Source organism: Lissotriton helveticus, chromosome 4_1 (genome assembly GCF_964261635.1).
Source record: "Lissotriton helveticus chromosome 4_1, aLisHel1.1, whole genome shotgun sequence".
NCBI lineage: Eukaryota > Metazoa > Chordata > Amphibia > Caudata > Salamandridae > Lissotriton > Lissotriton helveticus.
In genome coordinates, this window is record NC_136063.1 from 1,128,957,046 (window position 1) to 1,129,029,134 (window position 72,089).

The window sequence follows — 72,089 nt, forward strand, 5'->3', positions numbered from 1 at the left end:
AGGAGACTGGTGTGACGACCGCCACATTTTTTGGGATAAAAAAAGTACGCCTGCAGCAGCAGCGGGGTCTGCTGGGGACCAAGCTGGTAGCAGCACCTCCCCTCCATTGGGCTCAGTGCCACCACCACCACGCCAACTTAGGTCCAAGCCCTTGAGTGCTGCAGAGGTAGCCAGTATAGTTGTTCAATCACCATCGACCAGTGATGTTGGCTCATCGCAAGAAAGTAGCAGCATCCTGTAAATCAACACAGGTTGTTGTAACTCATCTGACGAGTGTTGAACAACCACAGCCGCAACAACAACCACATGTGCAAGTACAAGCCCAAGTACTTGTGGAAGGAGAGGCGGTGCAAGGAGAGGAGCAAGCAGAGATGCATGGAGCGGCACAAGTTCCCACAATAGTTGTTCCTCCCGAAGTAGGGGCACATCAGGAAATCGACATTCAAGCCGAGGTATCACATGAGGAAGCCACTCCTCCTGACGATTCATTGTCTTCCAGATCCCCAGCAAGGAAAAGATCAAGGATGGTGTCTACTTCTTCTTCAAGCCCCCTTCCTTCTGATGATATGGATCAAACTTGGGAACCACCACGGCCGTCTGAGAGTGAGGCACACCATGATCTGACAAAGGTAGCTAAGCGTAAAAGGAAGGTACCCGAAAGTCTCAGAGTCATGGAGTGTGATGATGACGCTGAACAAGAAGGGGCGTATACTGCTCCTGCTGATGAAGACTCTCACGACGACGACGCAGTCATCATAGGCGTCACTACAGCCTCACCGGACATGCAGCACACAGACATTTTCACCCTAGTCCGAAATGCTGCTGAGCGTGATGATGATAATGGCGACGTGGGAATCGGACCACCAGGAATGCAGTTAACTAGTACACCAACACCACCACCTACAGCTTCCATATTTTCTCGCCGGAAGGGACCTCCATCCACCTCGACCTCCATGTCCTCAATTAGTGGTGCTGTAAGTGCATAACGTACTAAATTTCGGCAACACACATCCTCCAGTTCATCTGGCATTAGCAGCATTCCCAGTATCGCCTCCTCCGCTCCCCACAGACATTTGAAGTCCGCAGTTTGGGACTTCTTTAGTGTTAGCCCAACAAGGGAAAACATAGCCATTTGTACCATTTGTAAGGTTCGAGTTAGTCGTGGTAAGCTTGGTACCAACTATGGTACCGGAGGCCAGAGAGGTCATCTTGAGAGACATCACACTGGCAAATGGCTGGCGCACCTAAGGGAGATCAAGGATGCCCGAATTGCAAGTCAACAAATAGTATCCGTTGATGTTTCATCTGCTGATGACGAGGAGGAAGAAGAAGCGTCAGACATTTCTTCACTTACACCTAGTACCCCTGTCAGCAGCAGATCTATGAGCCACACTAAGAGTGTGGGAGAGAGTGAGACACCAACGCGAAAAAGTTCATCACGGAGCGTAACTGGGTCGCAGAAGTCATCATCATCCCGTAAATTGGTCCAGCCCACCATTAGAAGCATGTTGGTTTCAGAAGCGCCATATGAACGCAACCACCCAATGGCGCGTATGTATAACAGTAAGCTGGCTAAAATGCTAGCGCTGGACCTTCTCCCTTTTTCTTTTGTGGAAGGGGTGGGTTTTCTTGAAATGGTGGCAATGCTCTGCCCTAAATGGAAGGTTCCTAGCCGGTTCTATTTTGCCAGAGTTGCGATTCCAGCACTACATGAAGATGTGCTTGAGGTGATTGGGGCAGCTTTGCAGAAGAGTGCTGTTCACACTATACATCTGACAACAGACATGTGGAGCAGTTGTGCAGCCACTGATTACATGTGCATCACTGCACACTGGGTCTCTTTTTCAGGGGTTAAAGGCAAGATAAACGCAGGTGTTGATGAGGACAAAGTTTATAAAGCTGCTCGGATACATGGAACAATAGCCATGTTTGCCATGGAGAAAAGTCATACAGCAGAAAACATTTTGCATGAGTTTAACACAAATGTCTTTCAATGGCTGTCCCCAAGAAAACTCATGATTGGTTATGTTTCCACGGATAATGGCGCCAATGTAGTTAAGGCCATGGATATGGGTAACTATTTCAGAGTGCCGTGTCTGGCGCACTGTATAAACCTGGTTGTTAAAAAATTCTTGAGTGAAGAAAGTCCAGTCTCCGAGTTACTGACCACCTGCCGAAGAATGTGCACACATTTCAACCATTCTTTTAAGGCACGGACGCAGCTGAGGTGCCTGCAATATGAACGTAAATTGCCAGTGAAAGCACTCATCCAGGAGGTGGCAACACGTTGGAACTCAACCTTCTACATGCTTGAGCGTCTGTATGAGCAGTATGCGGTAGTCGATCAGTATTTCTTTAAACTGGGTACACCTATGAAGGACATGAGGATACAGGTGGAGCAATGGCACCTAGTTAAAAGCCTGACAGACATGCTTCGTCCTTTTGAGGTCTTCACGCGTGCAGTCAGCAGGGAGGACTGTAATTTGGGAAAATCTATCCCATTGTTGAGCATGCTAGAGCACCGACTGAAGGTGGTGTGTTCTAAGTTTGAAAAAGATGGAAAGGAAGAAGCATTAGAGTTGTCGGAGAAGTTATTACACCGCCTACTTGGCGATGATCGTCTTGAAATGATCAAGACAGAACAGCATTACATTTGTGCTACTATTCTGGATCCACGGTACAAAAAGGCAGTGGCAGGCAGAGTATTCTTTCCTTTTGATGACGCAGATGTTACAAAGTACAAACATTGGCTAGCTGTGTCAGTCACTCGGTTTGAAAGAGAACGGCAGGAAATTGAAGGAAAAGGCAGTACATCAGCATCAGCAGGCCGTCCGCAACCAAAAAAATCCCCTTCTGCATTTGTGGCTGTGGCAGAAGTGAGTGATTTGCCCTCTCAGCCGCTAACGACACCAGCAACCGTATCATCTGCACCAGACACAACAGTAATATCGGGTGATGAAGAGGATTGGCTAACTGAGCTTGGGTATGCTTCTGAAATGGTCCCAGAAAAAAGTAAGCAAAGTGGAGGAACCCGGGAGAACCTTGAGTTGATGGTGCAGGCCTATCTGAATGACTCAACAAAGGTCCATCTTTCTCATGACCCATTGGCGTATTGGCATGGGAAAACAGTTGCTTGACCAGAGATCACCAACCTGGCTATAAATTACTTGTCTTGCCCACTTGCAATTTTTCTTCTGAACGTGTTTTCAGTGCTGCTGGTGGCATTGTAACTTCCAAAAGGACCCGCCTCTCGCCCAAAAATGTGGAGAGGTTAACAATGATCAAGATGAATCAGCACCTCATACCACCAGATTACAAATACGAGAATGCACGCCGGAAGAAGACGAGGAGGACACCAACTTAGATGAGGGAAGTTCTTCTCTGTTAAGTCACCTACTCCCGTCTGAATTCGCAGAGTTTGAGGACGAACTCTGCTTCCCTGACACCGAGCCCTGAAAATGAGCCAATGAATCAATAACTTTCTTTTTCCTCCTTATTCACTTTTATTCCTGTGTGTATGTCTTTCTTTGTTTTGCAAAGTCAATATAAATAAAACATTTAATCACCTAATCAATCACAAAAAGAAGCCCATCAGCAGAACTGTCTTCACTTATTTGCTTATTGATTTGAAGGTGCCGCTGTCTGCATTCCTCAGGTTCACAAGTTCACAAGAACATGCTCCTCTATCCTCCTCCTCCAGACTCCTATTTCCCTCAAAGCAGATGGCTGGATTACGCCCAATGAAGAAAGACTCTGCACTTGTGGGGGTGTTCTACTTCTTTGCGGGTGAGTGGACGGCTCTGGGGCCATTGCTGGGAAGGTCTAGTACCGGATAAAAGTGTTTTGGAGAAAATCGGAGCAAAAAAAGTTTTTGCCTTTTTGCTCACTATCATGTTTTCGGTGGCCTGTTTGGGGGGGTTCATGGTGTTTGTTGGTGGGTTTTGGGGTCTGGGAGCAACGCTGGCACAGTCTAATTTTGATTGCATTTGTTTTCCAGGACATCCATGGTGGAAAAGTAGAGTTATGACCTGGCTGCACAGCACGTTTGGACAGAACTGAAAGAAGGCCGAAAAATATTTTAAGTATGAGATTTTCCATTTTTGCTTTTTGCCTGTTTGGGGGTGTTGTGCTTTTTTGCGGGTGGGTTGGCGGGTCTTGGGGCATTGCTGGGAAGGTGTAATACCGGATAAAAGTGTTTTGTAGAAAATCCATGAGAAAAAGCGTTTTTGCATTTTCTGACATTTCGCTCACTACAGCGTTTTTGGGGGCCTGTTTGGGGGGCTTCCTGGTGTTTGTGGGTGGGTTTCGGGGTCTGGGAGCACTGCTGGGTATGGATAGTTTTGATATCAAGAGGTTTGAAGAAAATCCATGGAGGCAGAGGGGAGTTAGGGCCTAGCTGCAGAGCGCGCGTGGAGTGATTTTGGAAATGTTCCCAAAAGTGACTGTCCCCATTTTTGTAGTTTTGCTTTTTGGCTGTTTGGGGGTCTACTACTTGTTTTCGCCTGGGTTGACGGCTCTGGGGCCATTGCTGGGAAGGTCTAGTACCGGATAAAAGTGTTTTGGAGAAAATCGGAGCAAAAAAAGTTTTTGCCTTTTTGCTCACTATCATGTTTTCGGTGGCCTGTTTGGGGGGGTTCATGGTGTTTGTGGATGGGTTTTGGGGTCTGGGAGCAACGCTGGCACAGTCTAATTTTGATTGCATTTGTTTTCCAGGACATCCATGGTGGAAAAGTAGAGTTATGACCTGGCTGCTCAGCGCGTTTGGACAGAATTGAAAGAAGGCTGAAAAATATTCTAAGTATGAGATTTTCCATTTTTGCTTTTTGCCTGTTTGGGGGTGTTGTGCTTTTTTGCGGGTGGGTTGGCGGGTCTTGGGGCATTGCTGGGAAGGTGTAATACCGGATAAAAGTGTTTTGTAGAAAATCCATGAGAAAAAGCGTTTTTGCATTTTCTGACATTTCGCTCACTACAGCGTTTTTGGGGGCCTGTTTGGGGGGGCTTCCTGGTGTTTGTGGGTGGGTTTCGGGGTCTGGGAGCACTGCTGGGTATGGATAGTTTTGATATCAAGAGGTTTGAAGAAAATCCATGGAGGCAGAGGGGAGTTAGGGCCTAGCTGCAGAGCGCGCGTGGAGTGATTTTGGAAATGTTCCCAAAAGTGACTAAGTCCCCATTTTTGTAGTTTTGCTTTTTGGCTGTTTGGGGGTCTACTACTTGTTTTCGCCTGGGTTGACGGCTCTGGGGCCATTGCTGGGAAGGTCTAGTACCGGACAAAAGTGTTTTGGAGAAAATCGGAGCAAAAAAAGTTTTTGCCTTTTTGCTCACTATCATGTTTTCGGTGGCCTGTTTGGGGGGGTTCATGGTGTTTGTGGGTGGGTTTTGGGGTCTGGGAGCAACGCTGGCACAGTTTAATTTTGATTGCATTTGTTTTCCAGGACATCCATGGTGGAAAAGTAGAGTTATGACCTGGCTGCACAGCGCGTTTGAACAGAACTGAAAGAAGGCCGAAAAATATTCTAAGTATGAGATTTTCCATTTTTGCGTTTTGCCTGTTTGTGTAGGAGAGTAGGGTCTGCTATCCTATGGTCACCCCAAATTTTTGCTTTTTGCTTCACTGGTTTATGACTTAATGTGGCTGTGGGCCTGCTAATCAGACCCACAACCTGCTGTTCTCTCTCTAAATTGTTACCCATGTACTTTAGGTGCATAACGAAATTGGAACTGGTTCACCTTATTGGCCCCTGTAACAGTGTACCCAGGTACCCAGGGCATAGGTGCTTCCAAGGCCTACCAGGGGCTGCAGCATGTATTGTGCCACCCCTGGCCTGGCCTCCATATTTGACACAACTGGCTGATCACTCAGCTGGGGTAAGTCGGTGTAACCACCCCTTACTTAGGTGTAGTATGCCTATACCTAACCTAAAATGGACACATATGTTCCTATCAGCCACTCCTATGGAAGGCCTCATCAATCCTGGAGGCAGAGTGCTTGGAAATATGTGAGATGGTGCTCTGGCATGAGCTGAGCCTGTCTGCAGCTTTCGGAACCATGTCCTTTAGCTGTTTCATGATATTGCCATACCATATACTCTTAAGTGCATTATGAACCTCGCGGTTAAATTCTATCTTAGGTTTGGCTTTATCAAAACATGTCGAGTAAGGTGTCATACGAATTGGAATACTACCCCCTCGCCAGTTCTGGCGACGGGGGTAGCATTCCACCCTTCTAGAGGGATACGACATGTACCTAGCCTGAACCCCGGTTAAAGTTAAACAGAGCCTTAGCATCACAAAATAGATGCTGCCACCACAGACACAAGTCTGACCTCCTGCTTCTGGGAGTCCTTCCAGCGAGGGCAGCTTGGACAAAGGGTTTCCTGCCTGGGGAGGTGCTAGCACCACCCCAGACAGGATTTTGTGTATTGGGTAGGACAGGGCTGAATAGAATCAGACATGCCTGGGGCACACAAGGTGTCCCTGTGCATAGGCCAGTTCAAACCGGTGCTGGGGCTTTCCAGCCCCAGTCCTGGCACGAAACTGGACAAAGGAAAGGGGGTGTAACCACCCCCCTTCCTGGTTCCACCCAGAGGAGGGACCTAGTAGGTGATCCGGCCCCCCAGATTCGAATAAGAGTGGGAGCTGTGTCCTGAGACTTCAGATCATCCTGAATCAACTTGAAATACAGAAGAAGACTGGACTTCGACATTCTGCTGCACAGAAGACGGAAGAGAATCTCCCTTGTGGCCAAGGAGTGACCACCCTGTGAACACAGGCACCAACCAGCAACTCGACGTCTGCTTTGCTGCCGCCTCCTGCCGGAGCCCGAGCCCAGATCCTGACAAGACCCAGACTCCCAGACTTCTCACAGCCCGATCCACAGTCCCTGCAAAGAAGGGACCCGTGGAGGCACCGAGAGACGTGGGACCAGACCTCTTGGAAGACCCCCGAAACGCTGACTGCGCAGCATCAAAGGCACCCTGGACGCTGTGCTTTGGGGTTTGAGAAGCCCCAACCTAGAGCAGCCCTTGCACCGAAGATCAACCCCCCAGCATATCCACGATCTGCTTGGGGCCCTTTTGCACTGTGCCACTTGACGCGCCATCCCGTCCACTTGCCACGTGGCTAGTGGCCATCTTGGCAACGAAACCTTCAACTGTTACTGCAGGTCTGGTTGCTCCAGACTTGCCCTCGCTCATGTAAAAAGGAGCCCCTGCTCTGACCTTGCTGGTCCGAGTAACATGCCTTTTTCGATTCCTGCGTGGCTTGCATTAGCCAAGGCCTGTTTGCTTCAATCAAGTTGCCAACACCGCCAACAGCGAGAACCCTGCGTGGGACAGCTCGTGACCGACTCCTGGACGTCTTCAACCCCTCGTGTCCACGTGGCTGCAGAGAGAAGCTATACCTCGACGCCTGTTTGCACCCGACATCGCCTGGTTCCACTCTGGTTCCACGGTAGTCACTGGCTAGTGACTTTGAACATTGTCCCCTCTGCTTTCAGGTCTTCACCTCTTCAGATCCACCCTTGGATCCACCGGAACTCTTCACATCGAGCCGCCTGCAGCATCTTCAGCTCCAAGCACCATCGACCTGCGTGACGAAACCCGACACTACTTCGACTCTGTGCACCCGCTTCCTGTGGGTGAGGTAACTCAGCTCCGCCGGTGTTCCCACACTGGTACACACCTCTAGTGTCTGTGTCTAAAGTTTCATCCATCTAGGTCACTCGGAAGGTTCCTTTTTAACTAACTTTGTAACTTTTACGCACCATTGACATTGCATTGGTAAAGCGTACACTTTCCGCACTGCACCCGAGTCCTGCGGGCCTTTCCCGACTTCTTCACTGCTAGTCCCGAACAGCTCCAGCGATTCCCCAGGCCCTAGGCCTCTTCACTTTCCCCATAGTGGTTCTTATACCACTATTTTAGTATATGGTTTAGGTGGCCCCTAGGGCTCATCCATAATTGTGCAACTTTTGTGTATTTAAACTGTGTTTTGTTTTACCGCATTTGCTTCTGTGCTCATAAAGAGTATCAGGGTTATTTGTAGAAATAAATCTGTATATATTTTCAATATATATCTGTGTGGTGTCCTTTCATTTGGTATTCAAGGGATTGTATATGGTAAAACAGCTTGCTTCACATGCCTTTACAGAGTTTAGCCTAAGACTGCTGAGTCCATGCTACCCCTAGGATAGCTTGTCTATAGGGTTGACTTTACAACCTGCACCATAAGGGTTGCTTGGCATGGTACAAGGTGATCACTAGAACTAGTGAGCATCATATACCAGGCCAACTTCTCACATTGGTGAGCAGCGGATTGGGATTTGAGCTTGCTGTTGTTTTACCACTACAATCTTTGAAAATATAATTTGAAAGATCATACAGGTACCTGATAGGTACACTAAAACAAGACTAGATATACTTAAGTTCTACTGAACTTAGTTGTTGTAGAAGACCAGACCCCTGGGAATTCTCAGCCTGAGGAAGAAGAAGAGGGGGAGGAGGTAGAAGAAAGTGATTCTGATGATGATAGAGATAGCCAGGTGTTAGTCAGCAGGCTTAACCAGGCTAACCTAAGCTTATTTGGGACTGAAGGTGGGTCCAACCCATTCAGACCCCCAAATGGACTTAACCAGGAGCATAGGAGGAGGAGGAATCACTCAGGTGAGTCCAATACTTCCCATGTTTCTAAAGGTACTCATGGCAACTCCAGAAGGGAGTTGACTAGCCCTCAGAGAAGGGAGCATGAGGCCAAAATGAGAGAGGCTGAACTTAGGATCCAGAGACAAGAATTAGAAGTTGCCCTGGCCAAAGAGAAACTTGCTAGAGCAAGGCAGCCTAGAGAGAGTGGATTAGAATCCACTGGTGGCAGCACTATCCCTAAGGATAAAGACAGGTCCTATGACAATAGAAACCTGAGTAAGATTGTGCCCCCCTACAAAGTTGGGGATGATATCCACAAGTGGATGACTGCACTTAAGAGAGCTTGCAAAGTACAGCAGATCCCTCAGGAGCAGTGGGCAGCAATCTTGTGGCTCTCCTTTGAAGGTAGAGGCCGAGACAGACTCCTCACAGTTAGTGATGGGGATTCTAGAAACTACCTGGTCCTGAAGAGTGCTCTGATTGATGGGTTAGGCTTAACCACTGAACAGTACAGGTTAATGTTCAGAGACACCCAGAAGACACAGACTCAGGACTGGTCTGAATTTGTTGAATGTGCCACTAAGGCTCTGGAGGGCTGGTTGCTGGGAAGTAAGGTTACAGACTATGAAGGATTGTACAATTTGCTTATGAGAGAACAGATTTTAAATAACTGTCAGAACCAGCAGTTGCATCAACATTTGGTTGACTCAGATCTAACCTCTCCCCAAGAATTGGGAAAGAGGGCAGACAAATGGGTTAGAGCCAGAGTTAAGCAAAAGAACCAGAACCAGGGTGGTGACCAAAAGAAAACAGACCAGGAGGGTGGGGAGCAGAAAGCTAAAGACCAGAAGTCTTCAACAGGGCCCCAAACTAATACTGAGGGTGGGCCCCAAACTTCCAAGAAGAAGAAGAAAGAAGGTCAAAGAAAACCCTGGTGTAGCTTTTGCAAAAACACCACTCACTGGACAAGTGATTGTAAAAAGGGTGGAGCCCCCAACACTGCAGCCCCTAAGGCCCCTGCACCCACTAGTACAGTTGGCAGTGTTGGTCCACAGACTAAGGGGGTAGTGGGTATCACCTTGGGAACTGATGGAGATTCTGACCTAGTCAGAGTCCCCACACAGGCTGTTCTGATTTGTGATGGGGAGATTGATTTTTCCCCTACTGTCAGTCCCAATAATTTGGGCAAGTACAGACAGACACCTTTAATTAATGAAAAAGTGGCTCAAGCATACAGGGACACATGTGCCAGTGTCACTATGGTGACGCCTAGCTTTGTGGACCCTGGAGAATACCTACTAGGTGATAATTACCTGGTGACCAATGCCAGCAATGTCACTACTACACATAGTGTGGCAATTGTTAACTTTTCCTGGGGAGGGGTAACTGGCCTAAAAAGAGTTGTGGTTAGTGCTGATCTCCCAGTAGAATGTTTGTTGGGCAATGACCTGGAGAGCTCTCTATGGTCAGAAGTTGAGTACAGGACTCATGCAGAGATGTTAGGGATATCATCACATGTCCTTGCTGTGACCAGGTCACAGGCCAAAAAGTGCCTCTCTGAACCTCAGGTCTTGGATCCTGGAACAATGGACCAAGTACCTCCCAAGACAAGGAACAGGAGGGCAAAGGCTGTGCCTTCCCAAATGCCTACAAGTGAGGATCAGCCTTCACAGGAAGATGATTCTGAGACCCCTGAAGGAACTGTCCCTATAGAGCTTGAACCTGATCAGGTTGAGTTTCTGGGGACAGGGGGACCTTCTAGGGCAGACTTGGGGCAGGCTCAGTTATCCTGTCCTTCTCTTGAACCCCTCAGACAGCAGGCTGCTGCTGAGGCTGCTGGGAATGCTCAAGGTACCCATAAGGTTTATAGGGATGATGGGCTCCTTTATTCAGAGGGTAGAGACCCCAAGCCTGGTGCAACCAGGAGGTTGGTCATACCTCTGCAATTTAGGGGCTTCCTTCTTACCTTGGCATACGATATTCCCTTAGCAGGACACCTAGGCCAGAACAAAACATGGGACAGACTTGTCTGTCACTTTCACTGGCCTCACATGTCAGAAGATACAAAGGAGTTTTGTCGCTCCTGTGTAACCTGCCAAGCAAGTGGCAAAGCAGGTGGTACCACAAAGGCCCCCCTAATACCATTACCTGTGGTGGGGGTGCCCTTTGAAAGGGTGGGGATTGACATTGTTGGACCAATGGATCCCCCTACAGCATCTGGGCACAGATTCATACTGGTGGTGGTGGACCATGCCACCAGGTACCCAGAGGCAATTCCACTTAGGACCACAACAGCTCCTGTTGTGGCCAGGGCCTTACTTGGAGTTTTCTCCAGAGTGGGGTTTCCTAAGGAGGTAGTATCTGATAGAGGTGCAAACTTCATGTCAGGATACTTGACAGCTATGTGGAAGGAATGTGGTGTTAACTAGAAGTTCACCACTCCCTATCATCCACAATGCAATGGGCTTGTTGAGAGATTCAACAAGACCCTAAAGGGCATGATCAAAGGATTACCTGAGAAGCTCAGGCGAAGATGGGATATCCTTCTGCCCTGCCTTCTGTTTGCTTACAGAGAGGTCCCACAAAAAGGTGTTGGCTTCAGCCCCTTTGAATTGTTGTTTGGACATCCTGTAAGAGGACCCCTATGTCTGGTGAGGGAAGGATGGGAGTTACCTCTCAAAAAGCCCAAACAAGACATAGTGGACTATGTACTTGGTCTCCGCTACAGGATGGCTGAGTATATGGAGAAGGCATCCAAAAACCTTGAGGCTAGCCAGGAATTACAGAAAGTTTGGCATGACCAAAAGGCTGTCCTGACTGAGTACCAGCCTGGACAGAAGGTATGGGTGTTGGAGCCAGTGGCCCCAGCAGCACTCCAAGACAAATGGTCTGGACCCCATACAATCCTGGAAAAGAAGGGAGAGGTTACCTACTTGGTGGACCTAGGAACTCCCAGGAGCCCCCACAGGGTGCTCCATGTTAACAGGCTGAAAGCATATGTTGACAGGGCAGACATGGGCTTGCTCATGGCTACAGATGAGGGGCAGGAGGAAGAGAGTGACCCTCTCCCAGACCTGCTGACTCAGAACCCTGAGGATGGCTCAGTTGATGGTGTGGCCTTAGATGGCAGCCTCACTGAACATCAGCAACATGACTGTAGACAGGTTTTGCAGTCATATCGACATATGTTCTCCCTGACACCCAGTCAGACTAACTGGTGTACCCATGTGGTGGACACTGGTGATAGTCTTCCTGTAAAGAACAAAATTTACAGGCAGCCTGACCATGTCAGAGACTGTATCAAGGCTGAGGTGCAAAAGATGCTGGAGTTAGGTGTCATTGAGCCTTCAGAGAGCCCCTGGGCTAGCCCAGTGGTTCTGGTCCCCAAACCTCACACCAAAGATGGAAAGAGAGAGATGAGGTTCTGTGTGGATTACAGAGGACTCAATGCTGTCACCAGGACAGATGCACACCCAATTCCAAGGGCAGATGAGCTCATAGACAAATTGGCTTCTGCCAAGTATTTGAGCACATTTGACTTGACAGCTGGCTACTCGCAAATCAGGTTAGCTGAGGAGTCTAAGGCCAAGACAGCATTTTCTACCCCCAGTGGGCATTACCAGTTTGTGGTGATGCCCTTTGGTTTGAAAAATGCACCTGCCACCTTCCAAAGGTTGGTGAATCAAGTCCTTACTGGGTTGGATGACTTTTGTGCAGCATATCTGGACGATATTGCTGTCTTTAGTTCCACCTGGGAGGATCACCTGGTCCACCTGAAGGAAGTGCTAGAGGCTCTGCAAAAGGCAGGCCTCACTATCAAGGCAACCAAGTGCCAGATAGGGCAGAGTAAGGTTGTGTACTTGGGCCACCTTGTGGGTGGAGGCCAAGTTCAACCACTGGAGAGTAAGATTCAGACCATAAAGGACTGGACTCCTCCAACTACCCAGACTCAGGTCAGAGCTTTCTTGGGCCTGACTGGGTACTACAGGAAGTTTGTTAAAAACTATGGGTCCATTGTGACTCCTCTTAATGATCTGACATCCAAGAAGATGCCCAAAAAGGTTCAGTGGACAGAATACTGTCAAAAGGCATTTGATGACCTGAAGAAGGCCATGTGCTAGTCTGCACCTATCCTGAAGAGTCCTGACTACTCAAGAGAGTTTATTGTCCAAACAGATGCTTCTGAGTTGGGAGTGGGAGCTGTGCTTTCACAACTTAATGTAGATGGTCAAGACCAGCCCATTGCTTTCATTAGCAGAAGGCTGACCCCCAGAGAGAAACATTGGTCAGCCATTGAGAGGGAGGCCTTTGCTGTGGTGTGGGTCCTGAAGAAGTTGAGACCATACTTGTTTGGCACTCACTTCAAGATTCAGACCGACCATAAGCCCCTCTTATGGCTTAATCAGATGAAGGGTGAAAACCCCAAACTGCTCAGGTGGTCCATTTCCCTACAGGGGATGGACTTTACAGTGGAGCACCACCCAGGGACTGACCATGGTAATGCAGATGGTCTCTCCAGGTACTTCCACTTAGAACATGAAGACACAACTGGTCAAGGTTAGTCTAATGTCCCTGCGTTTGGGGGGGGGTTGTGTAGGAGAGTAGGGTCTGCTATCCTATGGTCACCCCAAATTTTTGCTTTTTGCTTCACTGGTTTATGACTTAATGTGGCTGTGGGCCTGCTAATCAGACCCACAGCCTGCTGTTCTCTCTCTAAATTGTTACCCATGTACTTTAGGTGCATAACGAAATTGGAACTGGTTCACCTTATTGGCCCCTGTAACAGTGTACCCAGGTACCCAGGGCATAGGTGCTTCCAAGGCCTACCAGGGGCTGCAGCATGTATTGGCCCACCCCTGGCCTGGCCTCCATATTTGACACAACTGGCTGATCACTCAGCTGGGGTAAGTCGGTGTAACCACCCCTTACTTAGGTGTAGTATGCCTATACCTAACCTAAAATGGACACATATGTTCCTATCAGCCACTCCTATGGAAGGCCTCATCAATCCTGGAGGCAGAGTGCTTGGAAATATGTGAGATGGTACTCTGGCATGAGCTGAGCCTGTCTGCAGCTTTCGGAACCATGTCCTTTAGCTGTTTCATGATATTGCCATACCATATACTCTTAAGTGCATTATGAACCTCGCGGTCAAATGCTATCTTAGGTTTGGCTTTATCAAAACATGTCGAGTAAGGTGTCATACGAATTGGAATACTACCCCCTCGCCAGTTCTGGCGACGGGGGTAGCATTCCACCCTTCTAGAGGGATACGACATGTACCTAGCCTGAACCCCGGTTAAAGTTAAACAGAGCCTTAGCATCACAAAATGGATGCTGCCACCACAGACACAAGTCTGACCTCCTGCTGCTGGGAGTCCTTCCAGCGAGGGCAGCTTGGACAAAGGGTTTCCTGCCTGGGGAGGTGCTAGCACCACCCCAGACAGGATTTTGTGTATTGGGTAGGACAGGGCTGAATAGAATCAGACATGCCTGGGGCACACAAGGTGTCCCTGTGCATAGGCCAGTTCAAACCGGTGCTGGGGCTTTCCAGCCCCAGTCCTGGCGCGAAACTGGACAAAGGAAAGGGGGTGTAACCACCCCCCTTCCTGGTTCCACCCAGAGGAGGGACCTAGTAGGTGATCCGGCCCCCCAGATTCGAATAAGAGTGGGAGCTGTGTCCTGAGACTTCAGATCATCCTGAATCAACTTGAAATACAGAAGAAGACTGGACTTCGACATTCGGCTGCACAGAAGACGGAAGAGAATCTCCCTTGTGGCCAAGGAGTGACCACCCTGTGAACACAGGCACCAACCAGCAACTCGACATCTGCTTTGCCGCCGCCTCCTGCCGGAGCCCGAGCCCAGAGCCTGACAAGACCCAGACTCCCAGACTTCTCACAGCCCGATCCACAGTCCCTGCAAAGAAGGGACCCGTGGAGGCACCGAGAGACGTGGGACCGGACCTCTTGGAAGACCCCCGAAACGCTGACTGCGCAGCATCAGAGGCACCCTTGATGCTGTGCTTTGGGGTTTGAGAAGCCCCAACCTCGAGCAGCCCTTGCACCGAAGATCAGCCCCCCAGCATCTCCACGATCTGCGTGGGGCCCTTTTGCACTGTGCCACTCGACGCGCCATCCAGTCCACTGGCCACGTGGCTAGTGGCCATCTTGGCGACGAAACCTTCAACTTTCACTGCAGGTCTGGTTGCTCCAGACTTGCCCTCGCTCCTGTAAAAAGGAGCCCCTGCTCTGACCTTGCTGGTCCGAGTAACAAGCCTTTTTTGATTCCTGCGTGGCTTGCATTAGCCAAGGCCTGTTTGCTTCAATCAAGTTGCCGACACCGCCAACAGCGAGAAGCCTGCGTGGGACAGCTCGTGACCGACTCCTGAACGTCTTCGACCCCTCGTGTCCACGTGGCTGCAGAGAGAAGCTACACCTCGACGCCTGTTTGCACCCGACATCCCCTGGTTCCACTCTGGTTCCACGGTAGTCACTGGCTAGTGACTTTGAACATTGTCCCCTCTGCTTTCAGGTCTTCACCTCTTCAGATCCACCCTTGGATCCACCGGAACTCTTCACATCGAGCCGCCTGCAGCATCTTCAGCTCCAAGCACCATCGACCTGCGTGACGAAACCCGACACTACTTCGACCCTGTGCACCCGCTTTCTGTGGGTGAGGTAACTCAGCTCCGCTGGTGTTCCCACACTGGTACACACCTCTAGTGTCTGTGTCTAAAGTTTCATCCATCTAGGTCACTCGGAAGGTTCCTTTTTAACTAACTTTGTAACTTTTACGCACCATTGACATTGCATTGGTAAAGCGTGCACTTTCCGCACTGCACCCGAGTCCTGCGGGCCTTTCCCGACTTCTTCACTGCTAGTCCCGAACAGCTCCAGCGATTCCCCAGGCCCTAGGCCTCTTCACTTTCCCCATAGTGGTTCTTATACCACTATTTTAGTATATGGTTTAGGTGGCCCCTAGGGCTCATCCATAATTGTGCAACTTTTGTGTATTTAAACTGTGTTTTGATTTAACGCATTTGCTTCTGTGCTCATAAAGAGTATCAGGGTTATTTGTAGAAATACATCTATATATATTTTCAATATATATCTGTGTGGTGTCCTTTCATTTGGTATTCAAGGGATTGTATATGGTAAAACTGCTTGCTTCCTGTAAATGGGACATGTTTATGCCCCAACCAAACGCACTGCTTTGTGCCGCATTTGCGACAGCAAGTATGTATAAGTTTTGTCCATATCTTCGTTTTTAGACCATCCATTTAATTCAACTTTAAACCTTTTTTTTCTTTTAAATTTTAAAATAATGATAAAACATTTGCCAATTACTAGTCAAATCTACACTTACACATTTTCGAAAAAACAGAAGCAAACACAGCCTGAATTACTGTTGACATTATTACAGGATTCCGTTTATGCAATGTGAAATATGTTCGTGAAAAAACATTCCCATTTGACTTTATAAGCCTAATCCATCCTTCGTTTCACCTGGTTGTAATCTAGCTTTAACACTCAACCTCATTGATACATTTCCCTCCCTTCCCATTTACCATCCTCTATCCCATGATACTCAACCAGCTTGTTACTGACCTTTAAATTGCCAACATTGTGCACTGTTAAAACCCCTCAGGCTGTTATAATAATACCCACACATTATTTTTAGCGACCCCCGAAGAAGGGCTCTAAACAGCCCGAAATGCATTGGGTTTTCATTGAATAAACGCTGCCTGTGATGAGCTTTGCATCAATCGTATTTATTCACGAGGTCCGGATGGGCACAGTTTAAATACAAGAAACTAGAAAATAAGCAACATATTCCGCATGTGGACTCGGATAAATGTAAAAGAAAAAAAAGGTTTAAAGTTGAACTAAATGGATGGTCTAAAAACGAAGATATGGACAAAACTTATACATACTTGCTGTCGCAAATGCGGCACAAAGCAGTGCGTTTGGTTGGGGCATAAACATGTCCCATTTACAGGAATCATTGTTGAATCAGGTGGCATTTGGGCAGGCCGCCACACCTTGCTGCACGCAATCATCGATGAAAAGAATAAAATGGGAATAATTCTGAAAATTAGGTGTGCATCCCATCTCTTTGAAAACTGCTTGCTTCACATGCCTTTACAGAGTTTAGCCTAAGACTGCTTAGTCCATGCTACCCCTAGGATAGCTTGTCTATAGGGTTGACTTTACAACCTGCACCATAAGGGTTGCTTGGCATGGTACAAGGTGATCACTAGAACTAGTGAGCATCATATACCAGGCCAACTTCTCACATGGGGGTGTTGTGCTTTTTTGCGGGTGGGTTGGCGGGTCTTGGGGCATTGCTGGGAAGGTGTAATACCGGATAAAAGGGTTTTGTAGGAAATCCATGAGGAAAAGCGTTTTTGCATTTTCTGACATTTCGCTCACTACAGCGTTTTTGGGGGCCTGTTTGGGGGGCTTCCTGGTGTTTGTGGGTGGGTTTCGTGTTCTGGGAGCACTGCTGGATATGGATAGTTTTGATAGCAAGAGGTTTGAAGAAAATCCATGGAGGCAGAGGGGAGTTAGGGCCTAGCTGCAGAGCGCGCGCGGAGTGATTTTGGAAAGTTTCCCAAAAGTGACTAAGTCCCCATTTTTGTAGTTTTGCTTTTTGACTGTTTGGGGGTCTTCTACTTGTTTTCGCCTGGGTTGACGGCTCTGGGGCCATTGCTGGGAAGCTCTAATACCGGATAAAAGTGGTTTGGACCAAATCGGAGACTAAATATTTTTTTGTGTTTTTGCTGACTTGCTTGTCTTTGAGGTGCTCTTTGAGGGGGGTTCCGGGTGTTTGTGTGTGGGTTTTGGGGTCTGGGAGCACTGCTGACACAGTCTAGTTTTGATTGCATTTGCTTTTCAGGAAATCTATGGTGGAAAACGGGAGTTATGACCTAGCTGCACAGCGCGTTTGGACAGAAGGCAGAAAAATATTGTAAGTGATATGAGATTTTCCATTTTGGCTTTTTGGCTGTTTGGGGGTATTGTGCTTTTTTGCGGGTGGGTTGGCGGGTCTTGGGGCATTGCTGGGAAGGTCTAATACCGGATAAAACTGATTTGGAGAAAATCCATGCGGAAAAGCCTTTTGGCACTTTTTGTAACTTAGGGTTCGTTAGGGTTAGCCCTAGCAGCAGGATTGCATGTGTTTCAGGGTGTTCTAGATTTTTGCAACTGAGTTCTGGGGTCTTGGAGCACTCGTGGGAATGTGTAATTTTGGTTGCAAGTGATTTGAAGAAAATCCATGGTGGGAAAGGGGGGATTTGGCATAGTTAAAGAAAGCGTTTGCCACTATTTTTAACTTAGGGCTCGTTAGGGTTAGCAGTTTTTGTATTGCATGTGTTTGGGTGGGGGGCTGTTTGTGGGGGGTTTTGCCAGTCTTGGAGCGATGCTGGGTATGGATACTTTTGCTTGCTTGCAAGTGCTTTGAATACAATCCACGGTGGGTAAGGGGGGATTTGGGCCTACTTTTACTTTCAAAGTACGTTTTGTCACCAGTTTTCTACTAGGCCTCGTTTTTTGAGATCTGATTGGGGGTCTTCAACATTTTTGCGACTGGCTTTAGTAAGGGTCTGGGTGGGAGCACTGCTGGGAAGGTCTACTTTTGTTCTAAAACACAGTTTACAGTACACCTAGCTTGAGGGGAAAGATCCGCTAAATTAATTTGCCCATACTTATTTATCCTTCAAAAGGAGACTCAGACAGAGTACGCACTTTCAAAAATATTCTACTGTCTATTAGGAAACTAAAAGTGTGACTTTTTGCACTACACAGCTTACATACCTTATATTTATTTGTCAGTGGTGTTCTAATATCACTTCCTGTTTTTCCATCAATAATTACAGGCCGGGTTTCAGTCTGTGCAATGGGAAAAAAAGGATGAAGTCAGGCTTCACATTAGCGAGCCGCAATTCAGCATCCGCCAGGCAGGCAGTGGACAGGGTGTCTTCTGGTCACCAACATTGATGGACGGAGCGTCAGCTGGAATGGAGGAGTCCCGCTAATAAGAGGAATGGTTTGATGCATGCAACTTACCAAATTCAACAGGACAACTACAACAACATACAGATACAGTATCCGCTCTTTTCTAATTATCTTTAAAGTAATGTTATTGCTGTGAACTTCTATGAGTGTGACTCTGCATTTCTTGGATCTCCATTCTCTGCTTCTAAATTCATCCCTACAGCCATTCTATAGGTTTTACTTCTGCTATTTTTTAAACCTAATTTAATGTAAGAAGTGTCTCTCTGAGTGCAGAGATGGGCAAGTGAAAACGCTGCAGCCCTGTACTGTCGCATTCTGTCATTCACGGTTGTCGAAAATAGTTCAGTAACCATGCATGCAGTCGTGCATGCACTTCCTTTATGTCACTTAAAATATTTATGGTTAGCTTTGTACCCAAAGATTTCTTTATCACCAATTATTGTTTGTCCATGCTGTGCTTTTTTTTCTTCTCTCAACAAAACTTACCCAAAAAAAAAAAAACATTCCCATCCATTTTCCAAACCCTAACCCTCTTCCCCGGGCTGTGTGGTTTTGATTGATGTGTGACTAAATGACAGAAATAATTCCACACACTTGCTGGGGAGGATAAGGTCATAGCAACAGGCTGGTGAAGGAATCCGAGGATATATATTCTATTCTTACTCAGCTTGACACTCAGTCACTATTGGCAAATGAAAGCAGATTTTCATGTGCACCATCAACTTGATAGGTCATCAAGATTAGAACATCCTCCTCCTAGACTTGGCAAATTATTACGCTGCTATGTCCTTCACCTTTGGTACTATTTCTTGTAGTAGTAGCCAATGTCAAATAAATTCAACGCAAGTACTAGTTATACTTTCAATACTTTACCATTTGTTAGGCTACATTGTGGCACTGTTCTAGTGTACTGTCACCTGCTATATTCTCTATCGTACCGTTCTAATGCTACGGTAAGGACAAACAAGGTTTCATTTTCTTTTTTTTTCAGATACTGCAACTGCCACTGTGTAACATCACTAGTACCAACGCAATGATGACATTTCATCCGCCCAGGATTGCCAACCTTAATCACCATTTGCCGTGCAGCCAGCCCTGTGCCTAGCCCTATTTCAAAAACACAAATTACAGGTAAGATAAGCGTTTGAAGGGAGGAAGTATAATGGAGTATTAGGAGAGACGAGAGACTGACGCTAGTACTAATAAAGTCCTAGGACTATTGAATTCACTTACTCTGTGAGAGGCACTTAGTTTTGAAAACATTTGGGCAATTAATTACACAACTTGAATCAAGATGCCACTTCAGTTTCACGAAAACAAAGTTACTGTTAAACCCCCACCCACCAGCCTCAAAAGCAGTAAAAAAAAACACGTATGCTAAGATAAAGTTTAAAGTATATTTATATCCCTGACAAAAATAATCTCCCACAAGACCCAACCCACCCCCACTCCCTAACCCCAACGAATGTCCTTGAAAAGTCCAAAAAAGTGAAAAAACCCAACTCCCAATTCCCACACCCCAGAAGTCTTTAAAAAAGGGGCAAGGGGCAGTCTCTCCTCCTACTGTTGGCTACTGCTGTTGACTTTCCGGGCCAGGTCGGAATGCTCCTTGCGGAGGGTCTCAAGCAGGGTTTTCGTGTTGAGCAGCTTCTGCTCGAGGTAGGAAACCCTCAGGGAAAGGCGGTGCATACGTTTTTTGCAACTGCTGTGGGGGGCAGCTGATTTCTTTGCTGCTCGGCGGTGGCGGGTGGCTGCGGCAGCGGTACCCCGGCTCCCTACCGCTGGAGACCTTCTGCGCTGACTGGGTGACCCAGGGAGCGCGGAGGAGGATGCAGCTGTGCCAGTAGATGTTGTTGTAGACTGCGTGTCCCCCTCCTCCTGGGCCACCAGCCGCCGATATTCAGCGACAGTGGCCTCCAGCCTCCGTTGCCGGGCCCGTGAAGCCAGCTCCTTCCGGGTTGGTTTGGAAGGAGCATCTATATGAAGAAAGAAAGACATAGTCTGTAACCAATGCTCTTTAAGATTAACACAAAATGATTCAGCAGAAAGTTGTGTCACAGTAGAAGTAGCAACTTGCAAGCGCAGTACATAACTATTGTGTCCAGTATCTATCTAACCTCCCACTTCTTCATCCGTACTCTAACATTAGTGGGAGTTTAAGGAATCAATTCTACGAGCACTATGGACTCACTCCATTAGAGTCGACTATGACAGTACACCAGTCTTATTCTTCTTCTTCTCTATTGCTTAGCAAAATTGGTACGTTAACTTCTGCAAGCCGGCATAATGCCAGCGCAGTCAACTTGCACCCAAGAAAAACAGACGCCCGCCATGATGAGTGAGACAGACTTGCGTTACTGTACCAGTCCACTACATGCAGGTGGTGATGCTCTTACTTTTCTATTACGGGTGGCACTGAGAATACTCTGTTACAAGGGCTACTGCTTAATTAATTTAACTTTCACCTTACAGTGCCAATGAATTAAGCATGGGCGGAAAATCCGTTACGCTCGCGGATTTTGCGAATTTTCGGTAAATTCGCGATCCGCGAACTCCCGCGAATTTACCGCGAATTCCCAAATCTGCGAGCGGCGGATTCTGGGGGCAAAAGTTCAAGCCTTGCAGGCCTGTTGTAACTATTTTACGATGGCGCCGGCAAGCTGCCAGCGCCATCCTAAAATAGTTACTAAATTAGCTTCAACAGGAAGCTCTAATAGATAAAATAAAGCAGGTGCTCCTGCGCCTGCTTTATTTTATCTATTAGAGCTTCCTGTTGAAGCTAATTTAGTAACTATTTTAGGATGGCGCTGGCAGCTTGCCGGCGCCATCGTAAAATAGTTACAACAGGCACAAAACAGTGGCGTCTTCTTGAATAAATATGAAGGGCAGGGTTCATTCTGGCACGACGGTCCTGGCACAAAAATTAAACCTCAACCGGCAGCACTTGCAGATATCAAGCAAGCATGTGCCCTAGTTGTAGCTTAAATTCAGTGACTCATTCATCGGCCCAAAAAACAATCATGAGCGTTGTCAAGGCTGGGCAGATGTGCCTTCTTCCCAAATATACCATTGAAAATCAGCTGTGATGCTGGACAGAGGCCTTTGCATCCTTGACTTTCACGAGCGCAATCCTCGTGCTGTTCCTGTGGCCAGGAGCTTCTGTATCTTCATCTGCTGCTTTGATCGGTCTCTGACCTTTTATACACACAAGAGGCATGTGCACTCGCATGGAAGCCCCGTCCGTTTGGCCCCGCCCACACACTCGTGGTGTGCACCGTCTTCCCGCCATTTACCCACTATGATATAGCTCACTCACGGGACCCCGGCGCCCTTCGGCGCGATTGCATAGTAACACACACCTGGTCGCTGTAGACAACTCTCTGGCACTTTAGGTAGCTGTAGTGTATTAAAAGCACTATACATTTACCCAACGAGGTAGCAGCACTGACTGATTATCCAGTAGAAAGTACTCCAGTTGAGTAGAGGTATGGCACAAAACGGTGGTGTCTTCTTGAATAAATATGAAGGGCAGGGTGCATTCTGGCACGATGGTCCTGGCATGGAAACCCCGCCCCAAATCCGCCGATCCGCGGATTTTGCGGATCCACGATCCGTGAATACGCAAATCCGCGAATCGTGGATCCGCAAAATCCGCCCATGCTTACAATGAATAGATACTTGAAAAGGAAAATGAAGAAGATAAATAATCTGATTATCTATCACTGCACATGGTATGTATTTCCTTACATATGGGATGACTTTAGGTGCTTTGCTTTTTATTGAGTGAACAGTGATACATCCACACAAGAATGACCAAGTTCTACTAAACTTATTAACAGAGGTAGTGAGTGGCCATCGTAATAGCCGGATATATGCTGTGCTTGCAATACAAACTACTGCTGCTATTCATGGTAGTATTCGGACAAAATTACAACTTCTTTTCCTTACCTTTCCTACACTGGGACGGACATGTGGGTGCGGTGTTACATGCTCTTCAAAGTAACACTTAGTTCATCCAGTGACCGTGTACTCTCTCGAGATACACATATGCTATCTAAGAGTCAGATAGTACCATGTTTCAGGCATCCATCCATTCAAACTATATGTCAATCATTCTTCTTCATGTCTCTCATCTGGACAAACCTTACGTTTTCTCACGGGGAGCACACTATGCAGTCTGAAATCTCAATAAGTAAGGAATATAAGAGCTTACCACTGCCCGCCACTACCGTGGCAACCCGCACAGCAGTTAGGTCCGGCACTTGCACCGCCTCCTCCCCAGAACTTTCCTCCTCCACCTCCGCGCTGGGCCCAGCACCAGATGTTCCACCTACAAAGTACATTTAAGAATGTTAGATGTCATAGACATACACCAATCACTAGTATTTTGTCTAGGAATGAAGAAATGTGAATACAGAAAACAATCTAATAATTTGTGACTGTCTACTCTAAAGTAAAAATGTCCCTTTTTCCAGGGAAGGGTGTTGTCTTGCTGCACTTTTTGGCGCAACTGATGAATGCTTGCTTTTTAACACGCACCATTTGTCTCATAACAGACAGAAGCTTCACTTCTAAGAACAAATCATCATCACTAGGACGGAGGGACCAACGATTCAGCACCAAAAAGAAAATTAAAGTTCAAACCAGGTGAGGGCTCGGCTCGCCCACAATAAATGTATGAAACAAATCACTATAAGCACTTTTCCATTTTTAATCAACCGTTTATGTTTTATGACAAGCTTGATTTTAATAAATATTTTTACTTTTAATAAAGCTTTAAAACTTAAATAGACTCTGTGGTCTTTGGTCATGAGTGAATGAGCAAAAGGTTTTGCAATTTGCAATGCATGAGCCCGTGCCTCTGACACTTCTGGACTCTGACTCCGTACTCTTGTCCTGCGTTGGATAATCATCATTGGGGATCAATCATCGATGAATTCGGGAGCTAAATGACTCTGCCACACCATCTAGTCAGTAAGGAGATTGGGGGTTCTTCAAAGTCTGATATCACTGAGGTATGTGGAAAGTCTACCTGCACCTATTATAATTGATAAACAATGCACTATTTAGTGTCCATAGTTCTGTTTGTACAGATTTGTCCCTGCAACAGTAGTAGTATGGATTGTCCTCCTAACCAAACCAAAAGTAAAGTAGTATCTTATTCTTTCTTGGTGGTCATTCACCTTTTTATTGTTGGTAAATGTCAAAGCATAAACATTTAGAAGACTTGAAAAGACATTATGGACAATCCCAGAGGACTGCACTCAGTGCATAGAGCTATTGCTGACTAGAATGGGAGTTTCGTTTTACACCTTTTGCCAAATGTTCAATCTTAGTTAGCTACACAGACAGACTAATAGGAATAATCTAGTAATACCACAGGGAGTCATAGTCGAGGCAGGATAAGAATTTAGATACAGTCTACAAGAAGATCAAAGACGATTTAGAAAAAATTGAATGAGGAACGCTAGGAAAAAATAGGTACTCTATATTAAAATTAAAACTTACCGGGGCCAGCAAAGGAGCCCTCGCCTGACCGATCCTGGCCTTGTTCAGCAGCAGCAGCAGCCTCCTCCAATGCCCTCTTGCCCCTGGGGGGAGCTGATGTACAACATGAAAGAAAGAAAGACCAGAAAACATGGATGATATTTGTCAACCAAATCAAACATTTGAAAAGAACAATAACAAAATATTTTGGCAAAATAGCAAATGGACAAGTATTCCACGGGAAATATTGACCTATCTCATGTGGTCTACTACGATAATAGTATTGCTTGATTTGCGGACCGTCGACTTGGAAAGTTATGTAACTCACTAAACAAACTACTAAAAAGGTTCGCCTAGGACTGGCAGGCAGCAGTCCGCAGCACGCGAAGTGACAGACAAAGTCCATTGTGATTGCAGATCAGCGACAACACTAAAAAGTTTCCTACTACATTAACCAGTCATTAAAATACTCAAACTTACTATCAATCCACCACCACTATTTCTTCTTATTGCCAGGTGTACAAAGGAAGGACTGGACTTGAGTCTGTAGAGGCTGATTTAGAAGCCCCTTGCGGCTCTTTTGCTCCATTGTTGCGTGACTTTTGTGACGCAGTGGCAGAACAAAAGAGGCACCATGGTGCGGCGTATATTAACAACGTGACGCATATGGGAGATGCATCATGTTGTAAAGCCCTGCGCCATCAGGGGGCGTTCCGGCGCAAGGGAGGGCGTTCCTGCGCAGGAATGCACCTTAAAAGTGGCTGAGGGAAATCTACAAGATTTCAATCAGTCACTTTGAGGACAATGATGCGTGACTCAAACCCTGCGCCTGCTTGAAGCAGACGTACGGCTTGACGCAGCATTGGGGAGATAGGGCACCCCAGAGCATTGCTGGAGCTGCGCCATCGTTGCGACGTAACTCCAGCAATGCCCCGCCTTTACCGCACAGATGCGTAACGCTTCGGTGACGTTTTGGGCCCATGGTGCGCCACATTGTATATACGGCGCACCATGGGTGGTGGTGGCGTGGCGCACAATTACTGGTGCATCCCTGCTACTTTGCAGGGATGTGCCGGTAATGAAAAATCTGACCCTTAGTGTCTAGCATTACGCGGTTCTTTAAACTACACTCATACATAATTTCACAGGCCAATGAAATGAACACAAAATAGAAAACAAATAAGCATAGTAGCAAGGCTACTGAGCAGGAGAGCAGTGCACCTGAAAGGCACAGAAGATTTTGAAATATAATTTACCTACAATGTATTCGGCAGGATTATTGCTCTTGGTAAAAAACAAAAATTTGCAATATAATAACACACAGAGTGGGAGAAAACAGAGTAGTGATGAAATAGCTAGAAATAGCTACTACTACTCACCAAGCCCGGGGATCTCGACGCCGAGCACGTTCAGCAAGTCGCGCTCCCGGTCCATGAGATCCATCCAGCGGTGGGTGGCCTGGTTGTAGGTGCGCCGGACCCCAGAGTGTTCAAACATGGCCCGGCACACCTTCTCTCACCGCTTACGGCGCTCCCGAATCCCGTAGTCGGTAGCGATCTTGCCGCCTCCCATGATGGTCTTGGGGAGGCAGCGCTGGACATGAAAGACTAGTGCGCCCACCTCCTCCTCACTAAAAATCTCCCGAGCTATAACTTGTTCCCCCCTCAAACGCCCGCACGGGAGCCGGGCACGGGATGCGGGACCCTTCCCCTTCGCGGGCTGCTTCCCGGCTCCCTTTACCATGGTCTGGGCCGAAAGGAAGGTAAATAATAAAGAAGAAATAGAATAGGGAAGAAGAAAAGAAAAGAGTTAAAAAAAGTAGTTTAAAATCAACCCAAAGTAGCAGAAAACTCAAAAATATAGAGCTAGAAAAATAGAGGGATAGATAATAAGTAAAATAGAACAAAAAAAACTTCAAACAAGCAAAGGATGGCAGAGATTGACAGAGGATACAGAAAGCATGCCCAGAACCATAGCAAAGAATGAAAAACAAGATGGCCGCACCCGTTGAGGACCGCGTGGGTAAGTACGTGCAAGATTTTCCCCGCGATCACACGCGAACATGTACAAGCGAGCCGCACACTTTGCGAGATTACACATAGCGCCCGGAAACGGAATTACGTCACGCAAACAAGATGGCCGCGCCCATGTACGACCGCTAGGGTAACTTCGCAAACGTTGCGCTACAAGCGGCTTGCGAACACGCACAAAATCACGCGAACAAACACGCCGCAAAAAAAACAAATCGTGTATTCGCACGAATTTGCGGCTTCCGAAATCGATCTTGCACGAATTCGCGCCCCGCGAATCACGCGAAATTGCAGAAAAACGATTTTTGCAAAACTGAAAGCACTCAGCAGGTGCAAAAGTTCAATCTTAACATTAGTAACAATTCCCTTTAGTGCTTCCTGAAGGGCCCCTCCGGAGTTCAGTTGCCTATTTGCGACTATTCTATGACCCTGCTCTGACCCTCACAGCAGGCTCATAGAATAGCTACAAGTAGGCCACAAAGGTCCTGTGGAAAAAAAATTGCACTGCAACAGAAAGCAAATTACAGATAAGGAAGCAGGTGCCAGCCAGACTGGAAGTTTAAATTCAGTGACACATTAATCAACCCCAAATTAATTCATGTCAGTTGAAGCAGGGCAGAGTGCTTGCTTTTTTTCACCCCCATAATCTACAGTGATAAACCAACCAGAGGGTGGCAGTGATGTACCAGAGGGTGGCATGGGTGTACCAGAGGGTGGCAGTGGTGAAACAGAGGGTGCTGTGAACCTGTGATGATGAACCAGACGTAGAAACAACATAGTCGCGGCCGTTGCGAGCCGACAAGTAAGTTCGCAATTGCGAACTGGTACACAACCCTCGCGAACTGGCAGAAACCCTTGCGAACACAAAAAAAAAATACGCAAGTTCGCGGATTGCCAATTCGCAAAATCCGCCCATGTGAATCTCTTAGGGCGTGACCTCATGGCAAAATTAAACATGACCATCCACTTCAATGAGAATGGAGCAATGATTTGCTCTATACCAGGTACACCCGTGGCGAGGATGATGGCACTCACTATGGACTCCTCCGTGAAAGATTAAATAAGAGCCCGCCCAGTGGATGAACAAGCATTCTACACTGCAGTACACAGCATTGTAGCTAACACACCAGAACTGCACAACCGCACTGACCAGCTCCCAAAAGAGTTTCAATTTCACCTGAAATCCCAAGTACCACACAGGAACATGATCCTAGGCATACATGCTCTTGAAATTACATCCACATACGGGGCATTCCTAGCCAGTGACGACCATGCCCACACCTGGGCCTGCGTCATTTTCATTGAGCCTGGACAACTGGTGAGAAACATTTCAGATGAACAACTCTTTGGATATTGTGATGAATGCCTGAAAACAGAGATTGTCTACATGAATGAAATTCCTCTCTCAGTAACAGAGGACACGAGAACACTCACTGACATACCAAAATATGACTCTGTACATGAGGCAGATTTGGTTCAAGTTCCGGCAGATCTGTGGACTACTGGCCCAAATGAGGTGGGCCTTATCCACTCTGCCGCCCGTTCAAGTTAACACTGAAACCAGGCTCCATCCAGTCCAAAATTAGACAGTACCGCTATCTAAGGAAGTAGAGGAGGGCATTGCCCCACCATATGAGCCTTGCTGGATGAGGGAGTCATATACCCTTGTATATCCGCCTGTTACACATGCCTTTTTCCCGTGCGGATGGGGAAGACCAACCAATGGAGGCTAGTACATGATCTTTGCGCAATTAATAACATAGTCATACCAGAGTTTCCCATCGTCCCAGACCCCTTTGTCGTTCTGACAAATGTTCCCCCGAATGCACAGTACTTTTCTGTCATTGACCTGAAAAATGCGTTTTTCAGTGTCCCCCTCCACCGAGACAGTCAATACCTATTGGCCTTTACATACAAAGGTGTGCAGATGACATACAAAAGGTTAGCACAAGGTTATTGTGAGTCCCCCAGCATCTTTAACAGAGTTGTCATAGAAGATTTATCAAATTTCCAATGTGACAGCACATTGCTGCAATATGTCGATGACATTTTGCTCTGTTGTCCTACAGAACAACAATGCAGAGAGGACACCACTTCTCTGCTTACCACCTTAGCACACAGAGGTTACAAATTAGACAAAAGCAAACTTTGGTACTGCCAAAAAGAGGTGCATCGTCTTGGTCAATTACTGTCGGCATCAGGAAGACGAGTTACGCCAGACAGAGTTGAGGCAATAAGATGCACCTCTGAGCCACTGACTGTTAAAGACATGCAGAAATGCCTCGGACTAGTGAATTATGTCCGCCAATGGGTCTATGATTTCTCAACGATAACTGTCCCTTTGCTGAGAGCAGCTAAAATGGCCAAGACAGACACAACAAACTAGACTGGACACCTAAAATGACAGCATCCTTCAAGCAAATAAAACATGAGATAACAAATGCATCAGTGTTAGGTTCACCTGCCTACACAAAATAATTCTACCTGTTCACTCACTGCAATGGCCAGCTCATGACTGCTGTACTGTAATTGACTACACGACTGGTAGTGCATTACGTTGAACAGAACCATGACTTCAGGGACATTGGATGGGTGGTTTTCGAGAAAGTATGGGGTGACCTGTTATGTATTGAAAACAGATTGACCTCTAAGGAGGCACGTTGGATATACTGGGAGAAGTCATACAAGACTGGATTGAATGATGTGATTGAGTGAAATAAGGTCACAGCATGTACATAGCCATATAAAGAATAGTATTTGGACTAAAATTTGCCATGGATGGTGTCAATTCTTTTGGTATTCTTCAGAGGTTGTTTGCACAATTCCTGGCATGGCCCCTTTTGGTGTAGAAAACGTGTCTTTCCCTGTGTTTGACGGCTGACTGCCTGGCCAGGCACTATTGGCTTACCATGAGGGTCAGGCTTGTCAAGGTGGGCTGAATCCCCTGGATATAGTCACAATCTTTAAACACATTTTTTTATAAACTAACATTTATTAATTCTCCCACGAAATTGTGGCAACTATATGGGAGTTCCCAGCGCTTTTTCTACATGAGATGCCTGGTTCTCATACATAAAAATAAAAAGATATGCCTGGTTTTGGCGAAAAGTATACCCTTTGTTTTGTTTTTAAATAATTAAGTTGCAAAAATGTGCGCATAACAGAATGCTTACAAAAGGATGAGTTTAATACCACTGGTAAGATTGTAAAATGGCACTTTGCCCACAGTTCATGTTTAAGTTTGATTATATGACTTACATAGTATTTTTACCCATTACAAGATGGCCGCCGTAGTCGTGCACCACATGATTTGCGGGGGTGCGCGCTATAACGGTGTCTGAGCCTGCCTGTTTCAAAAATACCCGTCTTCGGGAGAGATGCAGAGCGGGGAGTCCTATACCGAACGCGCTTGGTAATAGGTCCGGTAAGAGTGTGTTTGTGTTTTCAGAGAGAACCGTTAAACGAGTATAATGCGGTTGTCCCCATGAGCATACGTTATGTTTTTGGTGCATTAGAAGGAAGTGGCAGTATTGGACGAGTGCTTTGGGACATATTAACTTTCCTGATGGCTATGTGTATTCTGCAGAGGGGCATTAATATCGTGACAAGGATAGGAGGGAGCAAAACCACAGCGGGCAGAATTAACTAACTCACATATCATGCGCTGTGAGCCGGCAGTGCGCAGGAGTGAGGGGACACTTAATGGGGGTGTTATAACCCGAGGTGGGGTGAATACGATTACGAGAAGAAAAGAAATAGGCAATTCTAGTAAACAAATAGAAATCCCATGGGCCTTGAAATGGTAGTATATGTGTGTATCCCATCTACAGGTTGACGGAGTTCGATTGGGACTATCAGACGTGGATGCATACACGTTGTGTATACTGGTGGCTGCAGATATGCCAGAGAGTGGCAACCACCAGGTAAAACTTTATGTCCAATGAGCAAATTGCAATGTAATTTTATTTGTGCTGTTTGGGGCAACTACTGATCAGTGTCACTCTGTGTTTGTCTTCATGTGTTGTGTTTGTGTCTGTGTTCCACAGGTTTTATTGCTGTGAAGTCACAGTAGGTTGTGGACTGACCCCTAGCCCTGAAAAATTTGCCGACAAAGATTGATAGGCAATTAAACATGTTGGCTTCATATATGGTAAAACGAAGCTCAACAGTTGCTTTTGGTTTTTAATGTGAGCAGATACCCAGCAGCGAATAAAGTTGATCATAGTGCTAGTTGTGCCTAGCTCAGTTTTAGTGGGTTGGAACATCAAAATCAGGTATTCTAGCCTAGGGGGTTGGGTTGCAGTAGTTTTGTGGAGTTAGTTTCACCATTAAGTTACACACATTATTTACACTATATTTATTTTTAGGTGGGAAGGCACCGATGATGATAAGTGGAACATACTGATGAGTACCTATCAGCAGTTCCCTGGTGGTTGTTTCCGTGAGGTTCCTTCCCACCTTGCACACACTTTTTTAGAACACTCTTATAATTGGGAGGGTGTTTGGAACTTGTGGGGACACAGACACAGTGAGAATTTTAGGATTTTAAGAAAGGAGATAGGTACACCCTGTTAGTACTGTAGACATGTCGCGTACTATGAATATCCTCACTAATTAAGGAGGTAGGTGCTGTCTCATAGACCCTATCAGACAAGGTGCAGGTTTTATTGATAATAATACAAACTAACATCCGCCTACCACCCACAAAGTAATTGTGAGCGCGTAAACGGCTAGCTCAAAAGTAAAATAAGCGCCACAATCGGTAAAACATGGTTCTACTGCCTCCCACTTGCCCTCTTTTCACTAAGGAATTCCCCAAGTTCGGATCACCACCTCACGCCCCATCAGCTTGTCACCGGATAATCCATAAATGTAGCTGTACCTTGCACCAGGCCCAAAACTGATAGTGAGTCATCCTCTGAGATTGTTAAAGCAGAACTCTACGATTACATGTGCACACTAACACGCGCTGTGCAGTTCCGTTCAACCTAGGTATCCAAGAGGAAGAAGAAGGGCCCCATCGATCCTGAGCACCCACCAATCCGTCCAGGAACTTAGATTTTTGTCCGGAAACACGTCAGGTGCTGAAATGACCCCAAGTTTGACGGCCCCTTCTTGGTGACCGATTCATCTCCAACTGCCGTCCAGATAGCTGAGAGCAGGCATGGATTCATCACCACCACGTCAGACTCAACCCTGCACCTCCGCAGCTCCAGTAAATGGACTGAAAGAAGAAAATGACATGCCCATGGTCCCCCTGAATAAGGACAGTGGCTTCCCTTCCACTGACGATGTAGATGAAGTTGACACTCACGTGCTGCCCCATGAGTACAGCAGCTGTGATGCTAAGTTATGTATTCGCTCTATTTTAATGTTATGTATTATTGTTGCACTAGCAACATTTAATTGGTACATTTTTTCCTTGCTATAAAGAATTATTTTCATAGCGACACAGTTAGTGATAAGGCCTTGATATCGACAGCACGATCCACTGTACCAGCGGTCACCCATAGCCAGAAGAACGCACAACACAACACACTCAGTCCAAAACTCCCTGACAGTAACACTGGCAACACACACACCAGTATGCATCTGAGACACCCAACTTCCATTCCAGGCAATAGAGACAGTACATGGGATGGGACAGCTAATCTCACATGTGATGGGACTGATAATCTCACAATAGGGTCACCAGCACTCCGCCAACACCCTTCCTGCCACCACAGAGTCTGCCGATTCGCTATTTCCCTTTGCAGAACAAAACTCCTTGCACCCCACAAACCCACGTGGCAGAGGACAGGGTACAAGACATTCCAACGTCTTGTAGAAATACAGAAGGGTCTAGGGCCCATACCAGGTCCAGAGCAGTCAACAAGAGATCATTGGGTCCACTCCTCCCTATTAGATAACTTAAGGTAAAAAGATATGGGAAAAACAGTAACAAACGACTCCTGCTATGTATGATCTTACATCCCCCATGCGGTAGGAGCTGACAGACTCCTTTTTCCTAATGAAGTCAACCCAAACATTACCAAATTCCTGTTGCACCTGTACTTCTGCCACATGGAAAAGTTGGTCCAAGTAATTGAGGTTGAAATCTCTACTGCATTTGTAAATATCAGGGAATGGGACTATAAAAACGTCATATTCAGGGTTACTTCCAACAGGTCGGACATAGAAGAGGTAATACAGGGATGTACAGGAGAGGAGTGCCTAATATGAACAACTGGGCATTGAGAGTAAGACGAAGGGGGTACATTGTACTATCAACACCTTTAGCAGCATGTTACCTGAACATGTCTCATGACCATAACTCCCCTGATGATTGCCCATGTCAAAACAGGACAGTGCTGAAGCTGATGGCACAAGCATATTACAACAATGAGTGACATTATCCCGACTACGTGTATTGCAAGGCAGCATCTTTGGGTCTCCCTTTCGTGGATTCAGATTGGGAGAAAGGGATTGACTGGGATGTTGAGGATAACTGTAAACAGATATGGGCTCAGGAAAGCAAAAGGTATACCTGGGGTGGAGGAACAAAGTCCAAACCTAAGAAGGCATATAAACAAAAAAATCCTCTTCTTTGCTTTATATGTAATGGCTCTGTACCTGTTGGACGTAACACAGATTGCAACACCACTATCTTTAATTTTGATATGCAGTTCGGCACCTCCACTCTGATGGACTACTACTGGGCTTGCGAAGAACGCCTCTATCTCCAGCTTACTCCTCAGGGGAATGGTCTTTGCTCCTTATTCACTCTACATGAAGTACACCTGGTTGTGCCGGCACCAAATGCCTCCCACATCCTGTCGCACCCAATGACGGGTGATGTCACCTTCCTCCACCGCCACCGGCGATCAGCTCAGTACTTTGCAAACGAAGGCTTTCATGACATTCCTCAAGCATTCCGCCTCTTCAAAGATGCCCAGCGGATGTATGACATTACACGCATGCTTTTACCACGCATGCCTTTACAACGCGGTATTTACAACGAATACCTTTAGAACGCATAGTGCTTTGGGGCACTGGATAGTGAATAGTTTAATTTACTATTCCAACTCCAGTCCCCGTGGATAGTAGGGAAGGTGTTGGATAGTAAATTAAATCTATTCCCTATCCTAGAGCGCCCCCCAGCGCAATGCGTTGTAATGGTTTGCGTTGTAAAAGTTGCGTCGTAAAGGCACTGCGTGGTAAAAGTATCGTTGTAAAGGATGTTACCCATGCCCAGCTCCTTTTTGGAGGGGTAGTCTTCCAGATGAAAGCAAATTCCCAATGGCTCGAGGTAACACGCTATGGGGTAATGAAGGCCATCAACAGCACTAGGGATGCAATATTAAATGCATACTAAATGCAATACGAGAAGAGCTGCGCCCCTTAAGACTAATGATTCTAGAACACCACTATTTTCTTGACATGCTGACTGCTAAAGATGGTGTCACAGGATAGGAAAATCCTGCTGAACATTCATACCTGGAAACGACGAGGAGAATGGATCAATCGCAAAGCCCATTGAGGAGTTGACCAACTTGGGAAAGAAGATGCCCTGCAGACATTTTTCCGGACTGGTTCGACTTTGGCTGGATGCCTTCATGGCTGATGGCAATTCTGAATTTAGTGATCCCCATAGTGAGAATGATGTTGCTTCTGTGTTGCGTCTTTCAGATAGGGAGCCACTGTGTAAAAAAATTAAGCACCAAGGTAGTAGGGATGAACAACGCTAGCGCAGGGATTTACCAGGCAGCAAAGTATGAGGTTATGGATTCTCTTCGTGGGGATGGGACTAGGATACAATTAGAAATTAGTGAGCTAGCAGCACCTGCCACTCACTATGACATACCCACAGCTCCCCACTTCCCTCAGGTAGAGACATCATGAGCGAGGGCCCTGCAGCTGTTCGATATGAATGTCTGCTTAATGGATAAATCAGTCAATCAATCATGACATTTATAAAGCGCACTACATACCCGTGAGGGGCCCAAGGTGCTGGAGGGGAATGCTGCTAGTGATCAAAGACCCAGGTCTTGAGGAGTCTTCTGAAGGCCAGTAGGTCTTGGGTCTGTCGTAAGTTGGCGGGGAGGGTGTTCAAGGTTTTGGCGGCGAGGTGGGAGAAGGATCTGCCGACTGTGGTCGTTCTTCGGATGCGGGGGACTTCGGCGAGGGTGAGGCTGGCGGAGCGGAGCTGGCAGGTGGGGGTGTGGATGTCGAGTCATCGGATGTATGACGTTATAACGCATACTTTTACTCCGCAGACCATTACAACGCGACTTTTACTCCGCATACCGTTACAACGCATAGCGCCTTGGGGCGCTGGATAGTGGTAAGTATAATTTGCTATTCTAACTCCAGTCCCCGTGGACCCTAGGGAAGGTGTTGGATAGTAAATTATACTTATTCCCTATCCTAGAGCGCCCCCCAGCGCAATGCGTTGTAATGGTATGCGGAGTAATGGTCGCGTTGTAATGGGTCTGCGGAGTAAAAGATCCGTTGTAACGGGTGTATACCCGAGTCATCTGTTGAAGAACATTGGGCCTGTCTTGTTGAGCGCTTAGTGTGCGTGGATGAGGAGTTTGAAGGTTATCTCTTGTTGACGGGGAGCCAGTGCAAGTCCATTAGGTGTGCTGTGATGTGGCTGCGGCGGGGGATGTCGAGGATTGTAGTGTAGTTCCTATATTCCCAAAAGGCTCTGTGCATTGGAATAATATAAACAGCAGTGTAGACGTAGGACTGAGGTCATCTAGGTCTCTACTGACTATATTAGACTTAATTAGTTTTGCCAGCTAGCTCAGAGGTCACTAGAAACTTTCTCGAATGTTCAGGAAAGAGTTAACTCTCCTGATTTAGACAAGAAGGGATTAGCTTCTGACAACCGCATAAACATGACAACTTTGCTCCCTCAGAATAAAGAGTGTATCTCTAGAGTCGTGTGAAAACAATAGACAACTATTTCACTCAGTCAATCGTGCATACTTAGTTTCACCAGAGTTGCAGAGAAATAGAAAGACAGGCGTTTTCAATAAAAGGTGTTATTTATTGAGCAGTCTTCTTTCTCATGCAAGAGAAATGAATTGCCACAGTTGCAATACTTATCATGAAGTAAAGTGCGCACAGTAAAAGGAGTATTATGAAATAATACTGTAAAAGCGTTGATATGGTTTCTTAGCCATATGATACTTTAAAACGGATAAAATATATACATACATAAAAACATTGACTAACGTACTCAACAGGTGCTTCTAAGATACGCCTACCCCAGTGTACCTGACCTAAGCCTAACACGTGGGAAGGAGTGAGTAAGTTGCAGTTTAAGTTAAGTTAGTTTTTTGGCAAGAATCTGAATCAATAAATCTCTTAAGGGTTTAGTCAGCTCCGTACCTTGGTTCTAGAATGTAGGAGGTCTTGTAGCTCTCTCTCAGGACTAGATCTCCCAGCAACCCGCAAGGGTGACTGGAAACACCGGAGCTGGATTTCTCGGCAAGAGAAAAGACAGCGTCTCTCTCAGTGTGTCAAGGGAGGGTCAGCTTCCTTCGACTCTCGCATCAGCTGGGCGTCGGGCAAGTAGATAGCCGCTCTGCTCCAAACCACCACCGTGTGTTTGCTAAGGCAACGTTGGTATATTTATACCTGAAAGGTGCCGTGTTTGACGTAAGGTTGGACATAAGATGTCACTAAGAACTAACAGTTATTTTTGGACTCCAGGAGTGCTTGTGCAAAACAAAACAAAAGCAGGGGGTATTCCCGGGCTGCTGGAGGCTTGATTTGTTTAAAGAGCATGTTGTGCTTTCTAGGAGTCTATGGGAGTAGCCTTGCCGTATTTGGACTGCATGGGCTATGCCTGAATATGGACATGATTCTTATGCCTTTATAAGGGTATGTTTTGTTATAATCGCATAAGGGCATGAATCGGGGATATCTAATTAGGGTCCTAGATAGATTCACAACACCCACTCCACGTATTATGTCAATCATTACTAAATACTAAGCACTAGTAAACATGTAACGATGCATGTGTTTTCCAACCCACCCCAAAATGCATAAATTGCATTTGAAATGGTGCATGGTATATACACGAAAATGAGTATTATACTGTACGTTTTTCAAGCAGTTGTATCATTCAGATGATGCATATATAAATATCGGCTGAAAGAAGGTCGAGACCATTTCATCACATATTTATACAATACTGTACATGTGCTAGAGGCTGGGGTAAAATATTGTCTCTAGTATCTCTAAAAATAGAAGCTCTGTTCTCTAAGAATAGTTCTACTTTAAGCAGAGTACCATGTGCCAAAAAAAGATAAATATTTTGGAAGTGGAAAAAATAATTTCGCTTTCAGGGGAAAAAAATAGTTCCAATTGTTTTCAGTACTTTCATTTATCAAAAAAGCTGAAGGCCGAATTCAGAGTTCAGGGAACGCTGTGTGCTCATTGTTTTTAAAAGTTATTCTTTTCGTTCTGGGGAGAACATCAAATCAGACAGGCTTGCGAAAAATTGGTCTACAACATCAGGTGAAAGTTCGACCAAGTTCGAAAATGCTGAAATTGTGCAAATGTGAGAATCATTGCTATCATCGATGTCTGGATCAGCAATGCTCACAGAAGGTTGTACCTGTTTGGTGCTGCTTTCCTGTCGTACTTCACCGCCACCTACTCGTAATGGTGAAGTCTCAACGAATGCCGTCATCAGAATAGGTAGTCGCTGGGGACAACACGTTGCATGAGTCTTTACTGGACCTAGCAAAGTATCGATATCCATTGGTACTGCTGATGGAAGTGTAAGTCAGATGTCTAACGCGCATTCTTCTACGCATAGCAGACATCGAAGCACAGGTAAGATGCAATCTTGCCAGATTGATCTGAATGAAAGAAACCAGGTTGCACTTAGATCTCTTAGCCGGGCTAATCCGAGCACTTTAGTGATGCGGTCTCGGTAGCGTATTTCTAGGATCATTTCTTCCATTATAGCTGGAGTTCTATCTGTGGCTTGGCTTGCCATATCGGAGCAGAAGGATCAAAAATAAAATTCCTGCTACGAGTCCCAAAAGAAGAGGCAGGCCGCCGAAAAAGGAATGGACAAAATTCGGGAAAATGCCCAGAACTGTTTTAAAGGGTGCTAACAGTCCCGAAAAAATTGTCTTAAATACATGTGCGATGCCACTGGTATCAGACATGTTTAAAATTTGGCTTAACATTTCTACAAAATGCACGGGGCAATTTGTTGATAATAGGGAATGTATCTCTGCTGCTGTCATTGCAACTTTCAGATCATACGTCTCTTTGGATGAGGTTAAAGGCACAATTGTCTGTAAAAGAATAGACTTCATTCTGCTTAAAGTATCAATTCGAATAGAAGAGATATTCAAAGAAGGCCATATTGCCGCCTCCATGTGTGGATTGCTGTTTGGATACAATACTTGCATACAGCAAGTGACCATGGAACAAACGCTCATGAGATAGGCTTTTCCTGGCACCATGCCACAACAGCTGCGGTCACTTATTAGAACATAACTGCAGTTGGAAAGTTGTCTGAAAAATTGCTCTATCTGTGTTGCAGGAGTGCCGTTCAGGTGACATGAAAGTTTATTTGAAGACCCTTCACAGGCTCCATGCAAGTTAATACCTTGACACAGTAGTGTACCGCTTAGTGATTTTTTACAATTGTTACCACTAAGGAATACCTCTTTCTTCCCTTCACTATAACATTTGTGTGTATAAGGTAAATTCCATGTTGACTTGATGTATCCTTTACCCAACCTTTCATACAGGCCTGCTGGTATATATTTTTGGCAATACTTGAACTGGAAAGTTGTTATTGTAATTGTAATTATTCCGTGTATTATCCATTCAATGACCGGTCTCTCTGACATTGTCAATGGTAATCTCTCAAGTTTTTCAATGCTCAGAATTGTATAGTCTGCTCCTTTTTGTGCCAAACTGATTTGTTTATCAGTAAGGTTAAAGATAGAAAATAATGACGTTATGTTGATTAGACGCCATGGCTGGTAGCCTGAACGCAGGTTTTGCAACGTCCAGCCGAGCTGTACAATAGAACGTAATTGGGACTGACCATGTTGTAACATTAGCAAGTCCTGCTCTATTATATCAATAGCAGATGATACAATGCTGTCCAGTGAATATATTCTGGAGGACAGAGTCGTTAACCCATTGTCCACTACAGAAAGTGATTTTTCCAAATTTATACAATCAATTTCTCTTATTTTTTTCTGCTGTTTCAATTTGTGTTACTTTCCGAGCTTCGTTGTAAGCAGCGTATATACCAGCGTATATGAAACGTTTTTGACGCTGTTTGCGTGGTCCCAGTATGAAATCACGCAAGTCAGCACCGTCTTTAAGTAAAGTCAAGTGTTGCTTAATTTCAGCCAGTGTGGGTTTCTGTAGCCATTCGAGGCATAGTTTCCCTACACTGTATGTTGTAACTATCCCTGGATGTTTTCTCTGGGAATATCTTGGGTCTGGCCTGGTTTGTTTCAACCCCTGTGTTTTGTTCAGGAATCTATCTTGACAGTTATTTGTGTCTTTGGGCCAGATCAACCATTTTTTCCAATCAGGATTTGTTCTGTTTTGGTGTAAAATATAGGATACGTCTATCTTCACATCTGTAGTGCTATTACTATCAGGCATGTGCTTCGGAATAGACAGTTTGTTTAAGTCTTTTATCTTGGCTATGCCAAGACAGGATGTCTGTTGAATGATGTCATTCAAGAATAATATTTGTTCTGGGATCATGCAGGCTCTAAACAATGCTTCTAGACCTTGTACCTGCCAGTCTTTTGAACCCCAGATGGTTTTTGTTTCAATGTTGTTTTTCCAAAATTCAAAAAGAAATGTAGATATTTTATCATAAAGTTTTTCTGAATAAATCAACTTAGTATTTGTTAACATTGTTTTCATTCCTGTCTTATTTAACATTCTAAAATAAAACGTTTCTGGATCACTGTTGTTAAACCCTGAGAAGTATGTGAATTTCTCATAAAATGTTTTCGAACTGCCTTTTGGCGGTGTTGGACAATGTTCCCATTGATTATAAATTAAAACATTTCTAGGTTGGGCAGATTTATGCAAATAGTGATGATCATAGTGGTTAAAACAGTACATTTCTTCATAGTTCGATGAACCCTGTAAATAATCATTTTCTGTGAATTTTGATTACATTACTAAATCTGACATCATATTATTAATATTTTCAAAGTCCCAATCAACGGAGAAAGTACTTGGCGTCACAAAGTCACTTATGGAAACCTTAAATTGATGTGGATATTTCAAGAGCTCAATCGGGCCATAGATTTCATAATCCGTTTTGTCCCATGCTACCCCACTGGGTATTGGATTGGCTGTGATGTTCACTGATGACAGTTTTCTTTTTTCAATGTGTGATGATCTGTGAGGCTTTAGGACCAAGTGGATGTTCTGACTTGCTGTGTCCATTGTACTATATTTTCCTTCAAAGAATTTTCCCAAACATAGAACCATGATGAGCCAAAGTAGGAGGAAAAGTACACCTAACACAATCCAAAATTCAATCCATGGTGAAATCAGATATGTTTCTTTTAGTTGATGAACTAGTTCAGTCAATTTTTCTTTTAAAGTTTGTGTTGCTGGCGTTTCTTAATGTTCACTTGGATCATCAGAAAAGTCATCGAAATTGATGAAGTAGCCAGATGCAGTTCTGTCAATTGTTGGAATTGCTTCCGGATTCTCATTTGTCTTTGCATTTTTCTTTGCTTCGTTAGCTTAATCTGAGGCTACATCGTTGTAGACAGGTGTTTCTTGACGAACTGTTGCAATTTGGGTTTCAAGAGGCACAAGTTCCGTGGCTTTGTTGCATAGTCCTTTTTTATTCACTGCAGGTTTATCAAATGTGATTAGTCTCTCAGTTTGAACCTCTTGGATTGTAGGAAGATTTGGTCTTCTGCTATTTCTTGGGAGTCCACTGGGCCTACTACGTATGATTGGCCACATGATTGTGGTTTTACCAGGTCGATGGATACAACTCTGTTCTCCATTTTACCAGCAAGGGGCGGTAGTACTACTGATCTTGTTCCGCTGACAGCTAAGACAGGTACTGCTTTTCTGTAAGAAGGCCCAAATTCCTTCTTCACCGCGATCTTTTCTCTGACTAGATCCCCAATCTTTGGAATCCAGACAGGTCTTGCTGGGACAGGTGGTTTCTCTTCAGTGGCTGTTGGCTTTACCTTTATATTACTCAGACTTCTTCTTGTTTCATTTAAGTCCTGTAAAACAGCCAAACGATCTTTGATATCAAAGGCTTTTTCTTTTACCACTGAAGTCTGACAATCTAAGTCCTGGATGTGCTTTCTAGTACCAAACAATAGTTCGTATGGATTGATACCTTTTAGAGAATTTCTTGGCAGATTGTTAAGACCACATTGGACACTTGTTAAATGTTTGACTCACCCATCACCCGAACCTAATACCCTCGCCGTTATAGATTGCTTGATGTCACGGTTTTTTCTTTCCACTACTGCATTTCCCTCAGGATGGAAGGGAGAAGAGTACCGCAATGCAATGCCCATGCTGGTCATGGCCTCTTTGTAAGCTCGAAAGCTAAACGCAGGACCCTGGTCAGAATGTAGCATGCCAATTGTGTATGTGCCGATAAAGACTCGCAAATCTTTTATAACAGTTCTGGCGTCAGCCGAGCGCTGGGGCCTGCTTTTTAAGTGAGTCTAGTCTTAATATTTATGGGAACGCATTTCTCCGGCTGGATTTCTGCGTATAGATAGCCTGATGCTTTCTAATAAAGGTGTCCTGGCAGTAGTCTGGTCCGGTTCACAACTGCGATCTCGGTTGCAGTCTGGACAAACCTTTGCAAACTTGTAATTTTGCAGGCTCATCCCCGGCCACCAGTATTCTGATTGTAATTCTTTTAGAGATTTCACGATCTCTTGATGCCTTAGACCCTGTCCCATGTGTGCTTCTTGAATCAAGTAAGCCCTCCGGTTCGTGTTTGGAATTACTCTATCCCCCACTCCAGGGACTTGAGCAAAAGGAACGGAGTTTGCATCAATTATGTATGTATTCTTGAGTGGATAGCCGAGAGGTAATGCTGCATAGTCGCCTTTTAATGAGGCTTTTACTGCCAGCATGGTTTCTCTGTCTATGTGTTTTTTAGAACGCTTCTTTGTGGCTACGGAAGCCGGTTGAACCACTACCGCTGTGGCTCTGTGAGCCAATGAATTCCCTGCAACGTGAACGCCATCACGTTGATGACTCAGTGTATGTATCACGTGAGTCTTTCGTAGTTCTTTCTGTAAAAGAACTACTTGTTCCCAGAGCTTTTTATGCTTTATTGTGGCACCTGTGTCATCTTTGTAACCGTTTTGAATCCAGGTCTGCATGCCATTATTGTAAGACTTGACGCAGTAATGCGAATCGCACACTATTAGTGTGGGGAATTCGCGATCGGCATTTTCAAGCGCCATCTTTAAAGATCTTATTTCAGCTCGCTGAGCTGTACAGTTTCTGAGTGATTCCGTTTTTCTGATTTACGGTCTGAATTTACCTAAGCGCCAGCGACCTTTAACAATCGTGCATGCTGCATCGTAGGATTTTTTATCCACATCGTAGTGTTGTGCAAATCTGTCCATGTAGATTACACATGTGTACTGTTCGAGAGGGAGAATTTCGATTGGCAGAGGATATTCTTGTTCGTATTCTAGATCTTCTAGTTTTTTCATTTTCGGATCAAAAGCTTATTTCACGTCTTCTGTAGCAAGAGAATTTTCCCACTGTATCCATTTTGGATCTAATGCCACAGCATTTAGATTGTGTTTTTCCCTTGGGCTAGGGCTCTTTCTTTTGCTACAGCAGTTTGAACCGCAGTTAGAATTTTTTCAGTTGAACTGAATTTCATTTCAGCTTGTGTGTACAAATGTGATTTGTAAGCTATTGGTACTGTTTCTCCCTCATTAGAGGTCAGGTACGTGAATCCGCATCTTCCTGGGATGACCCGGATTACAAGGTTGCGTATGTTTTTGCGTGTTTGCAATTTTGTTTTAGTTAACATGTCTGCTTGTAATGACCTTACAATTTCTGTGTGTTTCTGAGTGCAATTAATTGGTTTGAAATCAGGTTTTATTAATTCATAGAGAGGTTTAACCCTCTCTGCATAATTTAGAATATATGTTCTTCTGCATAATTTAGAATATATGTTCTTCTGATATCCAGGAAACCTAGTATTGATTGTAAGTTCTTCAGCGTTTTGGAGCTTGGAGTACAGCACACTTCTCTAAGAAGTTGTCTGCTAGGCTTTTGCCTTCACTTGATAATTCATATCCTTAAAACAGGACAGTTAGATGAGCAATTTGTGACTTTTTAAAGTTGAATTTGTACCCTTCAGCTGCGAACTCAAGTATTATGGTGTTCACTCTTTTCAAGTATGTCTCCAGGTCGTCGTCTGTAAGATAGATGTCATCAACATATGATAATGCCTCCTCATCATACATTTGTAGTAACCCTGTTACCCTTGCTGAGAATAATCCTGGGCTATTCTTGAATCCCTGTGGGAGTCGACAGAATTGTAGCGACCCCATGTAGGAGAAAGCGGTCAAATACCTGATTTCGGGTGCAATATTTTGACAAAAGAAACCATTTGAGATATCTAATGTTGTTTTATATTTTTTGCGCACAATGTTATTCATTAGTGCTGCACTGTGTGAGTTTTGTACTGCAAATGTTTTGCAGCAAGAGTTTAGGTGTCTGTAGTCCAAAACTAGACGATATGAATCGTCTGGCTTGGAGACAGGAAACAAAAGATTGTTCATTTGTGAGGTGCATGTTTCAATCACCCCCTGCTATTCAAGTTGATCTAAGATCTCCCTGACTTGTTTTTTAGCTTTTTGCTTAACAGGATACTGCCTTTGTGCAGTGGGTTGATTTTTTAACTGGATTTTATAGTGAGGAGAATCCTCATCCCATCCTACATGATTTTTATATAATGCAGGAGCTTGGGCCACTGCCCATTTTCTAGCAAATGTGTATTTTTTATGAATGGGAATATGATTTGAGAAGGCAGGCATAATCATTTCTTCGCCATGAGGGCACTCCCTGACAAACTCTGGTGGCCAGTCTTTCTCAGCTAACAGGATGTCATACCCTTTCGAAATGTTATCCCAAAAGAGACCCCTTACTTTCCTAGTCTTATCCCCCTCTATACGTAATGTTATTTCATATAATTTATGGGGTTTGCTAACTCTGGTGTCTGCAGTTTCCACTTGAATGTATTCATTCGTGTCTACTGTCTCCTGAAGATTCATAAAGATCTTGCGAGCTATGGTTACTTCTGCTGCGCTGTCTAGCATTGTCTGGGCCCACTCTCCATTTTTCAGTTGTGTCCTCAGAATCCTCGGCATGTTTTATTTTAATACTGGCTACCTTCTTTTTTGGAAATTGTAATTTTTTACTTTGATGAGCAGGCTCCTTGTCTCTGGACTTGACGTGCACTTCTTTTTGTTATGACCATCCTCTTCTTTCCTATTTCTGTGAGGAAGTCTGAAAAGATCGAGAGGGACGTGTATCAATATCTTGATATCTGTCAGGTTTCCTTAATTTATCCCTATCTCTAAGGTTGTATCTTTTCTCAGAGGGCTCCCTCTGGGGAGACTTGCCTCCTTGTTCTGGAGATCTATTTCTCCGTTGAGGAGACCTTCCTCTGGACTGGGATCGTTTTTCTCTGGGAGTGGATTGTTTATTACCCTCAAAACTCTTTTTTGGAGTGTTCAGATTATTTTTAATACATTTTTTTTCAGGATTTTCAATTAGTTGGGGTTTTACTGGTTTCCCACCCAAACTATCTCTACCTAGTTCTTCATAGGATTTTTCTATGATTCTGGCAAGTTCAAAAGGTTGTTCTGCTATATCTCTTTCTTTCAATTTCTGGAGGTATGTTATATCATCCATTGCCAATTGAACTAATTCTCTATATGCCTTTGTTAATTCTTTTAGTTTAACTAAAAGTTCTTCACTTGACATCTTTTCAATGTCAGGATGTGGTGTGTAGCTGGCTAGAACCGGCCACGTGGCTCCTGGTCTACCTAGTGGACCGAGCCTGGTGATGTGATTTTGATGTTTTAGGGTGCCATTAAACCAGAGCAGGTGCTCTTGGTATGTTAGTGGGTTTCAACGTCCTCGAAAGGAGCGTATTCCTCTAGAGGTTCCCCTATTTTGTATTAGTGGAATTCGTGTGTCACAGCGTGTGCTGCTGGAAAATGTATCCATGAATAGAATACCTCTGTCTGCCGATATTCATGTGCCTCTACCACGAATATGACTGTACCACCTCGTGATGATACTCCATTTTCTATTAGTTTTTTAGTTATAGTTTTTCTTACATTTACCGGAATGATTATAGCATTCGGGTCATTTTCTTGGAGACTTGTGTCATCCGCTAGGAGTTGAGCTGCTAATCTAGCTTCCTCCCTTTCGTCTTCACTTTCCGTCATTTTTACTAACAGAAAGTTTTTTTGTTGCAGATCAAGTTTCAAGAGAAACAAAGATTAGGTGCACAATATTTTAGAACACCGTATCCTTCAACATTGACTAAACTAAAACTAATACATAGGAATCTCTTCCTACTAAGTTCCGGCGGATATTAACCTTTTACCCACTCAGACGTCTTTTGGAGTATTTACGGGAAAAAGGGTCTGTGTGAAAAAGCACGACTGAGTTACTCTAGCGTCTTGCGTTAGATTATCGCCTTACCAAACGTTGGGCGCCATGTAGTGTAGTTCCTATATTCCCAATAGGCTCTGCGCATTGGAATAATATAATCAGCAGTGTAGACGTAGGACTGAGGTCATCTAGGTCTCTACTGACTATATTAGACTTAATTAGTTTTGCCAGCTAGCTCAGAGGTCACTAGAAACTTTCTCGAATGTTCAGGAAAGAGTTAACTCTCCTGATTTAGACAAGAAGGGATTAGCTTCTGACAACCGCATAAACTTGACAACTTTGCTCCCTCAGAATAAAGAGTGTATCTCTAGAGTCGTGTGAAAACAATAGACAAACTATTTCACTCAGTCAATCGTGCATACTTAGTTTCACCAGAGTTGCAGAGAAATAGAGAGACGGGCGTTTTCAATAAAATGTGTTATTTATTGAGCAGTCTTCTTTCTCATGCAAGAGAATGAATTGCCACAGTTGCAATACTTATCATGAAGTAAAGTGCGTACAGTAAAAGGAGTATTATGAAATAATACTGTAAAAGCATTGATATGGTTTCTTAGCCATATGATACTTTAAAACGGATAAAATATATATACATACATAAAAACATTGACTAACGTACTCAACAGGTGCTTCTAAGATACGCCTACCCCGGTGTACCTGACCTAAGCCTAATACGTGGGAAGGAGTGAGTAAGTTGCAGTTTAAGTTAAGTTGGTTTTTTGCCAAGAATGTGAATCAAGAAATCTCTTAAGGGTTTAGTCAGCTCCGTACCTTGGTTCTAGAATGTAGGAGGTCTTGTATCTCTCTCTCAGGACTCGATCTCCCAGCAACCCGCAAGGGTGACTGGAAACACCGGAGCTGGATTTCTCGGCAAGAGAAAAGCCAGCGTCTCTCTCAGTGCGTCAAGGGAGGGTCGGCTTCCTTCGGCTCTCGCATCAGCTGGGCGTCGGGCAAGTAGATAGCCGCTCTGCTCCAAACCACCACCGTGTGTTTGCTTAAGGCAACTTTGGTATATTTATACCTGAAAGGTGCCGTGTTTGACGTAAGGTTGGACATAAGACTTCACTAAGAACTAACAGTTCTTTCTAGACTCCAGGAGTTCTTGTGCAAATCAAAACAAAAGCAGGGGGAATTCCCGGGCTGCTGGAGGCTTGGTTTGTTTAAAGAACACGTTGTGCTTTCTAAGAGTCTATGGAAGTAGCCTTGCCGTATTTGGACTGCATGGGCTATGCCTGAATATGGACATGATTCTTATGCCTTTATAAGGGTATGTTTTGTTATAACCGCATAAGGGCATGAATCGGGGATATCTAATTAGGGTCCTAGATAGATTCACAACAGGATCAGTCATGCTGTTAAAGATTGCAGGGATTTGTTAGCATGAGCTGAAAGCCATTTTGTATTTGACAGCCATTATAGGTAGCCATGTGCTCGCCATGTGCGGTTTCCCTCTTCAGATCCTTGTACTGGGGTGAATGTATGACATTGTTCTACATTCTGTCCATCAACTGTGTTTTTTGCAGTTTCCCTCTTCAGAGCATTGCACATTCTCAGAAGGGCCTAGCTAGTAGAATGCACCTGCTCCTCTTATAGAATGGTCAGGCTATTTTTGCTGATGTATGGAGAAGTAACTCTCCTCCCACTTTGTTGAGCAAGCAGATCTTGCATGCCCAAATTAGTCATTTTGCATGCTTACATGTGCCAGGACTTATGCTGACTACGTAACCGTAAGCATATATAAGGCCCCTGTTTTCTGTACTCCTTAGACTGCCTCATACAGTTTCTGAGGGTACTGTGTGACGTAGTCTCCCTCATCTGAGGTTAATAAATGCATTCTTTTTATATTTCAGCTTCTGTGCCAATCTCTTCTTTGTTGGTTTAAAAGGACCAGGTTTATCAGTGAGACCCCTGAGAAGGTTTCTATTTTCTTCAGTGCTGACATGTTCTGGATGTGTTGCAATCGCCTCAGGAGCTTGGCCGCGTTCCTGAGGGCGGTTTCCGTAGTCCAGCCTGCTGATGACGAGGGTCTGGGTGACTGTTCTTAGTGTCTCGGTGGGGATCCACTTGAAGGAGGGTGTTGAAGCAGGATGAGGAGACGGCGATGACCTGCTTAGTCATGGAGAGGGTGGAGTTGAGGATGACCCCTAGGTTGCGTGCGTGTTCGGTGGGTGTTGGGGCTTCTCCTAGTGTCGTCGGCCACCAGGAGTCGTCCCAAGCCAAAGGGGTGGAGCCGAGGATGAGGACCTCCGTCTTGTCTGAGTTCAGCTTCAGTCAGCTGTTCCTCATTCATTCGGCGACGGCCTTCATTCCTTTGTGAAGGTTGGTCTTGGCGGTGTGAGGATCTTTGGTGAGGGAGAGGATGAGCTGGGTGTCATCTGCGTAGGAGATGATGTTGAGGTCGTGCTGACGGGCGACGTGGGCGAGGGGTGCCATGCAGATGTTGAACAGCATCGGGCTGTGGGAAGAACCCTGGGTATGCCACAGATGATCTTGTGGCAGAGGAGCAGAAGGGAAGAAGGTGGACGCTCTGTGTTCTGCCGGAGAGGAAGGATGTGGTCCAGTCCAGGGCCTAGTCTTGGATCCCGGCGTCATGTAGATGTGTTCGTAGTGTGCGGTGGTAGACCGTGTCGAAGGCGGCGTACAGGTCCAGGAGGATGAGGGCTGCTGTTTCTCCGTTGTCAAGCAGGATCCTGATGTCTTCGGTGGCGACACTGAGGGTGGTTTCGGTGCAGTGGTTGCTGCGGAACCCGGACTGGGACGGGTCCAGTATGTTGTTCTCCTCGAGGAAGCGGGTCAGTTGTTTGTTGATGATTTTCTCGATGCCTTTGCCGGGTTTGGGAGAAGGGAGATGGGTAGGTAGTTCTTGAGGGCCTTGGGGTCCGCCTTGGGTTTCTTGAGTAAGGCGTTGATGTCTGCGTGCTTCCAGCTTTCCGGGAAGGTTGCTATCTCCAAGGAGATGTTGATTACCTTCCCGAGATGGGGAGTGATGGCTTTGCTGGCTTTGTTGAAGATGTGGTTGGGGCATGGGTCCAGCGGTGATCCGGAGTGGATGGTGTTCATGCTCTCGCGGTTGTCCTCATTGCTGATGCTGGACCAGGAGAGCAGGCGGTTGGTACAGGTGGTGGTCGTGGAGGCGGTGGTTGTCAGGTGGTCATGGCATTGAAGCTGTCGTGCATGTCGGCGATCTTGCGGTCGAAGAATGGAAGAAGGTGGGCAGCGAGTCGCACAGGTCTTGCAAAGGCGGGATGTCGTTGGTGTTGGAGCTGAGGTTGGAGAGTTCCTTCACAATGTTAAAGAGTTCTTTGCGGGGAGGAGCCAAGATGGCGATCGGAACAGTCGCATAAACGCCTCGCTCCGAGATCCCTTCCTCCCCGCCGCCTATCCTGTCTTTAATCCTGATCGGGGTGTTCCGAATTTGGTTACCTGGGAAGAGCCTTCACTTACCGTCTTTTTCCGAGGCTCTGGCGTGCAGTGGTTTCTGCGTTCTGCCCTTGTAACCTTGCTGGCCTTCCCGGCCCTGACGCCGGGGCCTCGAGTGCTGTGTCTGCCCGGAGGTGTTCGGAGTGCCTACGACCCGGAACCGCTGAAGAGACCCGATGGTGGGAGCCTGAGAGCCGCGAGCCGGAAGCGCCGGAGCGGACCCACCCCCGATGGTGGGCCACCCCGCATGCCTGATTGCCTGCCGGCCCGAAGAAGAGAAGCCGCGTTGTCCGGCACCCCTCGGGTGAGAAGCCCACTCCTGTTGATTGTCCCGCCTGGGATCCGGTGCAGGGCTCCCCCGAGTGTTGTGGGGAGCACGCCCGTTCTTCTGGTGACTCTCCTTTCTCCGCCGAGCGCCATCCGCCGCGGATCGGCTGTGTATCCTGGGGCCTCCGGCACTCCTGGTGGGCTTGGCGGCGGATGCGACAATGGCGGCGGACGATATGCACAAGATGGCGGATGGCCCCTCGGAGTGTCTTCCTCCTGGAGACAGGGACGTTGCTGCATTTGCTCTCCCCATACCTCGTTTGATTCGGGCGGCCCCTACACGGAGTACTGTCTTGTTCGCCCTGGGTGCTCTGCGGATCGACCTGTCCTTGCACTGCCGGGACTTGGAGTTGCGGATCGCCGCCATGGTTGTTCAGCCATTTTGTGGAGCGGTGTCGTCTCCCCGAGTTGGTATTGTTGAGACTTCTCCAGCTGCTGTGCTGGGATATCCGTCTGGGTGTTCGATTCCGTGGGATCAAGTGGACCCGGTGCCGATGCAGCAGTCTTTCCTACATCCTGATTTCTTTGCTTTGTGCTGGACAGCCCGGACTTTATGCTTGGCCACGTGGATCTTTGGGTTACTTCTGCATTCTGACTGTTGCCGAGTTTTCCTGGCTGCTTTTTGTTCGCCGAGACGGTGTTCCGTGAAGATCCCACTTGCTTTCCTTGACTGGTATGGACCCACTGTATCATGCTGTTTCCTGGCCGTGGCGGGGTCTGGCAGCTCTGCTTTTCATAGAAGTGGACAGGGGTGATCGTGCCTGGGTGCCTGCGGGACTTTTGTTTTGTTAATTGGCATCTCCGTGCCTCATCATTTGGACAGTTCCTGTCTTCATCCTTTATGTAGGCTTTTCTCAGTGTCCCTTTTTGACCTCGACTAGTGATCCGTTATTGCGGGTGGGGTGGTGTTCTGTATTTCGATCGCTGGCTCCCCTCCTCTCTTCTCTCCTCTCCTTCTCTCCTTCTTTTTCCTCTCCTTTTATCCCTTTCTCTTTTTCCCTTCGTTATTATTCCCTTTCTCTCTCTTCTATATTTCGGGTGACTCTGGGCGACAGGCACGCTGTTTAGTGGGATAGGCCATAGCCATTACAGTGATGTAGGGTGGGGGGGGGTGTTTGTTATTTTAGTTTGTTTTCTTCTATGGTCCCCTTTTTGCTTTCCTTCTAGGGGGTGGGCTATGTCCCTTTGTTCTTTCTCCTTCGTTTCGTAAGTGTCTGCACTTTCTCCTTTTTCGGGGCGGGAGGGCGGTCTATGCGGTGACCCATTTACTTGTTTGCTACGATTTGTCCTTTATTTTTGAACCTTTGATGGGCATTGGATGTATCTGGGCTTTGCTCTACTGTGGTTATTTGATTGCGTAGGGGGCTGCATCCCTCCCGTCCCCCCCCTCTTTTTCTGAGTATGTTGCATGACACATGGGTAGATATGGCTTCTGCCTCCTCTATACATCATAAAATGAAACCTTTCTTATCCTGGCGCTTACTGTGTGACGATTTTGTTACTCGTCTATCCTGTATTCATCCTACCGTACACATTGATGTTGTTCTCTTTTGACTCTCCTGATTTTGCGGCCGGCCCTTGTGGTTGTAGGCCTGCGCTTGTACTTATACCTGTTTCTCAATAAAGGTTTTTAAAAAAAAATAAAAAAAATAAAAAAATAAAGAGTTCTTTGCAGTTGTGTGCGTTGTTATCCAGGCGATCTTTGAATGAGGCCTTTTTGGCGGCTCTGATGAGTTGATGGTGTCTGCGGGTGGCGTTCTTGTGGGCTGCGTAGCCAGTTCTTTTCCAGTTTTCGGCATGTTCATTTGGAGGCCTGGAGGTCCTCGGTGAACCAGCTGGCTTTCTTGCTGTTGTGGCTATTGAAGGGTGTCTTGAGCGGGGTGAGGGTGTTGGCGCAGTCATTGATCCACTGTCTGAGGTTGCGGGCGGCGGTGTTTGTATCGGTGGGGTCGAAGGGTGGGCTCTGGGCGAGGGTGTTGGTTAGCTGGTCTTCTGTGATCTTGTTCCATCAGCGTTGGGGCATCTGTTGGGTGCGGAGGTGTGGAGTGGGCTTCCTGAAGGTGAAATGGATGCAGTGGTGGTCCGTCCAGTGGGGTACGGTGGTGTGGTAGAAGGAGACGCGGGGGCTTGCCCTGAAGATGGGATCGAGCGTGTGGCCGGCGGCGTGGGTTGGTGATGTCACGAGCTGTCTGAGTCCGAGGTTGGCGAGGTTGTCGATCAGGGTGGTGGAGTTGGTGTTCTTGTTATTCTCGAGGTGGAAGTTCAGGTCCCCAAGGAGGATGTAGTCCGTGGAGGTTAGGACGGGTGTGCTGATGAAGTCGGTGATGGAGTCGCTGAACTGCGGTCGGGGTCCGGGGGGTCTGTAGATGAGGGTTCCTCTGAGGGTAGTGTTGGGGTCGGTGTGCATCTGGAAGTGCATGTGTTTGGTGGTGCTGAGGGTTTCGTCGGTGCAGCAGAGTAGGGTCTGCTTTCCTATGGTCACCCCACTTTTAGGCTTCACTGGTTTTCAAATTTAATGTGGCTGTGGGCCTGCTAATCAGACCCACAACCCAGCTGTTCTCTCTCTAAATTCATACCATGTACTTTAGGTACATCACCAATTGATAAATGGGTCACTCTTATGAGTCCCTGTACAGTGTACCATAGGTACCCAGGGCATAGGTGCACCCAAGGCCTACCAGGGGCTGCAGCATATCTTTTGCCACCCCTGGCTGGCCATCCAAACTGACACAACTGGTTGATCACTCAGCTGGGGCAAGGTTGTGTAATCACCCCTTGCTTAGGTATAGTATTCCTATACCTACCATTATAGATAGACACATATATACGTATAAGTCACTCCTATGGCAGGCCTTAACAAGCCTGAAGGCAGAGTGCTTGGTTTTATGTGAGATGAGGCTCTAGCATGAGCTGAGCCTGTCTGCAGCTTTTGGAACCATGTCCTTATAGCTGTTCTATGATATAGCCATACCATATACTATTAAGTGCATTATAATCCTCGCAGTTGAATGCTAACTTTGGTTTGGCTTTATCAAAACATGTTGTGTAAGGTGTCATATGCTTTGGAATACTACCCCCTCGCCAGTTCTGGCAACGGGGGTAGCATTCCACCCTTCTAAAGGGAGAAGACATGGTGTTCCTGTTAATCCCGGATAAAGTTAACCAGAGCCTCAGCATCACAAAATGGATGCTGCTGCCACAGACACAAGTCTGACGTCCTGCTGCTGGGAGTCCTTCCAGTGAGGGAGGCTTGGACAATAGGTTTCCTGTCTTGGGAGGTGCTAGCACCACCCCAGACAGGCCATAGTGTATTGGGGCAGGGAGGGCTGAATGAAATGAGACACTGCTTGGGGCACACAAGGTATCCCATGCATAGCCCGGTTCAAATCGGTTGCTGGGGCACTCCAGCCCCAGCTCTGGCACGAAACTGGACAAAGGGAAAGGGGTGTAACCACCCCCTTCCCTGGTCCCACCCATAGGAGGGAACTAGCAGGTAATCCAGCCCCTCAGATTAGTATAAAGGTAGTAGCTGAGTCAAGCGACTTTAGATTTATTCTGAACTGAAACTTGAAACGAAACTCTGGACCTTCGACGTTCTACTTGAAGATAGGAGACTGAAGAATCTCCCTTGTGGTTAAGGAGTGACCACCCTTTACCTACAGGCAGCATCCAGCAATCTGCAGTTTACTTTGTTGACGCTCCCGCCAGAGCCCGAGCACAGAGTGCAACAAGAGCCAGACTTCCAGACTTCTTTGACCCCGATCCACAGTCCCTGCAAAGCTGAGACCCGTGGAGGCGACAAGAGACGTGGGACCGTCCATCTTGAAAAGCATGCTCCTTGCTACTTGTGCAGCTTCTGAGGTATCCTTGAAGTTGTACATTGGGTATTGAGAAGCCCCAACCCCGAGCATCAATTGCACTGAAGTTCATCCCTCCACACTCCACGAGTTCTGCGTGGGGCCCTTCTGCATTTTCCTGCTCGACGCGTCTGTCTGGTTACTTGCCCATTGGCTAGTGGCCTCTGTGACAACGAACCGTTGAATCTACACCACCTGCCTGGTTGCTCCAGGTGGGCCCCTGCTTCCCTGCAAAGGAGAAGCCCCATAGACCTTGCTGGTCTATCCCAAATCGAATATTCGATTCCTGCGTGGGTTGCATTTGCCAAGGCCTGTTGACTCCAATCTAGAAGCCGACGCCGCCAACAGCGAGATCCTTTGTGGGACAGTCCGTATTTAGCTCCTGGTCATCGTCGACGCCTCCTGGTCCACGTGGCTGCAGAGTCAAGCTTCGAGACATCACCTGATTGCTTCGCAACATCGCCTGGTTCCTTCCTGGTTCCATCCTGGTCACTGGCTAGTGACCCAGACTCTGTCCCCTCTGCTTTCAGGTACTCTTCATCCTCGATCCGCCCTTGGATCCACCCGGACACTTCTCTCCTGGTTGCCTGCAGCATCTTTCTCCAAGGCTCCATAGGATTCAGCAACAAAACCCGACACACTTTGACACCTATGCACCCGCCTCCTGTGGGTGAGGTAACGCAAGTACTCCGGTGCTCCTGTGGGTATTGACTATCCTAGTGTCTACGTTTTAAGTACCTTTCTCCTAGTCCATCCGGAAGGTCCCTAAAATAACTAGTTTCCAATTCTTTCGTTCCCATTCTAACTCTATGGTAACTTGCGTGTGTGTTAAGACACCGCACACGCTTCCTGTGGGCCTCCTGCTCCGTAACTCTCGTTAGTACAGCGCAGCCCCAGTGATTCCCCAGGCCCTAGGCCTATCCTTTGTTCGTGATATGGTCCTTATACCACTATTTTAGTATATGGTTTTACGTGCCCCTAGGGCCCTACTGTATTTTGTGCAACTTATTGTATGATAATTGAATATCTTGTTATGTGCTTATGCCTCTGACCTCATTAAGAGTTCAGAGGGTTGTGTTAGTAATAAATACATATATATTTTGATATATAACCTGTGTGGTGTCCTTTCATTTGGTATTAAAGGTGTTACATATGGTAAAACAGCTGGCTTCACATGCCCTCTTGAGTTTAGCCTAAGACTGCTTTGTCCATGCTACCACTAGGATAGCTTGTCTATAAGGTTGACTTTACAACCATCACCATAAGGGTTGTTTGGACTGATACAGGGTGCCCACTAGAATAGTGGACATCACATATCAGGCCAACTTCTCACACTGGTGTACAGCGGTTGGGATAAGAGCTTGCTGTTGTTTTACCAATTGTAATCTTTGATATATCATTTGAAAGATCACATTAGGTACCTATAGGTACATATAACAAGACTTATAATACTTAAGTTCTACTGAACTTAGTTGTTGTAGACCAAAGGGCCTAGCACACCCTGACCACAACTCCTAGAGAGGTTTAGCAGGAAACACTTAGTGTAGGTAGGTGCACACACCACACCTCACTAGATCATGTCTCTGAGAGCAGAACCAAGTGGATCTCTCCCAGTGGAGGTAGATCCTTTAAGGATACCTTCCAGATATGATACCCTTACTTTCAAAGAGCTAAGGCACTTGTGCACTGGTAGAAGGTTAAAACAGTGTTCTCACCCTACCCTCAGACACCTGATTGAGCTCATGGAGGAACATGATGCTCTTAAGGCCTCTAACAAATGTCTGTCAATCAATGGAGATGAGGTACAACCCTCAACAGAAGCTGCCCCTGACCCTACTGTCATAGATGATGATGAGGTTGAGGAGGAGGAAGATTCTTGGGAAGAGGTAGACAGCCAGGTTGAAGTTAGGAGACTTAGCCAGGCTAACCTAAGCCTATTTGGGGCTGAGAATGGGACAGGCCCATTCAGGCCTACAAGTGGACTTAGCCAGAGGTATAGGAGGGAAAGATCCCACTCCAGGGAATCTCTCCACTTCAATGCTTGAAGGGGTTCTCTGAGGGGAATGACTTCTCCTCAGAGGAGAGAACACCAGGCTAGGATGAGGGAAGTCCAACTCAGGATTCAGAGGGAAGAACTTGCACTAGCCAAGGCAAAACGTGCTCTTGAAAGAGAGAGCAAAAGTTAAGTGGACTAGAGTCCACTGGTGGCAGCAATATCCCTAAGGATAAAGACAGGTCCTATGACAATAGACACCTGAGTAAGATTGTGCCCCCCTACAAAGTTGGAGATGATATCCACAAATGGATAACTTCTTTGGAGAGTTCCTGCAAAGTACAGTAGGTACCCCAAAATCAGTGGGCAGCAATCTTGTGGCTCTCCTTTTCAGAAAAAGGAAGAGACACGTTCCTCACAGTTAGTGATGATGATGCTAATAATTACCTTGTCCTGAAGAGAGCTCTGATTGATGGGTTTGACCTAACCACTGAACAGTACAGGTTGATGTTCAGAGATACCCAGAAGACACAGACTCAGGACTGGACTGATTTTGTTGATTGTGCCACTAAGGCTCTGGAAGGCTGGTTGCTGGGAAGTAAAGTTAAGGACTATACAGGATTGTATAATTTGATCATGAGAGAGCAAATACTTAACAATTGTTAGAACCAGGTGTTGCACCAACACCTGATTGACTCAGATCTGACCTCTCCCCAAGAATTGGGGAAGAAGGCAGACAAGTGGGTCAGAACCAGGGTTAAGCAGAAAAACCAGGTCCAAGGTGGTGATCCGAAAAAGGCAGACCAAAAAGGTGGGGATCAGAAACCAAAAGACCAGAAGTCTTCATCAGGCCCCCCAAAATCTAATGAAGGGGGGTCCCAAAATTCTAAGAAGAAGAAAGAAGGTCCAAAGAAACCTTGGTGTAATTATTGTAAATCTGCCTCTCGCTGGTTCAATGAGTGCACCAAGAAAGGTACAGCCCATACCACTGTTGCCCCTAAGGCACCTGCACCCCCAGTACAGTTAACAGTGGTAGTTCCCAACCCAAGGCTATAGTGGGGTTAACCATGGGAACTGAGATGGATTCTGGCCTAGTCAGGATTCCAACTCAGGCTGTTCTTGTCTGTAATGTGGACATGGCTATGTCCTCTACTGTGAGTCCCAGTACTCTGTGCAAGTACAGGCAAACACCTTTGATTAATGACAACGTGGCTCAGGTCTACAGGGACACATGTGCCAGTGTCACCATGGTGATACCTAACTTTGTGGACCCTGGACAGATTGTACTGAGTGATAATTACCTGGTGACCAATGCAAGCAATGTCACTACTACACATAGTGTGGCAGTTGTTAACTTCTCCTGGGGAGGGGTAACTGGCCTCAATAGAGTTGTGGTAAGTGCAGATCTCCCTGTGGAATGTTTGTTGGGCAATGATCTTGAATCCCCAGTATGGTCAGAAGTGGAGTATATGACTCATACAAAGATGTTAGGCATATCAGCTCATGTCCTTGCTGTGACCAGGTCATAGGCCAAACAGTGCCAAACTGAACAGGCACTGGATTCTGAAACTATGGACCAAGTGCCATCCAAGAGAAAGAGCAGTAGGGTAAAGGCAGTGCCTTCCCCCTGCCCTCAAGTGAAGATCAGTCTTCTCAGGAAGCTGATTGTGAGACCCCTGAAGGAACTGTCCTAGAATAACTTGAACCTGACCAGGTTGAGTTTCTTGGGGCAGGGGGACCTTCAAGGGCAGACTTGAGGCAGGCACAGTTAGACTGCCCCTCTCTTGAACCCCTCAGACAGCAAGCTGCTTCTGAGGCTGCTGGGAATGCTACAGGTACCCACAGAGTTTACTGGGATGAAGGACTTTATTCAGAGGCTAGAGACCCCAAGCCTGGTGCTTCCAGGAGGTTGATCATACCTCTGGCATTTAGGGGTTTCCTTCTTACCTTAGCCCATGATATTCCCTTAGCAGGACATCTAGGCCAGGACAAGACTTGGGACAGGATTGTCCCTCACTTTCCCTGGCCCCATATGTCAGAAGATACCAAGGAGTTTTGTCGCTCCTGTGTGACCTGCCAAGCCAGTAACAAATCAGGTGGCACAACAAAGGCCCCCATTATACCACTACCTGTGGTGGGGGTACCCTTTGAAAGAGTAGGGATTGACATTGTTGGACCAATGGATCCCCAAACAGCCTCTGGGCACAGATTTATACTGGTGGTAGTGGATCATGCCACCAGGTATCCAGAAGCTATTCCCCTAAGGCCCACAACAGCACCTGTTGTGGCAAGAGCCCTCCTGGGAGTTTTCCCAAGAGTGGGCTTTCCAAATGAGGTGCAAACTTCATGTCTGGGTATCTAACTGCAATGTGGAAGGAGTGTAGTGTAAATTACAAATTCACTACACCCTACCATCCACAGTGCAATTGCCTTGTTGAAATATTTAACAAGACCTTGAAGGGTACGAGCAAGGGTTTACCTGAAAAGCTTAGGCGAAGATGGGACATCCTTCTACCCTGCCTCTTGTTTGCTTACAGAGATGTCCCAAAAAAGGGGGTTGGCTACAGCCCTTTTGAACTTTTGTTTGGGCATCCTGTAAGGGGACCCCTATGTCTGGTGAAGGAAGGATGGGAGTTACCGCTCAAAAAGCCGAAACAAGACATAGTGGACTATGTACTTGGTCTCCGCTCCAGGAGGGCTGAGTATATGAAGAAGGCTTCTAAAAACCTTGAGGCTAGCCAAGAACTTCAAAAAGCTTGGCATGACCAAAAGGCTGTGCTTACTGTGTACCAGCCAGGACAGAAGGTGTGGGTGTTGGAGCCAGTGGCCCCAGCTGCACTCCAAGACAAATGGTCTGGACCCCACACAATTGTTGAGCAAAAGGTAGAGGTCACCTACCTGTTGGACCTTGGAACTCCCAGGAGCCCCCACAGGGTGGTCCATGTCAACAGACTCAAAGCATATGTTGACAGGGCAGACATGGGCTTGTTCATGGCTACAGATGAGGCGCAGGAGGAAGAGAGTGTCCCTCTCTCAGACCTGTTGACTCAGAACCCTGATGATGGTTCAGTGTATGGTGTGGCCTTAGCTGGCAGCCTCACTGGCCAGCAGCAACAGGACTGCAGGCAAGTTCTACAGTCCTTCAGACATATGTTTTCCTTAACACCTAGTCAGACTAACTGGTGCACCCATGAGGTGGACACTGGTGACAGTCTGCCTGTGAAGAGTAAGATCTACAGGCAACCTGGCCATGTCAGGGACTGTATAAAGACTGAGGTACAAAAGATGTTGGAGCTGGGAATGATTGAGCCCTCAGAGAACCCCTGGGCCAGCCCAGTAGTTCTTGTGCCAAAACCTCACACCCAGGATGGTAAGAGAGAGATGAGGTTCTGTGTGGACTACCGAGGTCTCAATGCTGTCACTAGGACAGATGCACACCCAATTCCAAGAGCAGAACAGCTCATTGATAGATTGGCTTCTGCCAAGTTTCTGAGCACTTTTGACCTGACCGCAGGCTATTGGCAAATCAGGTTAGCTGAGGATGCCAAAGCCAAAACTGCTTTCTCAACCCCAGGAGGTCATTACCAATTTGTGGTGAGGCTCTTTGGCTTGAAGAATGCACCTGCCACTTTCCAAAGGTTGCTGAACCAAGTCCTCACTGGGTTGGATGACGTTTGTGCAGCTTATCTAGATGATATTGCTGTCTTCAGCTCCACCTGGGAGGATCACCTGAAGAAGGTTTTAGAGGCCCTGCAGAAGGCAGGCCTAACTATCAAGGCCACTAAGTGCCAGATAGGGCAGAGTAAGGTTGTGTACCTGGGCCACCTTGTAGGTGGGGGTCAGGTTCAACCACTGGAGAGTATGATCCAGACCATCAAGGACTGGGCTCTTCCAACCACCCAGACACACGTCAGAGCTTTCTTGGGCCTGTCTGGTTATTACAGAAAGTTTGTTAAGAATAATGGGTCCATTGTGACACCACTTAATGACTTGACCTCAAAGAAGATGCCAAAGAAAGTTCAGTGGACAGAAAGCTGTCAAAAGGCATTTGATGACCTGAAGAAGGCCATGTGCTCTGCACCTATTCTGAAGAGTCCTGACTACTCCAAAGAGTTCATTGTCCAAAGAGATGCTTCTGAGTTGGGGGTGGGAGCTGTACTTTCACAACTGAATGTAGATGGTCAAGACCAGCCCATTGCTTTTATTAGCAGAAGGCTGACCCCTAGAGAGAAATGTTGGTCAGCCATTGAGAGGGAGGCCTTTGCTGTGGTTTGGGCCCTGAAGAAGCTGAGGTCATACTTGTTTGGCACTCACTTCAAAATTCAGACAGACCATAAGCCCCTCTTGTGGCTAAATCAGATGAAGGGTGAAAATCCCAAACTGCTCAGGTGGTCCATTTCCCTACAGGGGACGAACTTTACAGTGGAGCACAGACCAGGGACTGACCATGGCAATGCAGATGGTCTCTCCAGGTAATTCCACTTAGAACATGAAGACACAACTGGTCAAGGTTAGTCTAATGTCCCTGCGTTTGAGGGGGGGTTATACATGAGAGTAGGGTCTGCTTTCCTATGGTCACCCCACTTTTTTGCTTTTTGCTTCACTGGTTTTCAACTTTAATGTGGCTGTGGGCCTGCTAATCAGACCCACAGCCCAGCTGTTCTCTCTAAATTCATACCATGTACTTTAGGTACATCACCAATTGGGAAATGGGTCACTCTTATGAGTCCCTGTACAGTGTACCATAGGTACCCAGGGCATAGGTGCACCAAAGACCTACCAGGGGCTGCAGCATATCTGTTGCCACGCCTGGCTGGCCATCCAAACTGACACAACTGGTTGATCACCAGCTGGGGCAAGGTTGTGTAATCACCCCTTGCTTAGGTATAGTATTCCTAAACCTACCTTTATATATAGACACATAGATACCTATAAGTCACTCCTATGGCAGGCCTTAACAATCCTTGTTCTGCATTCTGTCCATCAACTGTTGTTTTTGCAATTGTCACCCTGAGTGGGATGGATATGCTCAGACGTGAGTCCCATGCTCTCCACACCACTGGAGTCAAGCTATCCTGGCTGAAGACGGCTGATAGCCAGAAACCGGTCCTAGGATGCTGGATTCCGGTCCAGGAAAGACATGGCTTGGCAGTTCGGGCTGGACTGTTCCCATGAGGCACAGGGTCAAGGCTGATTTGCATATGGCCATGTCTGAACTGGGGTGGTGTGGAGTGCAAAAAAACGATGGATTTAGGCCCAGATCTCTGTACTGGGGTGAATGTATGACATTGTTCTGCATTCTGTCCATCAACTGTTGTTTTTGCAATTGTCACCCCGAGTGGGATGGGTATGCTCAGATGTGAGTCCCAAGCTCTCCACACCACTGGAGTCAATCTATCCTGGCTGAAGACGGCTGCTAGCCAGAAACCGGTCCTAGGATGTTTAATTCCGGTCCAGGAAAGACATGGCTTGGCTGTTTGGGCTGGACTGTTCCCATGAGGCACAGGGTCAAGGCTGATTTGCATACGGCCATGTCTGAACTGGGGTGGTGTGGAGTGCAAAAAAATGACGGATTTAGGCCCAGATCTCTGTACTGGGGTGAATGTATGACATTGTTCTGCATTCTGTCCATCAACTGTTGTTTTTGCAATTGTTACCCCGAGTGGGATGGGTATGCTCAGACGTGAGTCCCATGCTCTTCACACCACTGGAGTCAAGCTATCCTGGCTGGAGACGGCTGATAGCCAGAGACCGGTCCTAGGATGCTTGATTCCGGTCCAGGAAAGACATGGCTTGGCAGTTCGGGCTGGACTGTTCCCATGAGGCACAGGGTCAAGGCTGATTTGCATATGGCCATGTCTGAACTGGGGTGGTGTGGAGTACAAAAAAACGATGGATTGAGGCCCAGATCTCTGTACTGGGGTGAATGTACGACATTGTTCTGCATTCTGTCCATCAACTGTTGTTTTTGCAATTAACAATCCTGAAGGCAGAGTGCTTGGTTTTATGTGAGATGAGGCTCTAGCATGAGCTGAGCCTTTCTGAAGCTTTCAGAACCATGTCCTTATAGCTGTTCTATGATATAGCCATACCATATACTCTTAAGTGCATTATAATCCTCGTGGTTGAATACTAACTTTGGTTTGGCTTTATCAAAACATGTTGTGTAAGGTGTCATACGCTTTGGAATACTACCCCCTCACCAGTTCTGGCGACAGGGGTAGCATTCCACCCTTCTAGAGGGAGAAGACATGTTGTTCCTGTTAATCCCGGTTAAAGTTAACCAGAGCCTCAGCATTACAAAATGGATGCTGCTGCCACAGACACAAGTCTGACCTCCTGCTGCTGGGAGTCCTTCCAGCGAGGGAGGTATGGACAATAGGTTTCCTGTCTTGGGAGGTGCTAGCACCACCCCAGACAGGCCATAGTGTATTGGGCAGGGAGGGCTGAATGAAATGAGACACTGCCTGGAGCACACAAGGTGTCCCATGCATAGCCAGGTTCTAACCGGTTGCTGGGGCACTCCAGCCCCAGCTCTGGTACGAAACTGGACAAAGGGAAAGGTGTGTAACCACCCCCTTCCCTGGTCTCACCCATAGGAGGGACCTAGCAGGTAATCCAGCCCCTCAGATTAGTATATTGGTAGGAGCTGAGTCAAGAGACTTTAGATTTATCCTGAACTGAAACTTGAAATGAAACTCTGGACCTTCAACGTTCTACTTGAAGATAGAAGACTGACAAATCTCCCTTGTGGTCAAGGAGTGACTACCCTGTACCTACAGGCACCATCCAGCAATCTGCAGTTTACTTTGTCGATGCTCCCGCCAGATCCCGACCACAGAGTCCAACAAGAGCCAAACTTCCAGACTTCTTTGACCCCGATCCACAATCCCTGCAAAGCTGAGACCCATGGAGGCGACGAGAAATGTGGGACCGGCCATCTTGAAAAGCCTGCTCCTTGCTACTTGTGCAGTTTCTGAGGCATCCTCAAAGTTGTGCATTGGGGATTGAGAAGCCCCAGTCCCGAGCATCAATTGCACCGAAGATCAGCCCTCCACACTCAACGAGTTCTGCGTGGGGCCCTTCTGCATTTTCCTGCTTGACGCAACTGTCCAGTGACTTGCCCGTTGGCTAGTGGCCTCTGTGACGACGAACTTTTGAATCTACACCACCTGCTGGTTGCTCCTGGTGGGCCCCTGCTTCCCTGCAAAGGAGAAGCCCCATCGATCTTGCTGGTCTATCCCGAAGCGAATATTCGATTCTTGCGTGGGTTGCATTTGCCAAGGCCTGTTGACTCCAATCTGGAAGCCGACGTCGCCAACAGCGAGATACTTTGTGGGACAGTCCGTATACAGCTGCTGGTCATCGTCGACGCCTCCTGGTCCACGTGGCTGCAGAGTCAAACTTCACAACATCACCTGATTACTTCGCGACATCGCCTGGTTCCTTCCTGGTTCCATCCTGGTCACTGGCTAGTGACCCAGACTCTGTCCCCTCTGCTTTCAGTTACTCTTCATCCTCGATCCACCCTTGGATCCACCCGGACACTTCTCTCCTGGTCGCCTGCAGCATCTTTCTCCAAGGCTCCATAGGATTCCGCGCCGAAACCCAACACACTTTGACAACTATGCACCTGCTTCCTGTGGGTGAGGTAACGCGAGTACTCCGGTGCTCCTGTGGGTATTGACTATCCTAATGTCTAAGTTTTAAGTAGCTTTCTCCTAGTCTATCTGGACGTGCCCTAAAAGAACTAGTTTCCAATTCTTACGTTCCAATTCTAACTCTATGGTAACTTGCGTGTGTGTTAAGACAGTGCACACGCTTCCCATGGGCCTCCTGCTCCCTAACTCTCGTTAGTACAAAGTAGCCCCAGTGATTCCCCAGGCCCTAGGCCTATCGTTTGTTTGTGACGTGGTCCTTATACCACTATTTTAGTATATGGTTTTACGTGCCCCTAGGGCCCTACTGTATTTTGTGCAACTTATTGTATGATAATTGAGTATCTTGTTATGTGCTTATGCCTCTGACCTCATAAAGAGTTCAGAGGGTTGTGTTAGTAATAAATACATATATATTTTGATATATAACCTGTGTGGTGTCCTTTCATTTGGTATTAAAGGGGTTACATATGGTAAAACAGCTGGCTTCACATGCCCTCTTGAGTTTAGCCTAACACTGCTTTGTCCATGCTACCACTAGGATAGCTGGTCTATAAGGTTGACTTTACAGCCATCACTATAAGGGTTGTTTGGACTGATACTGATGAATAGTGGACATCACATATTAGGCCAACTTCTCACAGTCGGTGTCGGTCGAGACTTTGATGGTATTTCTGTTGATGATGGCAATACCTCCTCCTACGCCATTGGGGCAGTCCCTGCTGGTGATCTTGTAGCCTTCCAGGATGGCTATGGCGATGTTGGGTGCCGATGAGGGGTTTAGCCAGGTTTCCGTCAGAAAGGCGACGTCTGGGGAGGTTTAGTCGATGAGGTCCCAGAGTTCGTCGGTGAGTCTGCAGGTGGAGCGGGTGTTGAGGAGGATGTATGTGAGGTAGTTGGGTTCTTCAGTTGTAGGCTTGGTGGGCTGGATGCTGGTGAAGCTGCAGATCCTGCAGGTGAAGGGTCCTTGGGTGCGCTTCGGGGTGGCCCGGTAGCAGGTGTGTCTCTGTCAGGGGTTGAGTGCGTGGAGTGTGTTGGCATCGTAGTGGTGTTGGGCATCATGGCATTCGAGGGGGGCCAGGTGTTCTGGCTCTCGGCGGTCCAGGCGCGGCCGGGTGCAGACGGGCTTGCCTTAGGCACGCCTAAGGCAAGCACCTCCCTCTCATCTTCCCATTTATGGCACAGCAGCCGCCATAAATGGGGAGGTGGGAGGGAGGTGCAGCTGGGAGGCGGGAGCGGGTAGGCCAATGGGGAATGAGGGGGGCATGCCGCAGGGGACGCAGCAGCGGGAACCGGCAAGGGAGAACAGAAGGCAAGAAAAGGGGGGACAGTGGGGGTAACAAAAAAGAAAACGAAACTGCAATGTGGATGAGCTATACACAGTGCAAATAAAACAGTACAGTACAAGTGACAAAATACCAAAATACGAGCAGAGCCAAAGGCGGGCCTTGAACCCTGGACACAGTGACAGGATCTGGCTGGGGGCACTGGCGCAGACAGGTGGATGTGCGCGGAGTGTGCAGCGACCTGCCTGGAGGCAGAGTTAGGTCGATCAGATTAGCTCGAATGGATCAGATGCAGAATATGCCAAAATACTTATTAGGTCAGATGGAGAACATGTCGACCTAAGGGAACATTGACAGGGCAGGTTTAAGTGCTATGTTAACGACACCCCCTGGATCCCCCCGCTAGCAGAATGTCACCGAGATACTCTGTAAGAAATGTGTTAAAAAATGAACAAGAGGAGGGAAATTATGGAGGATCCCGTTACCTATCTAATTTCCCAATCTAACATTTTGCTTGACCCATGTGGCATGAAGGTCCCTGTATAGGCCCTGCGAGCTGAAATCTGGAAATGTGCTATCTTGACCATTTTTATCATACACAATCAATAAGTGATAGCCCACATATCCTTTGACACCCCTGCATATAGGCCCAGCCAAATCCCACAATCAATAAGTAATAGCCCATATATCCTTTGACACCCCTGCATATAGCTCCAAGCCAAAGCCCACTGCCTCATGTTGCCATCTTTTGATAATAAAATCTACTAGGCCCCAATGTTCTTGAACATGCATTTCTTTTGTGCTGAACACGATGAGGCAGCTTGGGCAACCACAGAACTACAGAAACTTTCCACAGTTGCAAGACCAGCGCATCACACCCACGCACGAGACCAGCTGGTACATCTTTGACATTTCATAAGTATCATTTGCTTCATTTTTTATTATGAAACTTCCCAAGCTTGCTCATAGAAACCCACAACGGCATCTTGCAATGATAGCACCTGTTTTTAAGTTCCGCTCCTACATATATTTTTCGAGATATCTGCGCTACAAATGTTCTTTGTTTATAAATTGCGGTCAAGCATGGCCGACCACTCCCTCAAACACCTGACCCAATGGGTCACCACTTCTGCGTTCTTAGGGTTTAGCAACACAACTGTAGGCGTGTGGTCAAGCACCTGCGCCAGTATGACTCCAGTACCTAGTCAATACAGTTTAACCATTCTGCATTGAACAGGTATATAGGGCTTGCACCCCACTTGGAGCCCATAACTCTTCTGCAGTGCCTTGCACAAGCATGGGTTCTCTGGCCAGCCCTTTATCTGAATTGGGACTTCTGAGCCTCTTCTCAGGTGGTGCAACCCAATCTAGATGATTTTTTACCTTTTTGATCTCGTCATTTATTCTTGATTTTTCATCCTCACCCAATTCATTGCATTTAATGTACCTTAAAACTGTAATTCTTGCATGACTGTTTTTCACTTTTAAGGTTCGCCTCCTAGGCTCTTACACACTATAAAAGTGTACTTGTGTTTTATTGCTGACGGATTGAAGTCAGGGTTTTAAATATTCTTCCTACAAGCTAATAAGTTGATGAATATATTTTCTGCTGTCGTTATGATTTGATGAATAAAAGTGCCACTTCAATGTTATTTCTTCTTCTCACATCTGTATTCATTATTCTCAGATAAGCAGTGTGATGGTGGCCTGTGACCACAACAGAAGGGCAATTTATTTCACCATCAAGCTCCACAGAAAAGCCACCTGGTTCACCGCCGACCTTCAAGAAGCCAGACGCACCTGCAGATGCCTGCAGAAGAACTGGAGAAACAACAGGACGCCCAAGAACCACATGACCCTCAAAATTATGGAATACCACCAACACATCAGAACTACCAAAAGAGCCTTCATCCGCATCAAAATCCTCGCCAACGTCAGCAATTCCAAAGAGCTCTTCAGCGTCATCCAGGAATTCACCAAGCCCCACAGCAAAACCACGGACATCACCCCCTACCAGGACCTCTGCAACAAACTCGGTTCGTACTTCCATATGAAAATCAAGTACCTCTACAACAATTTTAACGACCAAATGACTCCGTAACCACTGCGCCCTCCGACAGCACCAGCCAGCCCAACATCACCTCCTGGACACCGGTCACGACCAAAGAGACCACCTCAACCATGAAAGGCATCCCCTCTGGGGCCTCCACGGGCCCCTGGCCACTTCCCACCGAACATCTACAACAGAGCCACCACCGCCATCACACCAGAATTATGACTCACCATCAATGCCACCTTCATGACCGGCACCTACCCCGACGACTGGAAACACCCAGCAGTCAGACCCCTGCTCAAGAAACCCTCAGCATATCCCATGGACCTCAAGAACTACTGGCTCATCTCTCTCGTCCCTTTTATTGTAAAAGTCATGGCGAAGACTGCCAAAGCACAACTAGCAAAGTTCAACGAAGACAACTTCATCCTCGACCCCTCCCAATCCTGATTCCGGAGCAACCACAGCACCCAGACTGCCCTACTCCCGCCACAGACAACATCCACACCCTCCTTGTCCAAGGCCACACCACCGCCCTGATTGTACTCGACCTATCAGCAGCATTCAACACCATCTCCCACCGCACACTCACCGCCAGACTACATTATGCTGGCATACAAGGAACGGCCTTCGACTTGATCCGATCGTTCCTCACCAGCAGACACCAAAGAATCAGACTGCCACCCTTACACTCCGAACCCACGAAAATCAACAGCGGAGTTTCCCAGGGATCATTGCTCAGCCCAACCCTCTTCAACATCTACATGGCCCCCCTTGCCGCCATCATCAGACAGCATGGCCTCAGCATAGTGACCTACACCGACGACACACAACTCATCTTCTCCCTCACCAAGGACCCCACCACCACCAGACTCAGCTTCCAAGAAGGAATGCAGAACATTGCATGCTGGATGAGCAACAGCTGCCTGAAACTCAACTCGGAGAAAACAGAAGACCTCATCCATGCACTAATAACCAGCAGACTGGAATACGGAAACGCCCTCTACACCGATATCAACATGGCTCTTCTCCACAAGCTCCAGACGATACAAAACACTGCAGCAAGACTCGTCCTCAGCATCCCTCAACACGAGCACTTCAGCCAACACCTACAGAACCACCACTGTCTCCCTGTCGAGAAGAGGGCCACTTTGAAGATACTCACCCATGCCTACAAATGCATCAACCACACTGGACCCAAAAACCTGAACAAGAGAATCACTTTCCACATACCCAAAAGGAACCTCCGATCCACCAACCTCGTCCTCGCCAAAACCCCTTACATCCGCAGATCCAGAAAAGAGGGAAGAACCGTCTCCTACATTGCGGCAAAGACTTGAAAAGCTCCGATCAACATCATACAAGCCCCCTCGATGAACACTGTCAGAAAGGCCCTCAAGAACTGACTTTTCGACTAAGCGTGACTGCTGCCCCTCTTTCATTCACAACCAGGCACTCCCTGTCCCTTAATCACATTCCTTCAGGTTCTTTTTTATTCCTGCTTTCTTTCCTTGTCACGCTTTTTTCGTTTTTCTATTCCTTCTTCTTTCCCCTTTTTATGTCTTTCTTTTGCTCCGGATCAAAGTCTTATGCATACAATTTACTGTCAGTCCCCAAGAAATTGAGTGCCAGTGGGCCCCTACCTGCAACCACCAGCTCCAATTAAGCATTGGAATGATGCTCCAATGTCAAAAAATACAGACGGGTTACTAGAATTAAGATATTGAAAGCCTTTGCCAGCTGATTTCTTCAGTGGTAACCCATACATATATTTACAAGTGTTCCTCGAAAGATTTTCTTAAAAAATAATTATTCACATAATCCTATATTCAAAAATATGATTCTCTTCAGATAATTTCTCAGCCACAATTGTTGATGTCCCTGCACAAGACACAAAAACACTTATAAATTCCTTGGCATTATCAAGTGCTACTGAGCAATTTCTACAGAAAAATAGCAAAAGAATCTACAGCTTCCATACTTGAAAGAAAGCCACAGTTAACAATGTTTCCGGTCCTAGGTTTTTACTTTACAATGTAATATGTGTTCTGCTGGTTGTTACCAACCACAGCGGGAATGAGTTGCACAACAGCAAACGAGACAATATACAGTAGAGAACCAGTGGTGTCTCATGGGAATTTGATGGGCATGCACGATAGATGTGAGAAAGGAGACTCATAGATAAATTAATAAAAACCGCATGCGGTATCTAGAAATGGTTCATAAAGCCAAAAGTGTCTAAGTGGGCTATCTAGAGGTTGCCTCTTTTTATGCAGAAGTTATGCAAACTTTTCATCTGTATGTTTCCTAAGGAGTAAGTAGATGCGAGCATTACTTCCACCGTATACTGTGCGCACAGAAGATTGTAAAAATACCAACAGTAGATATGCAATGGCAGACACTGCTTTGGAGAAGGACCTAGGGGCCTCATTGGTTGGAGCCATTCCAGCCCGCGCCCTTCTGTCCAGGTCTGCCACTTTAACAATATTTTCCCAGATAGAAAAGTCCCTTGTACTCTGAAAGGAAGCTCCCAGCATGTAGGGACAATGTTTTATGTAATTTATGAAGTCGGACCCCGCTTTGGAGGAGGTCTTCTGAAACTATCTAACTGATGGCATATTCACCATGCCGGTATGCCATGGTGGACATGCCATCATGCTCCAAAGCGGATGTATGATGTTACAACGCAGGCTATTACAACGCCTGCCTTTACAACGCGGTTTTTACATCGCAAACCTTTATAACGCATAGCGCTTAGAGGTGCTGGATAGTGGAAAGTATAATTTTCTATTCCAACTCCAGTTCCCGTGGACACTAGGGAAGGTGTTGGATAGAAAATTAAACTTATTCCCTATCCTAGAGCGCCCCCCAGCGCAATGCGTTGTAATGGTTTGCGTTGTAATGACCGCGTTGTAATGGTAGTGCGTTGTAATAGTTTCGTTGTAAAGGTTGTTCACCCTCCAAAGCTGCTCCTGCGATTGACGTGTGAGATACTTTGGAGTGGGGGGTGGCAGGAATGCCCCCTGAAAAGGCTGTGTACTTTTAAACTTGTAGGGGGCGGCGCTTCTTAGGGTGGTGATGCCAGTCTCTCTGCTGCCCTAGCCATCCAGAGGTTGACCTGCTGGATTGTAAATGAGGCTGTTCATGCTAAGTCCCATATAGGCCACTCCAGACAAATTGTATGGGGGTCTAGGTGTGAGTTTTGATCAGTGCCGGCACAGAGCCATGCCTCCTCTTCATTTGCACTGCTAAATCAAATTGATTTATGTATGTATGTAAGAATTTCATTAACAATTTCATTTTCATTAAAATCTCATGAACAATTTATAACTGATAAGCTTGTTGATGTATATTAATCTACATCTTCTAAATATTCCCTTTACCATTAAAACGAGTAAATTATAATATTTAAATATTTTTTAAAAGTTAAAAAGGAGAGTCTAAAAAATGTGACCATGTTGTTTGCCATGTAGAAAAATGCCTGTCATAAAGATGTTCAACCTTTTTGAAGAGTTATATAAAATTGGGATAAAACCATTCTTTTTTGTTATGTTCTAGAATCTTATTCACATACAATTTTCGAATCCAAAATCCTTTGTAATTATTCTGTTACTGCCCTTAATGTGATGTCTCCTTAACCTAAAATGAACATAAATTTGTAAGACTCAGGCATGGTAAATAAGATCAACTCGGCTTGTGAATTTGCAAAAAGTCAGAACCTTTGACGTCATATGCTAGCCTGCATTCTGCACTGGAATCTAAATACTTGAATCTCTGTGCCATTTTTAACAGTTCCTATTGACAGCTGTGTTTTTTTAATTTTTATTATGGCCTCATTTGAATTGGAGAAATGCGCACGGTCTGGGCCTCTCCTTTCCCAGCTGGATTTGTCAACACGTACACGCACCATATGTGGACCATAAAAGGTGGAGTTGTAGTAAAAAAAAAACCAAAGTTGGATGTGAAACAGGTTTCAACTACCTTTAATTATTGAGAGTTATTCCGAAAGCTCATCCCGAAACTGTAACATTATGCAGTTTAGTCATGAGAGTTACAATGTACAAATCGCAAAATCGCAGACTTTGCAACCACAAAAGCGTGTTTTGCTGCGTATAAAATTCCTATTATGAGTCTTTATAGTGTTTCTCACTCTCAAAAGAGGTTTTGTGACCCATTATAATTCTCAAATAGGATGAAACATTGATGGGTCAACCCAATCATCTATTTGGGAGTTGTACTGTTATGTATCTATACTTTTGAAAACAATTACAGCCAAAAATAGTTGATCAGATATACAATTTGGGATGACGTCTGATTTGCAAAGAGCAAGTCATCCTAGTTGGATACATTTCCCTTGAGAATCGTCACTGCCTTCCTTCAGGAAGCAGAAAGTGGTCCAGGACCAGCGACCACTAAATGACCCCTCCCACCACACTGGTGTAGTTTCTGACAGAATTATTTTAAAAGAAGACCGTGTCTCTGAAAACTAAACAAAGTTGTATTCAGGAAGGCTAATGCAGCAACAGATACCTGCTCTCTCTTGCAGTCTTCCATACCTGCGTTCACAACTGTTCTTTATGTGTTGCAAATTGTGTCCTTCCTAATCATTAATCATTAGGTCGGAGATTCTGTGACCTCTATTGAACCTAAATTTTGCAACACAACCCATGAGTGCATCAATCACATCGCAAAATAAAGGACAGGTCAAAAAACACCCACTATTAATGACATGCCCGACGACACATCAGGCCATTAGATGAGTATTGACGATCAATTTTGGATGAAAAGCGGAGCTGGGTATGGGGGTCATGAAACCTCATGACATTATCACAGTTGCTGCCTGTCAGGAAACAGGCAGCCCACAGTTGCTGCCTGTCAGGAAACAGGCAGCCTACCTCCCCTCCCCATAACCAATCACAACGCTGCAATGGCAGTGTTGTGATTGGTAGGGACAGTGCCTAGCTGGGCGCCTATAGGGAGGCCAGTTTCTCTATGTAGGCTAGAGAAAATGGAGAGTGCTCATGACTGGTTTGGTCGGACACAGAGGGCCAACCAAAGAGTCAGGACCCACAGCATTGTGCTAGCCACTCCCCCCAAGCCGCCCACCTGCCTGCCCCCAACCAAGCATACCCTTCTGCTTTCTCGCAGCGCAAGAAGCAGAAACAGTGGGGCAAGGCTCCTCCGCCCTAATGGAGGAACCGCCCCTGCATTCCCACCTTTTGTAGTAATGTAAGAAAGGCCACTGTTAATATTGTTGCTGAGCATTTAAGCCCAGCTACCAGATCAACGTAGGTGGTACTATGTAAAGCAACACCCCAGTCGTAAAAAATTTCTGCTGTCAACCTTAATTCTTCTTATGGTGGTTGTTAGTTTTTTTATTCTGTCATGTTATATGAAAAGGAAGAGTGCAGTCTACTCAGAAGCTGCCTTACTGAGGCTGCCTTTTGCTATCTTGGGCATGGCCAGACAACAAACAGAGAAACAATCCTCGTTTACTTTGCTCCCGGTGAACCCTCACCTTTCCCCAGTAAAAGAGCTTTTTGGGAATTGTGATAGGATAAGGCCTGTCAGCATCTTATAGTGGTAGAGGAGGGGTGAAAACTTTGTGGGCCCCATTCTGCTTTGTAATCCAACCCAATTTGAAAAAATGTGTACTAGGAAAGAGAATGCACTACTTTAGAAACACCTACTGGTTGGTATGCCTACTTAATAAATATCATGTAAGAAGATTAACTCATCTGTTAATCCTATAGTGGGTTCTCAACACATGGGTCCCAAACAAAGACATTTCTAAAACGCACTCCCTCCCATATGACTATTATAAATATTTAATTTTTTTAGAGATTACATGCCTCCATTAGTTTTCCTAGGGAATTCTGTCAAATATGCCCATGGAGACCATTCGGCATTACTTCTTTAACTAATCAAACCTATTAACACAGTAAGTTCTAACATTTAGATGCAGCAATGTTTGGGTTCCCCCTTGTGTATCATTGGCACCCTTCATTTTGAATCTCAATAGCAATGTTCCTCCCTTCCCTCGCTTCACCCCTCAATACATGCAATTGCCTTATTTTCCATCAGCCTTTATTGGTTAGGTCACCATTATTTGAGTCAGTCAGGAGTGCTACTCTTCACTTAGATATGTGACACTATCCATCGACCACTCAGGAGATCCTGTGTCTTGTGGATGTTGCTGGTCCCTATTTTTTACAAAGGGATCGGGGAGGAAGATTCAGTGCCTTTATAATTGTTCCAGTGGGAAAAACTAATAACCCATTTGGTATCAGATCTTTTTGGATTGAGTTTACTATGAATAATTGCATGCTTTGTCCTGCTTTCACCACAATCTCTAGAAAACAAACACTCTTCTATTATCTTTCCTAGGGAATTTAGGCATCTACACCTCTGTTAGATTTGGGGGTCTCTAGTTGGCAGAGGTAGGTAACTATGGCCAAATAGGGACTTTTGCGTCTAGTCAGGGTAAGGGGATACACTTCTAAAATAACCCCTGCTCACCCCCTTGGTAGCTTGGCATGAGCAGACAGTATTATCTCAGGGGCAGTGTGTAAAGCATTTGTGAACACATACAGTAATATAATGACAGCA